Source organism: Copadichromis virginalis, linkage group LG16 (assembly GCF_057382275.1).
Source record: "Copadichromis virginalis isolate Kocher_CV1m ecotype Utaka linkage group LG16, C_Virginalis_male_GT1.1, whole genome shotgun sequence".
NCBI lineage: Eukaryota > Metazoa > Chordata > Actinopteri > Cichliformes > Cichlidae > Copadichromis > Copadichromis virginalis.
In genome coordinates, this window is record NC_140633.1 from 39455654 (window position 1) to 39527742 (window position 72089).

The 72089-nt window shown below is 42.0% G+C and overlaps 2 protein-coding genes across 2 annotated transcripts; both read right to left on the reverse strand.

Annotated features, from left to right (window-relative positions):
• Positions 1 to 11847: 11847 nt before the first annotated feature.
• wnt10a (wingless-type MMTV integration site family, member 10a) lies at positions 11848 to 35137 on the reverse strand. Its single transcript, XM_085434754.1, has 4 exons — positions 34709 to 35137; positions 32883 to 33148; positions 27861 to 28234; positions 11848 to 14280 (listed from the first exon to the last, which is right to left on the reverse strand). Exons 1-4 carry the CDS (start codon positions 34768 to 34770, stop codon positions 13777 to 13779), a joined length of 1206 nt encoding a protein of 401 aa, XP_085290880.1. The 5' UTR covers positions 34771 to 35137; the 3' UTR covers positions 11848 to 13776.
• A 12250-nt stretch (positions 35138 to 47387) lies between these two features.
• wnt6b (wingless-type MMTV integration site family, member 6b) lies at positions 47388 to 68450 on the reverse strand. The gene is made up of 4 exons (XM_085434755.1): positions 67692 to 68450; positions 58089 to 58309; positions 49140 to 49435; positions 47388 to 48001 (listed from the first exon to the last, which is right to left on the reverse strand). Exons 1-4 carry the CDS (start codon positions 67769 to 67771, stop codon positions 47540 to 47542), a joined length of 1059 nt encoding a protein of 352 aa, XP_085290881.1. The 5' UTR covers positions 67772 to 68450; the 3' UTR covers positions 47388 to 47539.
• Between the last annotated feature and the right edge of the window lie 3639 nt (positions 68451 to 72089).

Sequence of the window (72089 nt, forward strand, 5' to 3'; positions counted from 1 at the left end):
TGAGTGTGTGCGTGCTAGACTCAAAAGGCTTGGACACATAATCAAAAATAATATCGGTTTCTGTTGCCAAAAAGTTTATTTGACTTTGAAAAGTTGTAGAAGCATGTACTTAAGTGGGCGATAGTTAGTTTCATAGTCACGTATGGAAAGTAAAAAAGTGGATGGTACAATAGGATAAATATAGTTTAGGTAGTATAAGTAAAGCCAGAGTGTAAAGTATGTGTGAGCAGACAACTAAAGACTATAAACCCACAATAAGTGGAAAAAAAGGCCAAGTGTTCCAGTCATGTTGTACCACAGTCTGCAGGCAGGGTTGCCCTGCGGGATCATAGGAGAGAGAAATGAGGGATGGACAGGAGGGAACGGAGGACGGAAGAATGTGAGGAATGAAGGCTGAGCTCAGCCTGGCAGGTCTGTGCAGAAACAGCATGCACAGTGAACTTTAGGTAAGGTAGTAGAAATGGCCTAGGGACATGTCTTTGTCTCGGCTTTTTTACCAATAGATTGCTACTGATTATCCTACATCTAATCAACTCTTTCACCCGTTTTAGACCACGCCTCTGTTTGCAGCTCACTGAAAAGGAGTGAAGGGTACAGAGAAAAACTGGGCAAGCGTGACATCTGTCTGACTCAATAGCACTTAATTAATGAAATGAAAGTGCTGAATAGGAGAACATGTAGGAGAAATGTATGGTGTGGTTCTCACAGTAGCTTACAGAAACTTTTAACATCAGCATGCGGCAGCAGCAGCACCTTCAGCGCTCACACACAGTGCAGGATAGCTTCAGGAAGGCTTAAGAGTGTGTCACTCTCATTTTGGCAGCTGTACAAGTCAAACACACACTTGATGTATTTATGCATGTAAAATGGACTATGTGGTAAATCATCATGCACACCAAAGTCTTTCATTGTTCCAATCACACTGTAATTTACAGCCTGTCCATAACCACGTATTCTTGTATTAGTCACTGTAATGATTATCTTATGGACCGACAAAGAATGAAAAAAATCTTAGAAATGAATTTATGATATGTGACAAGTAAAAGACATCACTTTTCATGTAAGCGTGTAAGAACTGCAGCTGTTCTGTCGTGTATAGTGTATTATGTATGAGTATTGGCTAGTGAAGTCCCATCTTGGAGCCTTGAGCAGACCCTTTTGGTCTTCGCTGTTTTAGTAATTTGACACCAGACAAGACACTCATATGCTTATTGTTCCTTCTGACTGTGAATTATGGGGATTATAATAAAAAAATGAAAATAAAAACTCATCAGTAAAGGTGTTGAGGCCACAGATTAAGGGAGCAGGGTTGTAGTTTTCCCATAAACTTCTAAAAAACAAACTGCAGTCCCACATGCAGCCACTTGAAGCCAAAGAGAGTCAATCCAGAGACCCGTCTGTTAAAACGGGTCCCCGTCTGTTTTTAGTCTTGTACTAAAAGTGGTTTGGATTTCTGTACCGTATCTCTTTCTTTATAGTAACTGTACAGGAGCTGTGCTTCTTTTATAAACTTTATTAAAGCTCAAAGTTAGGGTGTGGCTGCTATGACTGTCAGGTGGATGCCAAAATAAAATGATGCCAACACTAATTATCTGTGTCTGTGATACACCCAGTCCTTTCTTATCAACATTTCTAGCCTTACTTGATCAGCAATGCAGGGGTGTACAAACGTGGTGAGGCATCCTCCAAAACCTCCGACGTGGCAGAAATACAAAAGCAGAGCTTCACAAACCACTGTGGTGGCTGCGTTTATCTTTTTCTTGCAATCCATGCTTGCAACCACAAGAGTCTGCCCCTGCTGGCCATTAGAAAGAATGCAGAATTAAGGCAGGTTTGCACTAGCTTCTCTTTTTACACCTTAAATTTATTTATTCCCTAGTCTATGATACATGATAGGGTGGCTATCAATCATAAACAGCCAGAGAAACTAGAGCTTTTTATCACAAACGCACTGATGCATTACTGACAGCAGCCACTAGTTTACCTCTTGCCTCTCACTGATGTGCATCAGCCAGTTTTAGTGCTTTAAATGGTGACCATTTGGAGGGGATCCAAACGGTGACCGTTTTTCTGACATGCCGATTAATTAGAAGTGTTTTTGATGAGTGGAGCTCAATATTTAGATTATAAGAAGAAAAAAGGTTTCTCTCAGATTCCCATCAAAGCTATGTGCTCACTACAGCTGAGAACAGTTTTCTTAATGACCATGACTGAGATCAGTGCCATGAAGTTGATGATAAGGATTTTGAACTTCCCAGCAAAAGATAAGTGGAATTCCTCCACTGCATTGAATCTCCATTAAAACCAGAATAATAATTATATGACATTGTTCTGCGAATGCGCAGGTTTTATTACAGTGCCTCTTTTAAAAACTATAGATGTATCCTGAAGCATAATGCAAGTCACGCACGAGTACAAGCAGCTTGAGCTGAAAAGTACATGACAAGTCCATAACAAAGCATGCAATTTTGTTAGACTGGGCAGACAATCCGAGCGGACCACCAGCTCTGCAGACACAGTGCCGCTCAGTTACTTGAACTCCTCAGTGTCCATTATAATGTTTTGATGCACTGCAGGTTGCAGTAGAATTTAACAAGGAATTACAGAGCTACAAATGAGAAATTACTGACAAAGTTGTTTGGCTCACCACTTGTGTTCTGATCTGTCTGCAGGGCCATACACACCCTTTCTTTGAGGTTAAGCCTCTGGTCTGGTTAAAAGCTGTGGGCTGCAGTCTATCATGGGTCAGTAGAAAGAAGAAGGTAGGAAGCGGAAAGGAGAAAGGACATAAAACAGCCCTCTGAACAGTTTAAGATTAAAGGGTAGCACTGCTTGTTCCTCACAGTGTTACTAATGCTCAAATTACTAATTATAATGTCTCAGATGTTTGAAGGTTTAGTTGATGATGCAGCAGTTTGACTGGTTTGAGGAAGACAACTCATCCCCGCCTGGAAGCAGAGAAAAGAAATCAAATTTCACCTTGGAAAATTTGTCTGATTTACATTAAATGTTGTTTCCTTGTCAACTTTGTAGGACTGTTGAAGGTGCTTTTCCAGTCACGCATGCTTGATGATGGTCAATCCATTAATATTTCTTATTACAGCTTTGTTGTAGAGTCATGAAATACGGTAGATAGAAAAATGTCCGTGTTACTTTCACCTCATGTGGTGACAGGCATGGCGGGTAGCACAAGGTTTTCCAGCAACTCGGGAGAATGTGTGACAGATGAGGAAGGAATGCAGAGATAAAAGAACAAATAATGGCACATTAAAGTCTTTCCTTTGTTTGGGGGAAACAATCAAGATATCAGCCATCTGAGATGAGACTAGACCGCCGAAGGTAAAGCCACAGTTTTAAGGAACAAGAGGTCATTTGATGCCTTGCTGGGAAAATTGATCCCATTCTTGTCTTTATCCAAAACAAGAAAATCTGCCAACTGGTACATTCAAAGTTTATTTCTATAGTCTACGGGAAAAGCAAAACTGCCAAATGTAGAGCTTTGGTGCTATTTCTTTTCTTTGGGAGCTGTGACAACAGTGCATTAAAGGCACTTTTTAATACCTCAAGCATTCATGTTTGTTTGCTATTGCTCAAACGAATAGGCAGTGGCTTGACAGGCGTTTCTCAATCTTTTGTTTGTACTTTTGTTCTTACAGACTTGTGAAACAATCATGAGTCATTTCCCAACCACTGTCCTGATTTGAAGTCAGCATTTTAGCCTAGCCCGACCCAAATTTTGCTGTCTTATACTTTGTCGAGCTCTAAGTGCAATATTTCAGCTGGATCACGATGCGTCACTGAAGCTAAAGGATCTTCCTCGGGAATACCAGTGGACCAGAGGGGCTAGCCCTTTTCCATAAATAGCCCCTCTTGTGAGGCGATGCTTGACCCTCGCTGATCAATATTTTAGAAAATTGCTCCTTGTGTCACTCCCCATCTCCCAAGCTGACAAGGATGAGATTGTACTATGTGTATTTGTGTGTAAGTGTGTGCCTGTGAGGCTGAGCGAAAGTGATTTCGTCAGCAGGCCCATAATGTTTCTCTACACCATCTCATTCCCTCTCAGGCTTCAAGAAAGTGGAACTCGGATCCAGCAAGTGTCAGCTTAGGTCGAGCGGAACATGTTCCAAATGGTGTTAAAAGCATGTACTTGTTGGCCTCTGTTTTCAATTATTGATGAGAAAAGGCACGCTAAAAATGATCCCTGTTTCCTTTTCGATCCTTCCCTGGTGGAAGAGCGCATGAATTAATAACACAGATCAAACTGCAGCGTTAGCGCAGATCAAGCATTTGTAAAGAAGCTGAAAGGACTGTATACAGGAGAGGCCTATGATATAATGTGGCTTTACCTTGAATGTTCTCTGTTCCTGTCACATCCCATTTAATTTTGGAACGCAATTCCTCGAGGTGTAGGAATGATGAATTAGTAATCGCAACATGAGGCTTGGGAAGAAATGTCCTGCAAAAAGTTTGAACCGAAATCTTTGCTGCAAGAATTGGCAAAGAAAGTGTTGCGATCTATCATGTGGAGAATAGATTTTAGCACAGTACTTTCCATGTTACCATATCAGTGTATACCAGCCGGTATCGAGCAAATCATCAAGTAAAGATACAAGCTGACAGACAAGATACATTTATTTATAAGGACAACTATTTCAGCTGGAGAAAAAGTAAAAGTACATATGAGCTTTGGCTGATGTTTCAGCAGAGTAATCGGGTGGGTATGTTCTCCGTTATACTTGCATTTCTCTTTATTTGAAGGTATCGCATGACTGATACATCTCTGTGTTACAGTTCTCCCTACGGCAGTCTACATTTGCTTTGGTGAGTGGTGCAATGGAGAACTCCACTGGGTAGTGAGGAAAACAAGATCTCTCTACTTCCATCAGAGGACGAATGTAGTAGTCTCTTACTATCAAACATGGCACTCCATGTTCCCGCTGGACACAGAGACTCAACAGAGACAGACAAGGACCGAAAAGGAACTCAAACAGAAAGAAAATTGGCAATAAATTCAGTCGGGAGAATGCTAGATTAAAGTAGTTGAATCTGAGAGCTCATGTTTCCATCCTAACTAGCCTCCAAACACGTTTTCAGCCACCCTTGCTTGTGCCAGACAGTTCACAGCGACTAATGCAGTGTGGGGGAGGTTTGATATAATGGCTGACATCTTTACTGTATCAACTTTTCAATTAGTTATTTCCAGAGATGGAATCCGATTACTTTTTTCAACTAACGAGTAAAGTAAGGGATTACTATTGCAAAAATGGTAATTATATTACTGTTACTTTCCCGTAGGAACGCTGCGTTACTGCGTTACTAAAACCGTGATTTTTTTTGCGAGAATGTCTCATGACAGTGACGTAAGCGAGTGCGACGTTCGTGACAACAGCTGTGTGCAGATCAACAATGAATCATATATCGAGTGCAGAGAGAGTATGAGCGTGCAGCGTTTAAAGCGTGGAAGTACTGACCTTACTTTGAGTTTGATTCCATAAAAAGTGACAAAAACATTAGTGTCCGCTGTGCGTGGGAAGAAAACTTCTTTTTACAGCGAAAAAAACCCTAAACTTCCAAACAAGCACCGAGTAGCTACGACGTAATGAGAAACTCACAGAGAAACTCGCAGATTCTTCCACTGACCGCGGCACACCTGCACCAGGGTAAACCTCCGCCTACCCCACTCCTGCTTTACAGGTGAAAATAGAGCAACAGGACCGCTGAGTCTTTGACTTTATTTATTTTCTGCTGTGTTTTACTTGCATCTATTTGAAAGACTGAGTGTAAACACAAAAAATATTTTATTTTATGTGCTGGAATGTGCAGAAAATAGCTTTAAATGTTAAACTAATTTCTTCCAGTCAGAGAATGTTGCATATAGTTAAATCTTTGCTTGATGCATAAAGTTAAAAGATTAAAACTAATAAAACAAGTTTTAAAAAGAGACTTTTCCATTTGATTACATTTTGTATGATGGATTATGCAGAAAAAGTAGAATTGGTCTGAAAGATCTATCACTTTATCACCTACTCAGGTTGTAAATCGTGTTTTTAAAAAGTAACTAAGTAACTAAGTAATTAATTACTTTTGAAAATAAGTAAACAGTAAAGTAACGGGATTACTTTTTTGGGGAAGTAATCAGTAATTAGTTACTGATTACTTTTTTCAAGTAACTTGACCAACACTGGTTATTTCACTGCTTTTATTGTGGCTAAAGATGAATCCAATCATCTGACATGGTGTCAGTTGGATTACCTCCATTTTCCTGGCTGTCACATTACTAACCGCTGAAGAGGTGGAGATACAGAATCATCCCTTCCATTAAAACACAGAAATCTGAGTTTTTTCATCATCTGTCTGTTGTTTCAGAGAAATCAGCATTTGTGGGGGAGCTTGTGATGATTATAGTTGACTAATAAGTTGTCATCAGCTCTGGTCATTATCTTCTCCTCACCCATAGACAAGGGTAGGATAGAATAAACTAGAGCAGGGTTGGGGGAACTCCAGGCCTCGGGGGCCGGTGTCCTGCAGGTTGTAGATGTGTCCTTGATCCAACGCAGCTGATTTAAATGGCTAAATTACCTACTCAACATGTCTTGAAGTTCCCCAGAGGCCTGGTAATGAACTAATCATTTGATTCAGGTGTGCTGACTCAGGGTGAGATCTAAAACCTGCAGGACCTGGTGATTCGCAGCACACTTTGATCAACGCTGTGATATCACTTTAAGTCAGTGAACTCTTTTCATAGCACATAACTTAGAAATAATTTAACCCTGAAGGGCTGGTCTGCTTCAGTTGATGTGATTAAATTTGCCACTTGTGTGGCCTTCTCTGATCTGCAGAGTATCTATGATGTTGTTCTTCTAAAATGACATTCAAGAACTTCCAAACTTTATTGAAACATGCATTTTATGTAGTCCCTTCAGAGTTTGGTCTGGTTACTCATAGCAAATTATTAGGAGTAAGCCATGAAAAGAAGACATACTGGCTAAATGACTACAAACTTGTTCTTGACTAAATGGTACTGTGGGCAGCACAGCATGAGGGCTGGAAGCCTTAATTGCATGGAACTTTGCATATGTGTGGTAGAAGTGTAATCAGTGAGGGAAAACAAACTTTTGAAATCTTATTTTTAAGGGAAGAAAATACTTTTCAAGTAGTTTTTATCCCATTGAGATTATGACTGTAAATCATGCATTGACTCCCATGCAGTTGTCTGCCTGCTCTGAGAACATTCTGAATTTCCACATACTTGGTAGGATGCTAATGTTGCCCGAAGGTCTTTTTATTCCCAGGTCACACTGGAAACACTGCTTTTTTCCAGCTTTATAATGTGAAATAAAATCACAAACACTGGCGTTAGCAACGTAAGAATTCATATTAGGAGTATCTTCATGGTTAAATTTTTAGCTCTGTATTTTTTTCCTCGTTTTGGCACGATGCATTTGGTTATGTAACCTTGATGTAGTGACTTAATGTGGAAATAAATGCACAGAAGTTCTTGAGTTATTTATCTTTATATATTACTGATCGTTGGCTGAATAAATCACCATCTGCCAGCACTGAACTACAGACAACCAAACTGCACTTTTATGTCTCTAATTCTATTTGATTGAAATAGAATGACCATCATACCACTGTGCAGAAAAGTGGTGTGATGGTAAGCACTGCAGCCTCACAGCAATGACATCCAGGATTTGAGTCCACCAGCTGGCTGGGGCCTCAGTCCCCATGTTTTCCCACACGGGTCAAAAGACATTCCCGTTGCTCATGGGTGTGAAAGGTTGTCTCTCTCTCTGTGCACTAGCTTTGCTAAACTGGCAACATGTTCAGGTTGTACCTGCCTCTCACTCCATGATAGCTGGGACCGGCTCCAGCAACCATCAAAGTGGAAGAAAATGAATGGATAAAAATCCTGTTGCAACTATGATAGTACAGAGCTTCAATGATCACTGTTGTAGTGTATCACTTGTGCTAATATATGATACTTTTGGCCACACTACTGATCCATTTTACTCAACTTGCTGTTTTGGCATGCGTTACTGTTATAATGTTCAGTGAGTTTTCTTGTAGAGACTGGTCCCTCACATTTGTTCTTTTCCTGCAACCCTTGAGGGAAAAAGCAAAAAAAAAAAGGAAAAGAAACATTTATTCCTCATCCAGCAATGAGCTGTCTGTCTCCTTGTGTCTGACCTCCTCTTTCACGACTTTCTTTTACTATTGTTTCTTGATCCATCTCTATGTCTTTATTTGAAGTGATTATTTTTACTAGGAAGACCCGTGGCTCGATTCATGGTAATGCATCTACTTTCGGTTGCCTACTCAAAACAACCCAGCATGACAGTGGCTGAGGATACAGCTATGGGTGGGAACAGGAACAGACAATAGAGACTAGATTTGTTGTGGATTGCAAAACTTTGCTACAAAAAGGCCCGCACACTGACATGAATACAAGCATGCCCTAAAATGAAGAGAAAGAGAAACACTAGAAACACTTACATGCGTAAATGCTCATGCACAAAAATATAAGGTGCTAGAAAGGCATGACTGGACTCGCTATCGTTGTCGTTATCTCCTGTGTGCATACACATCCACAGCAGTTACAAAAACATAGTTATAATTGTGGCCTTGTTGCTCGAAGTAATATGCAGAATTTTATTACAGTAGTTCGTTTACATTACGAGGCATCTGATCGAACAACGTCAATTAAGCAATTAGATTTGAAGTTGATGAATGTGTTTGCTCACAGTTTGATATGCAGAACATAACCAATCAGTCTTCTCGAAATGCATTATCCCCAGAAGTGGCAGAAAAACCTGTGCATTTCCCAACCAATGTTACGTAGGAAACCCAATATTTTCATTCACAGATGTTGATTTACAAGATTAAGCCCTGGTTTTGCCCAGTGAAGACAGATGTCACTTCCTGTTATTTATATGCATGGTGAGTATCCAGTTAGGCTTCATTGCAAAAGAACCTGACCTTTTTCTTGAAAACATAAGAGAATGTTTAAGAAGTGACATGCCAGTTCATGTCAAGGGATAATAACATAATAAATCTCATTCACCAGCATGATGTTGTTTCAGCTCAAATCTGCAGTCACTTTGGAACCTGCTCTCTATCAAAATAACAGCCACTGTTCAAATAAACTCAGCACACAAGCCCGGGCCTGGTGTTTCTGACGTTCACAAGCTCGAGCTATTCTCATGAAGATTAATGTTTTTCTCTCTCTCGCTCTTTTAGGTAATCTAATATCAAGCACGTGTTTACCAAGGATAATGATATATGTTTATGATATATCAAATACGATAAGGTTCTTACGTGTCCATTTTGCCACGCGTTTCTTTCCAAGTTACCTGAAACCATTAAAGCAAGAAGTAAGCATTTTGAATGTCTGTGTAATACTTCTCAGATACAATAGAGAGGATCAGCTGAACTTTGGCTTGGCTGCAACTAAAGCCTGCCGCAGCAGTTGGAGTTGGTTACTCAGCCGTGGCTTTAGGTTGTTGTGAACACATAATACTAGCATGCATACACCCACCCTGTCACTTGTCACGCATGCAAAAAGAAACACACATGCTTCCATAAACAAACACTCATGTGGCGTTCACACTGTGTCACTGCAAGAACACCGTCTCACATAAACTATTTATTGTGCAGCTTTTTTACCAGGCAGCACAATGTAAGAGGGACCATGCATGCTACACGTGCAGTTGGTGCTCCGGATAGCGAGAAGAGTTGTAGGTTTGGTTAAGAATAGAATCGCACGACTCTGAAACAGCACCGTTTTACTGCACATCTGTTTACTTTGAAAGTGTATCTCTTGCATTCTTACACTTGAGTTGGTGACTTCATCACTTCCCTTAGGGTGCAGAATATATAAGTGAGTCAGGACACTCAACAGGATTTCTCTCTGCACGCAAGCAGCAACTGGTAAGGGAGGGTCTACACTTGACCACAGACATGTGGTCTTATCTGTTCTGGGTATGTGTCAAGATTCCTGATAAAATGTCTAGTGCAGTATTAATGTAATTGTTGTAATTACAATTATGGTTTCAAATAAGGGTATTTTTTCTAGGCTTTATAAATAATGTAGAAAGAATTAAAATTTCTATGCACTTGCTCACAAAGCACTTGCTTTCTTTTCACAGAAACACATATTCACAGATTACATTTAACATAATGTTGAGTCAAATTAAAGGTATGTTTCTAGCCCTCTTTTGCCACTCAGATTTTCTTTACTTGTGTTTCAAATGCTAGGTCGCAACATTCAATGGACTTATATCAAAAACTGAATAGTGGCTACCAAAGATGAATTAAACTTAATAATATTTATGATGTGGAGGAAAGCCTGTATCAGTGTAAAGTGGTGGATGGATGAGTTGGCAAATATGGGACATCATGTGCATCCTAAAAGTAAATGTAGATAACACAGAAGAAAGAACCAAATGGGGTTTGAGGTGGTGCAAGCATTGTTACAGGACCAGAGTGAAGATGGAGCAGGTGTGGAGACCAGGAAGGCTTAGAGAGGCAGAATTTTAATCACCTGGGCAGAACACTAGCCACGGGTTTCTTGAATCTCTGTGAGAGGTCCTGGGTTCAAATCCCGGATGGGCCCCCAATTGTTTCAACTAGCTCCGAGGTCACAACAAAGAACAGAGACATGCTACCCATTGAATAGGGATTACCAAAGTTTTTTTTTTCTTTAAAAAATGTAATATTTACCATTATGTCCTTATTAGTGGGTAAAGCAGTGCATAGATGAGTTGTCAAGTCTATAGGACATGATGTACAAATGAGGCCCAGAGACTGCTGCAGGACCAGAATGAAGACGCAGCAGAAGTGGACACCAGGAAGGCCTAGAGAGATTTTAAATACCAGGGCAGGGCTCTAGCCAGGTGTTCTGCATTTTTAACCATCTCCTGAATCTCCACCCAGGAAACTCCTGCAACACAAAAACACATGTGCACATTGCAAACCTGCACAAAGGCCTGGGGCTGCAACAAACTAAGTTATTTAAAAGAAAACTCAGCAGATTTTCTTTTCCTGGCTCTGATCTTCAGAAAAATCACTGGAAAAAAAAAAGTTTGAAATGATTTATGACCCCCCTCCCCCCCTACACCAGCACCAGCCATTACCAGAGGCTTCGTGTTGTCTGCTTGTCTAGCTGTGCATCTGTATGTGTCATTCTTGTGAATGCAGTATCTTAGGAATGCCTTGAAAGAATTTCTTTAATGCTCCCACAAGTTTTAACTTTTACATACTAGACTCTTAGAAATGCTGCTCTGTAACTTAACATGGTTTTCCACATTGTGACTGAGTTGCTTCCACTTTGATAAAACCACTTACAGTTGATCGTGGAAGTAGGGAAGAAATTTTACGAATGTGTAATCGGAGACCGACCGATTACAATAGCACGGATTGACTGAGATCTTCAGAATGACCCATTTTTCACAAATAACTACGTGTTTGATTTTTTCTGTCCTGTCTCTCTTCCCTAATTCGCAATCAGTCGGCGCAGATGGCCCCGCCCCTCCCTGTGCCTGGTTCTGCTCGAGGTTTTTTTCTGTTAAATGGGAGTTTTTCCTTCCCGCTGTCGCCAAAGTGCTTGCTCATAGGGGGTAATTTCATTGTTGGAGTTTTCTCTGTAGTATTGTAGGGTCTTGACCTTACAGTATAAAGAAAGATCTGATCATCAGGGGGATTATCGACTTTTCATGGAGCTGAAACTGAAGAAATAAAAATCCCTGACGCCTAACATACTGTAGCACTGAGTAAGCAAAGAATTCATCATCTTCAGCATGGTTCATGAAATAATAAACATTACATGTTTCTTTTCCCAAAATCCACTGTTTTCAGGTTCTTTATTATTCATCACATTAAAGCTTCTTTCATTATTATGGTCTGTCTTTATTGTCTTACAAATATTAAGTTATCCACAAAAATAAAATAACTTAGATAATAACCATATTAAAACATACAAATACACACATACATACATTTATGACATGAAAAAATGCATATTGCTGATATCTTCCCAGAGTTTTCCTGGACACAGTTAAGTATGTGCAAACTACTTATCAGGATCAAAATAAACTGTTACACTGGAAATATAATCCCAGATTTTTTTCTCTGCTTTCAACACAGAAATATATTTACTCAAAATAAATTACACTGTCTGATAAGGAGCCGTACTCATACAGGTTTCATGAAACCAAATATGATCTTATAAATGTGTACAGGCAGAAATCCATATCAATGTTCTTTTTTTCTTATAGATAGTTAGAAGTTGACATCAGAATATCCCTGTAGTACACATCAAAGAAGTGTGAAGTAGGTGAGTGTAGATATATTACACAAAGCTTACAGTGTTGCACACATTACATTGCATCACAAAACAGGAAACATTTGATTGATGACAGTTTTGGATGTTTATAGTGTGAGGAACTGGAGCGTGTTTGTGCGCACTCAGTTTCCTGAGGCACTTTAAAAATTATTGATGGTATTCGGTGCAGCATTATTCATTTTTATTTACAGTGCTGTTCAGATCATGTTGACGATGAAAACCGTTCTCGGTCCTCTTACATTACGTACCACACACAACACGGACCACACATTTTGGATGACATAAATCTGGAGCTGTGCGACATCTTCAAGGATTTCTGAATACCTCAAACGGTTTTCGAACAGGGACTATGAAATGAATCTTATAGTGTATAGACACGGTTCTTGGTCTGTCTGAAGCTTATTAGTGGAAACATTTACAGTATCTAGACAGCCACCATGAGAGAAAAGGAAGTGTTTTTTTGATACTTGGAGTCAGCGCCACCAATCCGGGTTTCAGATCACACTTTTGATCTTTAGACTTCAGCCACTCAAATTCATCGTTGCTGTTTCTAAAGAGGTCATTGTCGTGTTCTGCTCATGAAGGCAGCATTGCAATCAAATCAGTTCTACCTCTTTTTTAACATTTTTAACATTATTATTAGTGTTGGCAGGGGTAGTAACACTGACTTTCAGTTGAGCCAGACAATCATTCAACGTATTCCATGTGCAACATGATAGCTGCTATAAATAAATATGGAAAATTCTGAACTGTCCTTAAACAAGGTATAAAATCCTTCAGTGCCCCAGATATGTAAGTGCTTTGTCAAACTGTGTGCACTATGAGTCCTGACGTTTTGCCTCTACATGTAGCAGATAAAGACAAGGAGACAAGGTAAATAATAACCATGGCTGGATTTATGCTATGCTATAAGTGATGGTACTTGCAATTGAGGATCGAGGGACAACTTTTTGGTGTACGATCTGTTTCAGAAATATACTTGAGTTTAAGTTTTGTGCAGATCTTATGTTCCCCCTGCAAACTTTCTCTCTACTACTTACTTTAAACTTCCTCTTTGCTCACTTGACTCTCATGCAGCTCTGTGCCAGTCACAATATATTGAATTTATTTCAGATTTGTATCTTTAAATTACTATGTTCCTCGACCTCGTGATGAAGGCAGTATACATCCAAGGTCTTTGAGTTGTGGCACCTTTTCACATATGCTGCATGTGCACATTCTTTACCAACATACACTTCTATCTTTCTGCTGGCTCAACTGCTTCCCACTCTGTTCTTGCACATCTTCTCTGCAAAGAAAAACTGCAGTCCACCGCAAAAAAGAACGGGCACACAACTTATGGTCACGTCCCCATTTCAAAGTAATATTCTGGCTTAAAAAATGTCTCTTTCTCTCCGTTTTGTTTGTTTAGCCTTTTGGTGTGTGTTTCTTCATTTACAGACGCTGACCCACTCTGTTATCCGGCACTCTTCACAGACCACGTAGCAGCACCAGTGAAACTTGCAGTTGCAGCGTTCGCTTCGCGTCTGCTGCAGAATGTTGTGGCCCCTGCCGCAGCACAGACTCTCACAGTTGTCCATGCCCGGGCTGGTCTTGTTGCAGATCCGGCCCTGTGTGCCCGCTGAATCCGAGCCCAGGTCTCGCTCGCAAAAATCTGGTGACTTTTCAAAGTAGACTAGTTCGTTGATGCTGGGTCGCCGCCGATGGTGATGGTGATTGTGCTGATGATGGTGATGATGGTTGTTGTGATGGGAGTGGTCCAGCTGTCCAGTGTTCCGGTTGTGAGCCTTGATAAGCGTGGCAATGTGGAAGCGTTCTTTGAGGATTGAACCCACCACCCGGAACTCTGGAGTGACCTGCCAGCAGGTTTTCAGCTGGCAGCTCCCCGAGGTCCCATGGCACTTGCATTTCCTTCTCATGTGGTCGAGCACCACCTGGGAAAAACGCAGAGAAAAGGAGAGAGAGTAGGATGGAGTGAGGAAGGAAGCAGAGGCGAGGAAAAGAGCAGAGAGAAGAAAAAAAGAAGATTAACACCTGCCTCGATTACTGGTTTTGTTTTAAGGTTAACATATACAGATGAAGGGTGTTGCTGTACTGACTTTATTTCACCATGCAAGCCACTGTCCTAGTAATGAAATGAAATGCTTGAAGGAACATTGGCTCCATACTGAAGAATCCAGGTGGTCTGACTCTCAGTATGTTGTTAAATATGCTGCTATCAAATAACACACATGGATGCAGGTATCACCCAAACAGATAGCGCTGTCATTATTCATCTTTTGGCATCAGGTAGAGACTCTGAGCATAACCCACATGTAGCTGCACATTAGGCATCAGAGCATAACACTATTTACATATTTTCACTTTAATAGTTTAAGGCTGTCCAATGGAACTGCACGGACATCAGCAGCTAGATCTGCTCATTGAGCAGGCCCTGATACAGTATACGAAAACACTGCACTACTACACTGCACACAATTTAATTCTTACATTAAGCCTCAAAGAATGTTTATGGAGTCTACAATCCAAATCTGCACACATAAACAAACAAAATATCCCATTATAGCGAACGGTGCGGGATCTGCGTACACATATATCACTCATGACAAACCCTCGGTGCATCTCAGTGCGTGTGTGTGTGTGTGTGTGTGTGTGTGTGTGCACGTGAATGTTTATCAGTCATCACCAGCCCTAAACTTTAAGATCCAATTACCAACAGGAACACCAGGCCACCCAGAGTACTGACAGATGATACTGCTGCCACCCCTATCAACACACTGGCGCAGGCTGGACACTCGCACAATTAAAGACATGCTACACATGTGCTAGCAATAAGGGTGCTTATTCTCTCATACACATGAAAAAACAAGAACTTCACCCACACTTGTTCACTTTAGGTGGAATCAGACAAAAATCAATACATGGCTTCAGAAAAGGTGTTTGTGGCTATTTGTCTATATTCACATTTTTATGTATGTGGTGAAAAGCCTGAGCTGTTCCTCTGCTTTTGTATTGTTAAGCTCTGTTTTTTGTGTTTGTAAATTTTATGGTAAAACTACCATCTAATCTTTTAAAGAGGAAAAATAGAAAGTACAGAAAAAACATGAGATAAACCTTTATTGAGCTTTTTAAGTCTTAAAATCTTGTTACCTACCAAAATTGGCCAATTAGGATGGAAGCCAAAAATCAAATACCCAGTCGTCTGTTTTATGCAGAGGTAGCAGGACCAATTTGTAAACGTCGTAATGTTTTGAGGGTTTTTGTGTGTGTGTGCAGCACACTGTTTCATGCTGTGCTTTGTGGGTTTCCGACTTGAGCTAACATTGCCTCGGTGGCAAACACGAGGGTTTTCTTTTCATGTGCATTTCACATGTTTGTCATGAACAGATGACTCACGCCTTTACTTGGCAAAGTTCAAAGGTGACCAGTAATATTAAAAACATGAGTAACGGCACAAACACATCAGGATGTGATGCATCCGTTTAAAGCTGCAAAATCCTACATATAGTGTTTGAAAATACATGTTTATGTTTGGAGATATGTTTTTCTGCCATCACTCAAGCTTGCCAGTAATGAGTCTTTTAAGTGGAGAAAATTAAACGTTGGAGGCACCGATACTACACTTTAAAGCCATTTAGATGCTATATTATAACAATCGTGCAAAAGAATGCAAAATATTTTAACCTTGCCCATCACTGTATGTTCATAATGTGCTACAGAAAGTGACTTAGGAGTGTGCTTTTTGGATAAACATGGTTACACTGTCATTGGGAGTGTTGAAAGGAAAGTTTCAAGACGCTGTGATCAGTGGCGAGGAGACGCTGTACTAGACGCTGTACGGCTTTATGATAAACAACACTATAATTGCTCAAGCGGCACTTGCACTGAGTTCACATTGTAACTTCTGGCTCAGTTTTTACATGAGGCCAGAGGCAACCCCAGAATCACAAACGTGCTGGCCTTAAACACACAGCAAAGTCTGTAATCATGAAACGCTCCAACCCACTTAAACCTTAAAGAGACAAACTGACCTAGGAGTCATAATTGCATCCACATTGCTACTGTTTGATGGTATATTCACAGCAGGACAGAGCTTTCAAAGAACAGTAAAACAACAAAACAACCAGCTTAAAGAGAAAGTTTCTTTCTCAATATGAGATATTGTTGCCGGAGAAGAACAGCAGCATCCCTAAAAACATCTTTCATGTTTATCAGAGTGGAGAAATTCACATAAAAGAAAATCTTTTCTTGAGATGCTCAGTGCATATGGAGATTAGCGTGCTGTGCATAATCAGTCAGTTGCACAGCACGACTGGCTTCCATATCTAAATTTCAAAGTGCAACAAAGCAAATCCACACAGAGAGCTGCAGAAGTGAAATCAGCACAGCACGCTCCTCCTCGGGAGAAGGCTGATGATACGAACGCTCAAAGAGTCCGAAGAGTGAGGAACTCTGCAGAAATGGGCCACAGATTTCTAGGCTTCTGTGAATGAATTCTGATGCATCACTAAAGACAGCATCAACGTTTGCTTTTCACATCCATGAGCAGCATGCATTCGACCCATCGCTGCACGGTCACAATCATACCCTAACTTTTAGAACTAAAGGGCATCTTGCAAAGGTTTCGTATCAGCCATGTACCCGGGATTTCCTCGATGGCACCTGTTGCCAAACTTTCATTTTGATCTCAACAGTCGCCGGGTCACAGTCACGGTTGAGATGACTGTTAAACATAAATAAAACAGAACTGAACAGATATGTGAAGACCGAGGCTGGCACATGGACAGTTCCTGTAACGACAACACTGAGCATCTCTAAGACAACATTTTGAACCTTGCTCTCACGCTGGTTAAAAGGCAAGTAGGTGTTTCAAGTCTTCCACTCACTTTTTTCCAAACTACAAATACTCTGATAACTCAGACCGATGCAGCAATATTAACTTTGCAGTTTTTGTTTTGCTTTTGGTTTCTGATATAAAGTGAGAAAGCAGCCAAACAGATTTGCAAGAGATTTCGATACTTGGTGTCCAAATTTTTGCTGCATTTCTGCTGCATCTTGCAACATTTGGCTAGATTCACAGGGAAGCGTCTTTCTTTCCATTTAAATTTTAACACATCTGTCAAAGCAGCATCAAAGGAATAATGTCTGAGTTCTTGTTCAGGGTGTATTTATTCTTTAAACACGAGGCATGGTGCACACCCTGTCGTCTGACTGGGTAAAGTTTGAAAAAAGCCTCAACAAAAGAAAATAACTGCTGGTGAAAAGTGATTGATGTGTGTGGGAGATGTAAGATATTCTTCTGACGTGCAGATGAAAGGCACGTACGAGGTAACATGAAATCAGTGTGACGCTGGTTCATCTGATCATCAGAGGAGCACTGGTAAAGGACATTTTATGCAAGTAGAAAGAAAGACGAGGGCACCCGAGTGAGTTATTTTACCCAGATGAATGACATTACCTTTAATAATACGACATCTTTGTCACATCTAATAATTGCTGTGGCTTCACTGAGCGCTAACTCCTCTTTTTCACGAAGGATGAATTGACAGATGACGAACAGAAAAAAAAGTCAACAACATTCACTTGTTGACTTCATCTATTTATAGAAGAAGCTGGTCTAAAATGAGGTTTTGTGTTGGTAACCGTTCTAACATAATGAGCTCCCCCTGTCCCTCTTCATTTATCAACATATTAAGTGTACTTTTCCAGATCTAGATGGCTCCAAGAATGAGGCTGTTTTGATTAATGACCAGATGAAAGGTTGTTATTTTTTCCTTTTGGTTTCTTACAGTTGCTCCTACTCATCTGTCCCTTGGGGCAATTACACTGCGCAACAAAGGAGACACAGACAAGTAACACAGAAAAATGTAAGAATATATATCAGTATATTTAGTTAGATGATGGGCGCTACATTTTCATTTGAAAAGGCCAAACTTTTGTTGACGCCACTCTGGCAGTCTGATAGTTTGGAAACAATAATGCACACACTTGTGTTCACTGCCCGAGTCGGTCTTACCGGTTACCATTTGTCCTTCCCTGGTTTGTCACGCTAATCACTTAACCCTTCTCTGAAAGAAAACAAAGTTACCGGCATTGGCTAACAGCTGTTTATTTAACATGAATACCAAATATGTTGCTGACCTTGTTGCTCCTGCACGCAGCTCTACACTACCTGTGCAGGAAACATGCACAGCAGACATAGATGGTCATGTGCAGTAATATTGTGTTTTCACTGTGTACCGAGATTACATTTGAAATGTTGATTAAATTATTTTTTTATGTGTCATTGTAGATGTAAAAATCTTTGATCGTGAAAATGAACCCCGAGGGCATTTAGGGCCCGTGGAGGAAGGAATGTGAGGTAAATTCAGAGGTGAAGGGTGGAGAGAGGAAAAGAGGCTGACAGGAGGAGATGAGCCAAAGGATTAGATACATTGTTTGATACACAAAGGCTGTTTGAGAGAGAAGTGTGCGTGGGTGTTATCACAAATCGCCTGCCTATCAGCCGTATAGATTAGATTGTGGTCAGCAGTATCAAACCTGTCAGCAGGGAGTGTCTTGGCAACGAGAGATGGACATACACACAGCTTGAGTGACACTTACTTCTGTTAGTGTGCTCAGGTACTGCAGCCAGAGTTTGGGAAGAATAAAAAAGGACAATGTGTTAAACAAATAAAACAGCTGCCGGCTTTTAGAGAAAACAAGAAATCTTAATTTGCGGCTCACTGCGTTCTTGGGTCTTAAATCCTTGTAACGCATTTGATGAAGAATAGTTATCTGCATTAAACATTATCCTTTCAAAGCACTGGAGTAAGAATTTATTAATAAATGCCATTTTATGACTAATGCTTTGGTTTACCCAGCACATACACAACAGACTTCTTCAAAGTGGACCACAGTTAGGGACAAACATCTGGCAGGTTTTAATTGGCTAGAGAGACAGGCATCTATAAAATAACCCCAGACAGAGATCAAATACAGCATGTTGGTGGCAGACCAGGACCGTAGGCTACATAACACAGTAGACTGGGGGAAAGTACAAGCAGACTACTGTGCAACGAGCACGGGTGGATGAAGTAAAGTAGAGATCAAAGAGCGCCTGAGTATGGGTCAGAGTGCATTAATTAATAGAACGAGTATTTTAGGCACTTTATGCGTTTAACTGGAAAACAAAAAAAGGGCACTAACAGGCAGTGATGGCTGCCATTCATATACATGCATGTGGTGTGGGAGTGGGGGGGAGATGGGGGTTTCTCTTCTAGCTATCACAGGGAGATGGTAGGGTCCACCGTGGACAACTTACCAGTCTGTTACTATTAATATTGTTAGTATTATTACACATTTGCTTATTTAATGACTCGTGTTGTGTTACAAAAAAAAGAAGTACGTCATGTGTCAAGTGAATTTTTACCTGTGTGCTTAACAAACCTCTGTATGTAATTGGAGGGTTTTTTTTTTTTTTTCATAGAGCACATAATGAGGCACTTTTCCATTTCTTGCGTGCACTTGCCCTTGGCAGCTCTCTCATAACACACGCTGTGATCCAGGATCGCAGTATGCTAAAGGTAAAAGTATTACCACACTCCTTTTAGCCTAATGTTACAGCAGGATTGTCATCCTTAGTCAATACTGACTCATCTGTAATAAAACAATTGGTGAACAGCTCAGGGAAAGTCCTGCAGCTCGACACAAAGTAACATTGTCTTAGTTTGTCTGTGAGTATAAGTTCCGTCTTTTTTTTATCAGTCTTCATCTACTTTAAAAAACAATTTCTGCAATATTCTAATAACACAACTCGGTCATAAAAATGATATTCCCTGTTTCGTTGGGTGCTTTGAATTTAATCGGTGGCCGATCCTCGTGTCATCACCACCGACTGTATTTGGGAAAATCCTAATCTAACGTCTGCGTGTCCCACCGTCGACCCAGTTAAGTGGATAAACAGCAGACTAGTCTGCATGCTGCCTTGTGTTTGTCAGTTCAAAGAAAACCTACTAAAGGACTTTTAAAGCCAAGCAGCAAGCCGGAGCGATATCAAAGCACACAAACAAATCCCACAGCAACACATTAAACCCAGACATCACTTTAAACAAATCAAACGCCTCGCTTCAAAAGAACAGTTAAGCGTATGCAGACAAACACACACGCAACCACGCAGACGCAGTGACATGCTTTTCCTGAGCAAACGCGCTCCATATCTGCGCTCCACAGACCGCGTGTGAATTTGCAGCTGTATGTACAGCGTTCACTCTCTGTTAGCTGCAGACGCTGTCCACAGCTACTTATTTAGAGACTCTAATAAAATGTTATTACCAGCATAAGCACTTCCACCTGTTGAACTATGGAGCGTTTGCCTCCTTGTGCACTTTTGTGTGTATCTGTGTGTACGCATGCTTATGCATACATGCCACAGAGTGTGTGTTAGGTCAGACGGTACTGTCAGGACTCAGGAATGCCCCGCCTTCCTCTGATGATATGGCGTCTGAGGATTGCAGGGCTAATCTTTCTATTTTTGATCACACACACGCACGCACACGTGTGGTTTCAGAGTCCATTAACACAACTGGCTTCCAAAGAACAGATCATCATCACTCCAGGGTTATATTAGCCGTGAAGAGATGTAAGAGTCCCACTTTAGCTGGTTGGGATGATTCTCCAAGGGTTGCTGCTCAGATTCATAATGACTTAATTATGACTTTGATAAATCTTACAGGAGCTTCGGTGCCCCGCTGAAGGAGCGTCATGCCTTGAAATTCACAAAGTAAGTCTTCAATTGCCCGGAAACATCAACACTACAAAATAATACTGAATACTGGCTTATTGAATCTAATTACATGCAGTTTTCTTTGCCAGAGTGTTACTTAACAATACAATGCACTTCTCTGTGTCCTCCTACTCTTGGGCTAACAGTGTGGGTAGATGCCAAAACTCCCCATCTCTTCAGTATATTGCACCATCTTTGCTAAGCCATTTCTAATTTTTGAGCAATCCCATTAGATCTGAAGGATTTGACTTAAGTCCCTCTTACAAACACACCTATTTATCCCGTCATAACCTGACATGCTCGCAAATACGGGTGATGAAGGGTACCTGCAATTTTATTCTTACTTCAAAGCCAAAACTGCAGTGTTGCACCCCGTCACGTAGCGCTGCACTTGCTGCAAGCTCACCTGCGTCCATGAAATACCAGAGACACAAGTGCTATCATGAACACAACTTTATTATGATTTAGTCATGGCAAGCGTTCAAATGTTTACCAATGTTTAAGTGCGAGTTGCCAGTTGCACATGCTCGAAAAGGGGTTGAAGAGGAGTTGAAACGTATAGTTTACTCCCGGTAAAGCAACACACCATCTCGTCTTACTCCCCTGAAGTCAGGCCCTGATGGTAAATTGTAATTATGAAGAAGATGTTTGCCAGTAACTCAGCAGACTGTTACATAGCCAGCATTGTCACCACCTGCCTAATGAACAGGCAGGATTCAACAGCACCTCGAAATGGCTCTAAGCTCTGCAACACGAACACAAGAACGTGTGCCAAGCATTTGTTTTGAGGTGTGCTGTTTAAATGATTGATAAGAACGCTGTGAGTCTGCCAAGAAATGTACTTTGGGATGATGAGTTTCCATGTCATAAACTCTTAAAACATGTCGCCGGCCTTTTAAAAGCGCTCTTATAACGGCTGAACGGGAGTTTGTTTGTTTAACTGGAGAAAGCCAGAGGAACAAACAAAGGGAGGGACTGTGCTTGAGGGGCTGGAGAGGCTGGTTCTGTAATAATTGTTATATAGTATTTATTTATTTAAATCTCTTATTTTAATTAAATTAAAGCTTGTGCGCATACGTAAAGTGTACTCTGATATTTCTGCAGCAAGGCCTGTTGCAAAGAGGTTGGAGGAGGCAGTGCAGGAGAGGGGGAAGAGGGGAGGGAAGGAAGGGCGAATCTCTTTCTACTTTCCGCCCTGGTGTTTGAAGTCTAAAATCTTTTGCAGGGTTTTAAACATCTGTTTCCAAACTGCCAGCAGCCACTAATTAGGGCTAAAAACAAGACGGGACGTCGTGAGAACCTTGGGGTGGGCATGAGGCGACATGCACACCCCGCTAAAAACCACCGCATTCCTCTGCTAACAGACTGCTGCTCTGAAAGAGGGGAGTCGGGCAGGGGGTGGAAGGAGGTGAAGTGGTGATGGCGGGTAGGTGGGAGCAAAAGACACGCAGAGAAGGGTGGCCATTATTTTGAGGAGGCCCCACCTGTCAGTACTTTCTGTTTGATTCTAGGAGCTGTGTGTGTGTGTTGCGAGGGTTTTATTGCACCTATCAGTATTTCACAGTACCACCTCTGTGATGACTCATAAATTTGTCCTCTGTTACTCCCTGTCTTTTTCCTAACCTTACCCTCTGCTCCACCTCCTCTCTTGGTTTCCCTTTCTCTCTGATCTTTGCCTTTTTTCCAGCACAGGACGGCCTCTGTGTCTCATCACTTAAGCAGTTATTGCAACCCAACAAGTTGGTGAGACCCTTTGAGAAGCCCCTGTAGCTGGGGTGGGTTTGATATTTGAAGACTAGTTTTAAGAATATTTACCATAAAAGTATCCACTGAGCAAGTTTTGCAATCTCAAAATCCTCCCACTCCAGTCCAACTAATAGTTTTTGTTTTCAGTTTTGGATAACCAGATGTACCAGATTAGCCAACAGTAAAAGATTTTTACTCCAACGAGGTCATGTGACAAAAAGGAAACCAATAAACAGAATTTCAAAATACCCTCCTTTAAACACTAAACTGTAAAGGAAATTAAAGTGTATGTTGCCAGTTATAGGTTGTTTTTCTTTGAGCTGTTGTTGCTGTTCTCACCTGCAAGATGAAAGTGTGGCTGATAAACTCGTTTTTAATCTTTTTGTTTGTTTCTTTAAAAAAAACAAATTAAGGTTACGCCAAATGTATAATAAAGAAGCGCTGTATATAAGGCTAATGAAGTCACTGGTATCTGTGTCAGTCATCACGTCAGTCAAAGGAGATTATCTAGAGTCAACAGTTGGTGACAATGATATCCGATATATCGTCAGGTGTCATTGTAAAAAAATGATAAAGTTGATTTGCACCAACAAACAAAGGAAAAAGGAAATAACGTGTAATCGCTTCAATATCTTTTACTAAAAAAAAATTTGGTTATCTATTATTATGTTTCCTAGCAACAAATGTTGGAAACAAGTTATGCAAAGCTAGCAAATGGAAAATGCATGTATGGGACGTTCGCTAGTTACTGAATTATCTCTGCTACTTAGCTAACAGCCTGTGTAACAAATATATTGTTTATTTGTCAAACTTTCATGTTTTAGATTTTAAAAAATCCTAATATTAGTCACAGATCATCCAAATAAATACAAAATGCACTTTTTAAATGATGATTTCCTTTATTAATGCAAAAGTATGAAAAAGTAACTGCGCCGCTTGTTAAATCATGAATTAACTGTGATTAACCACATTTTTAGAACGCTAAGTTCAATTTAAGTGCCACACCCAGACCCGACTACTGCCAGACCTGCTGAATCAAGAAATCATTTAAACCACTAGAACCTGTCTGACAAAGTAAAGTAGGCTCAAAGTTACAGAGCCATTTGTAAAGCTTTGCGACTGCAGTGAACCACGGTGAGAGCCATCACCCACACATGGAGAAAACTTGGAAGAGTGGTAAACCTTCACAGGAGTGACCGGCCTGCCAAATATACTCCAAGAGCACAGCGACGACTCATCCAGTGCATCACAAAGAGCCCAGAACAACATCTAAAAAAACTGCAGGCCTCACTTGGCTCAGTTAAGGTCAAAGGTCATGATTAAATAATAAGAAACGGCATCCATGGGAGAGTTTCAGATGTTTAAATCAAATATCAGAAAAGTGATTTAATTGATTGTTGCTGGTGCCGGATGAGCTGGTCTAAAGATTTCAGAATCTGGTGATCTACTGGGATGTTCCCACAAAACCATGACAACGAGTTACAGAGAACGTCTCAAAAAGACTAAATATTCAGTGAGGAGCAGTTTTTCTGTGTCACAATGCCTTGTTGATGCCAGCGGTCAGAGACAAATGCTCAGTCTGCTTTGAGCTGATAGCAGATAAATAACTGCTTGCTACAATTAAGAAGAGCAGCAGACGTCCACACGGATGCTACTCATGTCAGCTAAGAACAGGCTACAATTTGCACGGCCTCACCAAAAATGATACCAGAAGGTGAGAAAAACATTAACTACTCTGAGAGCCTTGATTTTTGCTGTGAGATTTACATGGTAGGCTCAAAATCTGGTGTAAAAAACATGATCCATCTCACACTGTATCAACAGTTCAGGCTGCTGCTGATGGTGCGATCACATGGCGCGTAACTTCTTGTCACGCTTTGGGCACCTTCCTGCCACATGAGCATAGTTTAAATTCCAAACCTACCTGAGTGTTGTTGCTGACCACGCCCATCCCAGTATGACCATCTTCTGATGGCTACTTCAAGCCAGAAAACGCAACACATCACAAAGATTCAATCGTATCAAACTGCTTCACTGTACTCAAAGTCACCAGATCCCAGTCCAACAGAGCACATTTAGGATGTGGTGAAAAGAAGAGTCCCATCATGGATGTGCAGCACAAAATCTGACGCTGTCTTCTTAATATCAACCAAAATCTCGGGGGAAGGTTTCCATCTGTGCCTCGAAGAATTCAGGCAGATCTGAAGGCAAAAGAGGGCCTGACTCAGCACTAACACGTTGCCAGTGAGTTTACTGTATTTGCTATAAATGCAACTTTTTAAAGCCCATTAGTTTGCTCTCGTTAGCACATAGAAGAACTCCAAACCACAGCTCACAGGAACAGACTTCCCTGAATGAAGAAATGAATACACAGCAAATGATTGACAGAAAAGAAAGACAACCTGGAACGTGCTGCAATAACACGGCGCACGATTCAGTTTTCTACCTCAAAATAATTAAAAGCAACATGCACGCAATGAAACATGCACAAAAGAAAAATGAATCACTGTTTCATTACTCATTTCACTTCAGCCCCCGCTTCTGTTTACTCACATTTCCACCGTACTGACTGGAGGTTATGTCACCTTATCACTCTTTCTACTACAGGGAGGCCAGCTGTTGTTGAGTTCGGCTTACGCACTCCACATTTGTGTTTTGTCTGCATAATCAAGGAAACCAGAAGTAAACTGATGAAAAGATACAGGCCCAAATTACTCTGGAGGAAATGGGGAACAATGAGCAATTTACGCCCGCTTCTCGTCTCTGCTGCCCTCGCAGTACTGGACGTTGCTTATCACGGTCATTTACATCTTTCTATTCCATCGTTTGAAACCCAATCAAAATTTTCAAAGTTTTGAAAATACAGGTGCTTTTCATTTAGTGTATTGTGCTGTGTCCTAAATACCCCAAATACGCCGAACGCTGTACTGTAAACCACACAATCAGTGACGTGCTGTGTTTTGGATGATTGCTGCTTTGGATGACATCCTGACTGATCTGACGCTAATTAAAATGACCAGCAGGATATGAGGCCCATTTTAACAAAGCAGTTCATCTGGGCTGACAACTCGCCCTCGACCGGCGAAGACGACCGGCTTGATGGTGAAGTTGTTTTTTCTCTGAAGAGACGATTCTTCAGTCAAGTTGTCCTACTGAACCGTTTAGACACGGTGTTTCAAGTAATGTGCTAATAATTAGGACAAATATGTCAAAACCATTCAAGCTCGTGCTACTTTTACCCTTAATAACAAAATAACACAGTTATTTTCATCACTTTCACAACACGCCATAAATTTAAGTTTCAGTTAAGCTTACACTAAACCTTACAAATGTGTGTTAGGCATAAAGTAGAATTCATAAAGTGCGCTTCAAAAGTTGCTTCTGAATTCTAACATCAAACATCAAACACTGAGAGTCACTTTTTGTTAGACAAGCTTAGTGTGGGACAAAGACAATAAACTTTAAAAGTATTTGTCTTGATGCGCACTCAGTTATCCAGATAAGTAAATCCCAAAAGGTTGATTCTGTTCATCTGGATGTTTTCGGTGGGAGAAACGATTCGTCGCTCATCCAAGTGACCATAAAAGGTCAGTTAGTCCCATAACATGACTAGGGCTGCCACGATTAGTCGACTAGTCACGATTACGTCGACGACTGATTTAATAGTCGACACGTCGTTTGAAGCTTTGTAAGATCACAAAAGACGCAGGAATAAGTAGCAGGATTTAAAGGTGTAATAACGGACTGAAACAGAAGATGGCAGCACTGCATGTACAAGGATGCCAGCTGCCGTTAAACCCCGAAGAAGAAGAAACTGTCCCAGAATTCATACCGCGACCCATCGCGGCCCTGCTCAGTTTATCAAGACACCGCATATTTTCAAAAGCGCTCCGACGTTTTCGGAGACGTCTGTTACCCACTAGCTCGATAGCTAGCCGGGGGCTAGGCTCACTAGAGCCGTGAGAGCACCGGACTCCCGGCTTCAAACCCACCGCCGTCTTTCGCTACTCAGGTTAAACATGATATATGAGTCACTTAGATAACTTAAAACTGTTATTGTTTGGCTTTTTTCAGTATTTTATTTGTTTCTGAGTAAATCGGTTTGGCTGAGATTAAAGTTATAGTTTTTACACAGCTGAATAAACGTCAAGCAGACAGCTGATTATCAGAAGTGTGAGATGCTCGAGAATTTACTCCGATGTCCTGTTATATTTTAGATAGCAAGGAGTTTATTAAACTTCACCGAAACAATCTGCAAATTTTATTAAAATTTAATAAACTATCATCTTGTCTTTATTTTTACATGTTGGACTATTTGCATATTAATAACTGACCTCACAGCTCATTGTTCCTTCAGTGGTGCTGGTTTCAGTGATTGTGCAAATGTCCTGTTTATAAGAGTGAAACCTGCAGTCAGCTAAGACTGAAGAAGTCACCTGATGATGATGATGATGATGAAACTTTTCTCCCACTGAAAACGTCCCGATGAACAGAATCAACCTTCTGAGATTTAAAAGTAGTTTTTATGAGATTCTACTGGTTCTACTGCTTAGTTGAGCATCATCCATGCTTTTGAGTTGACGTCCCCTGTGACCATACAATCTAATATAACTATGTTAAAGCTTGATAACTGTTTACTTTTACTCTTATTGCTTATTTTACCAGTTCTCTAAATCTTTAGACGTTATTGAGGAAGGACTCAATTGCAATGACCACATGAACCTAAACCTCACATAATGCAGTATGAAACACTTCTGAATCACAACCCCTGACCCTCTAAAACGTTCATAACAGCTGAAAACACTGTCATTTTTGATAAACTGATACAGGACAGAAGCGGATGTGTAGTATCTACAATCGGCCCTTTGAGCTTATTTTTTTTTTCATTTGTTCTGTCGTAAATTGTGTGTCTGATGTTAAAATCTTTTAATGTAGTACAACAAAATAGCAGCAGTTATGCAAACGTGGGGAAAAAAGACCCACAAACACACACTTTTCACTCACCTGTCTCCCAACTTTATTATTATGCAGCCTCATACGAGCGTGGATGTCTTTGTAGGTCTCACGGGCATCCAGGAAATCCCGTGAGAACTTCTCTCCGAATTCCACGTCAGGGCTGCAGCCGCCCCACTCCCACGAGTCTTGGGGCCCTGGCAGGTCAGCCGGGAAGTGCTCCATAACACCGTGCACCATACCCTTCCCTCGCTGGATGGCCTCGACTTGCAAGCGGTGGAGTTTGATACGGAAAGCCTCCTCGTCCCCTCGTCGCTTCTCGTCACAGCCACATGCTTTCAGTTTGCCCATGGAGCAGGCGTTGGCCACCGCGTGCACCACTCCCGCTGCTGCAATGGCATACGCAAAGGCACTCTCTCGAAAACCTGCAGGTAGAGGGGCAGCATAGTCATGTTGTTTTAAGCTAATGTGAAAGTAAAAGGTAATAAGAAGTGTCAGAACCAGGAAACACTTTGGAAGTGGAAAGATGTTTTCATTTAAAATGCCAGATGGACTGTATGCTCTCAAATGGTGCTCAGTGTTTTACTGCTGTGTGTGAAGTAACATAAGAATCATCAGTTCTTACAAAGATTAACCGGAGGACCATGTCAGTGGCTATAGAGGCAAGTGTTTCACTTTGAGACAGAGTTGACAAACTTTGAGAATTTCTAATAACTCTTAAGCAGAATACATCATCATATATGTGGAACCAAAGTGAAATGAGAAAACTGCTGGCTAAAAGAGCGATAGAGAAGTGAAATGTGCAGTGACTGATCATTTATATGACTAAGATACCAATTCAAAGCTTTACTTGTTGTACATTTTTGATTTTTATAAATACCCCACAGTTGTATTTCAGTTACAGTGTTACACGACATTTACATGCTCAAAGTTTCCTCATTTCGAGATTGAGAGCACATTTACATTTTGCTTTCTTTATTTTATGCATCATAAATAACACGCAGAGCTTTTTCTTTTTTACATGCACACACGCACAGGCCGAGACTCAGAGCGGAGGAAACATCTGGGACAATAACAATTCAGTGTTCCAAACTTCGCAGGCTCCACCACTCCCATCAGAGGACCCACGGGGTACTCGCACACTGTGACTAAATAGAGCTGTGACTCCTTCCTGTGACAACCTCCACGACCACACACACACACACACGTACTCCATCCGTGGATCTTTCACCCAGCTGTAGCTAAAATCTTGCTCTTGTTAAGGATAGCTTGACTCCATGGATTAGCTCCACAGAAGATTACAGATCTTTTACCTCCAGGTCCGTGAGGTCATTCCAACAACTTCTCTCACCTACAAACTTGAGGCGACTGGGCCAAGCTCCCTGTCAGTCCTTCATACTGCTCCCTTATTGGATTATTTTTAGCCATTGTTCTTAACCATGGTTAGACGACTTTTTCAGTTATTGTGTTTATTATGCTTTGTAACCGGGTTCTTTTTAAAATGTGCAATATAAGTAAAATTGACTTATTAACTGTTAACCCGGCTGTTACTAGTCTTTGAATTTGGGCTGATTGCTGGCTGTACTTTGATCTTTGCTTTTGTCGTTTCCTCTATTTGGATGACAACTCGCCACCAAATGAGCTGTACATGTGTTTAACTTAGAGAGGCTCATTATGCCGTACCGCAGCTTTCACCTTGTAATCATTTTAAATTGACTCAAAAGGAACTAATCCATGTAAAGGAGGCAGATGAATGACTGTGTGCGTGTAATATCCACGTATGACATTAGAGTTAAATGCATCCCTTTTTTTCTTCATGACGTAACTCGCATGCAGCACATGTAAGAGTGTATCTGACGACGACTGACCTGTAAATCATAAGACTGCTGTTATAGCAGCCTCTCCTTACACTTACACACACACGTGCACTGGACGTACGCTAAAAAAAAGAGAAAGAAATCCATATCTAATTGTGGAATCCGTGAATACCGAAGGATAAAGTGTGACAGAATCATTTGCACTCCTGCCCTCTATAGTGTTTATTGTTAGATCTCAGCTTACTGCCTGTCAAGGTACCCTCAGGTTGTATAAAAGCAGCCCCACCGGCTACGGTTATAATGGAAACTTGTAAAGAAAACATGAAAAGAAACCACTTAGGGGTTTATAGCACTGAGCTCGAAGGGGAAATGATTCAGGCTGCTTGTTGGAGTCAAATAAAAAAAGCTTTTAACTGGATGTGCCCCTTTAAGCAGGGTTTGAAGTTACTTCCTTATTAATAAATTTGAAAATAAAACCCTGATTAATTTGTTTTAGTGAGATATGGTGTAAGAGTTTACACTTTTGTTGCTATATGCATAGAAATATTTGCCTTTGCACAATAAATGCTGTTCTCATGATAGTCAGAGGGAGTCCAGTAACAATGTTTCTAAAACTTAAAAGGACGTTTTCAGGATATTGTCATATTCTGAATGATGACTGTGCTTCCAACTACAGTAGATGTTCACATGGCTCTTCTAACTGAAATAACGTCTCCACCGGTGGTAACATCCTCCTCAATAGCTCAGTGAGCTGAGGCTGGCTGAGAAGCTGATAGTCATCATCCTTACAAGCTGCCAACTGGAGGCAGTAAAAACAAGCTATAAACACCTTGTGAGCAAACTGCTGATATTGGGCAATCCTCATTTTTCACATGGCCGATATCCTTTAATCTCTGTTTTCACTCTGCTTTGACTCTTAAGAGGAAATGCATGTGATCTACTGATATCATACAGTAATACATAATAGCTTCCTTAATATTTAACATGTAAATAGGAGCAATTATACTTTTGAATACACCCCAGAAATAAATGCACACACTCCAAAATTGTACCGTCTATAAATAATTTGACTCACTGACTCACAATCAGAGCCCCCAACCTTCCTCCACCCCCACCCAACCACCTTGACCCACACTGAGCAGGAGAGGAGCGCAGCATGGCACTTAAGCACATCCTCATACTTAGAAAGCCCGTTTTAGCTCTTGACCAATCTAACAAATAATTCACCGGCTGTGGCACGCCCGGCTGAACTGATGGCAGAGGAACTGGCAAAATGAATTAAAGATTCAAAGGAAACTGTCACTTTGTGTTACAGAAACCGACTAAACAGGTTTGTGCTTTTGCCTCGGAGAGTTGGGAAAGTGCTGAGAGCAAATTCACAAGCACTTGCACTGGCAAGGGAAGAAAAAGCATTAGGAGTAGCCCAGCCAGGGAACACAGAGACATGGCGACAGAGAACGAGATGGCAAAAGAAATGCAGAAAGGCACAGAAAGAGAGGGAACAATTCTCCTATTTCTGTCCATCTCCGTCCTGCTGGGCCCTCCCTTTAGCCTAGTTTTTAATGCGGGCTAAATGGGAATGAACATAGACCCGTAAAAGTTATCGAGAAACCATCAGCAGACAGGATTCGAGCACCATCCGATGCAGTGACACCAGAATAAATATTAAAATGTAGAGCACCTGATAATCTATTCAAAAACCTGTTTAGAACGTCACATGTAGGATTTGAGAAAGCCCTGCAAACGTAGCCGAGTAAGCGAGTTTTCCAGTTGGAAGTACTTTCTTCAATTCTGAGCTTTTAACACCACAGATAAACTTGTTGCTGCACTACATGATGTGGGAAGAAAATACCAGTTTGGTACACACGAGCCTCGAGTGAGAGCGTATTTGAGTTTTTTCAGGAGGAGCTGCACTGAATACATGCACTCACCTTCTGTATAATCCACCTCTGAAAACATCCCTTATTAAAAGCATTCATGCTTACAGTAACTGCACGCAATGATGGCTGCAGCGTGTCAACTTGTATCCATTTTTTAGCTTGCGTGGAGAGGATCGTATCAACATGTAACAGATGAATCACACGATTTAAAGAGCTTTGGTTTGGAGTTTCTGCACCCGAGGCAAACCAGGGATGCCAGACAACGAGCAACTGCCTCTGCTAATAATGACAAACAGCTTTTCAATGAGTCAGTTAGGAGTGAAAGCAAGACCAGAGGTGAGAAAGTATTTACTGTAGCTAAAATTATTATATATTTTGTGTTATTTCATGGCAGTGATAGGATATAGTCCTCAGTGAGGGTTACAAACCAGGGTTTTTCTTGCAGAGATGGTAGGAATTTTTTTATGATAGGTAAGGTCATCATTAGTGTCTCAGAGAAACGTTCTTTGGGAAATTTTAAAAAAGCCAGTTTTTCACGCTTGTCTTGAAAGACTTTCACTAAAAACTCACAAAGCTAAGCCAAAGCATTACACGTGAGCATCTCAACCAATTTTCTGCAACTCCTAAGATGAAAGTAAAATCGAAGGCCAGCTAAACTGAAGACTCAAACTACCAACCGCACTGTGTGTTGCATCTATCCAGGTGCTCAGGCTACTAAGAAATTGATGCCTTTTCCAGTCAATAACCTGCGATGACACCATCTGAAGGCTTCCCAACTCTAAAGCTCCTCTTTCATCCTTTGTGGCTGACTTGCAAAGCTCCAAGCCCTACAAAGCGTCAAGGAAAATGATATGCATGAGGCTTGGTAATCTGAAGGTGACTAACTGCTTTTGAAGTTGCCTGCTCTTTTGAATGGGTTATTGAGAAGCTTCAGCGAGGTGGTTAGAAAGCAGATACCAGTCTGCTAGGAACGAGAGATAACTAGAGATAACCTGTTCATTTGGAGGACTTGTTTCCGAGTTAACATTGATGAATTATAACTACGTGGAAAATAATCTCTTTTTATAATCTTGTTTGAGGAAATATATAAACTTTTGTTTGGGAGCTTTTGTATCTCTGTGGCAGCTAATCTTTCTAAACCCATCCTTTCAAGGTACTTCATTGAAGTGCAGTTGAGGAGGAAACCACAGTCTGACCCAAGAGCAAACTTATACCTGGTAACCTGTGGTGACATTTCACCTTCATAGTTCACTAAAAGAAGCTTTTAAACTCATTCACCCGCTTTAGACAATACTGTGTGGTAAATTTTGTGTAATTCATATATTGGGACTTTTAAAAGTTTATTTTTTAAGTAGAAAAATTGGGTTAAAACTGACCTCTTTTGAAGACTATGCTGTCGTAGGGTATTTTGTTTCTAGTCTCCAGGCTGGAGCAGTTCCAGCGGTGCCCTCTGAACTGGTGCTGGCACTCATGGATGGCAATCTGGATTCCCTGGATTGCTGAAGCCGTCACGTCTGGGTTACGCATGCACACCTCCAGCTGGCGCCTTGTCAAACCTGGCAGTGTCAGACACACCGTGTTGGCATTCAGGATTGGGTCGATGTTGGGGAGCTTCAGGCCCAAGATTTCATTGGAGTCTACCCTGCACGGAGCAAGTTTAGATCAGGTTACTGACAAGATAGATGTGCAAGTCAAATCTTCTGTCTTTTCTGTGTACTGATGTTAGTCTCCGAAGGTTCGTTATAGCGAGACTCGTAAGTTTTCTTTTAATGTTCCTCTGGTGTCACCTCGACACCCACTTTCCATTGCACCCTGCCATGACTTGTTGGTCCCTGGTTTAACCGATTCCTGTAAAACCCCCAAAATACACAAATGTGTGTGCTATGTGGTAGCGCTGATAAAAACATCTCCAGATGCTGGTGGTTTCGGAGGGGAACTGTACTCTTTAATCTGTTAGTATGTTCTACTTTTCAGATTGATTCACTTTATGATTGTGCATCTGTTTTGCCATTGGTTTAAATAAAAGTAATATTTAAAAAAATGATTGAGCCTTTAAAGTCTTTAAAAATGTGCATACTTAACTCAGGATGTTTTTATTGCAGCACAATGAATTAAGGCAAAAATAAAAACCTACGTACCTGCCACATAAAATAACCAGAGGAAATACTTTAGCACATAAATTGTTATTAGCAGTAAGGTGTGTCTCTGCACTCAACTGTCTCAGCTTCTGTTTCAGGTTAATCGTGTGAACAGCAATAATTCAGCTGACAGCCTCTAAAGCGCGTTTGTGCTCCACAGACGAACAGTAACAGCAGCAATAAGAAAAACACACGATGCGCTCCTGATGACTGAAAGCTGTCCTGCTTTTCTTTTCATGATCTTTACAGGCAAAACAGGTTTGTGTGTGCCGCACATGCAGCCAGCCAACAAACAGCCACGCGCACTCCCAGATGCACACGCAAATACAGGTGTGGGGAAGAGACAGCATTTACACACACACTCTGCTTATAGTCTCGTAAACACGTGGGACCTGCGAGAGTGTCTTCTGCAAAACTTCTCCACGAAGCAAAGAGAAGAAAAAGTCGTCAGTGTTGGAACACACACACACACACACACACACACACACACACACACACACACACACACACACACAGTGTGTGCCGCTTATCTAAGCAAAGTAGCTTTGGAGCGATTAAAAAAAACAATCAATCAATCAATAAAACAACTTGCCACTGCATGTTATTCATTTGCATGTTACACTTTCAGTGTGGGGTTGCTTTTTGTGGCTTTGCAATTCCAGTTTGACTTCTGTTGGTACCTGTTGTGTTTCCGGCTCTGAGAGTAAAGAGCAGCACAAGTTCAAAAGCTGCCTTTCCAAATTTTACAGCTGGAACCAGCATGTGGGCAAAAGTGTTCAAGATAATAAAGAATAAATAGAAATAAAAAAGAAAGCACACAACTGTTTACACTTCATTATATTTATATTTTAGGCGCAGACAACCTGTCAGTGAAACATTTAGCTGAATGAATGAAATACAAATTTTACGTCGATAAATAAATCTGACATCTCACAACATCCTGTTAACAGATTTTTAAGTTCAAATAAGGAGGCTCGATGAAAGATGTTCTTTAATTGCGTTAAAACAGCAGCTTGACTTAAAGTTTTAGTAGAATTACTGCATTCCGTATTAATTTCACTCACCTTTTATCCAAGAGACAGATAGCCACCAGGACGCATGTCATTCTCAGGACCGAGTTTTCCATGTTTGTGTCTTGCAATAAAAAATGTTCACAAAAAGTTGTCAAAATTAAGAGTTTGGTTTAAACTAATTCCAGTATTTCGCCACAAAGTTTAAAAACGGGGTAAAAGGCTCCGGCTGAAGAATTGAACTCTGGACTTGACAGCTCCGACTAACCTGAATCCAGATGCGCCAGCCAGCGGCGGGAGACTCATTCAAGAAAAGTTTCATCAACCTCCCAACTTAATGAATGAAGCGGGGGGTTGTTACAAGTCTGAGGAAAAGTCCGTGTTTAACCTCTCAAACGCATCCGTTCTCATGCCGGTATCTCCGCCGACAAGGCTCTGGTGTAACATCCGAGACAGACGACTGAACCTATATAGGCGCTCCAAGTGAAGTCTGCTGGAGTAGCGCACAGATAGTCCTCTAAACTGCTGCACTTAGCGCTTCGCCAGCCCACTTTTTTTGCGTCACTCAGGGAGTAGGAGAGCGCCGAGGGAGGTCAAGTGCCTCGTTAAAACAGGATAGAGATCCTTCTAGATAAGAAAACCGAAACACTTAGCCCGCGCCCTCTGAGGAGCGGTGCTGAGGATGAGGATGGGGGATGAAGAGGAAAGTCGCGCAAAACCGAAACTTTCTTTTGCGTTTGATTTAGTGGGTTGCTTAGATGATTGTGAAAGACGATGATGAATTTGATTAAGAAGTGGACAAAGAGGAAAAAAGAATGTTAAAGCTGAAGGTGTTTATGAGCTCTAAGGGAATATCCAAACCTCATGAATTATTTTTATTTTTATTTATTTAAAAAAAACATTATTTATAATGAGATTTATAATCAGTCCCGTAACTTACCACTGACCCACTATTTCAAAAAATTAGTCCATGACTCATTTCAGACTCGTGGTTGAAGGGCTGCTCCACTGAGTCCACGTCCGTGAAATTACGCAGACATATTGAGAAAACAGTCCAACATTAAGGCAATAGTACCTGAGATATATTTCCATGTATAAGCGCTGTGGGTAAAGCCCCACAAAGCCTACTGCACTTTCTATAATGCAACCAGCAGCATAATTGTTTCTAGCTATAAACTGAATGCACTTTGCTCCATATACAGGATGGAGGTGGCTTTCAGATCGAAAAGATTGAAGCAAAGCGCCTTAAATCTGCATTTTTCTGTTGACCAACAGGGGGCACCTCTTCTAGTTGCAAAAGGAAGTCGGATTTCTTAAAAGCCCGTGGAAAAACCACCCAGCTGTTCCCCTGATGTGTGGAACAGCTGGTGTAACAGTTACATGATAGGTTTTAGGGTCTGGTGATGGTGATGGTCAGTGTCACTGTTTAGAACGGGTAGAATCTCGAGGTCAGTTCTTCAAACTCAGAAACCAGTAAAGTCACAACCACTCCTGCTGACGTCATCAGGGCGGACAGTTTTCTCAGAACCGAGGAAGGAGTTTTTTTCACGGACCATCTCAAGCATCCACGTGAAAACAGTCCAAGATGTAAGCTGGATGTTGGTTTGCAAAGTTTGGTAAATCTGAAGGTCCTTATGCATGAAAGCATGAAGAACTGAGGCGTTGTTAAACTTGCTGGCTCCCGTTGCTGTCCAAACCTTGCCTGTGTGTCATGGACTTTAATCGTTCTGTTTAAACGACTATAAAGTTTAAGAAAAAGCTCCCTGGTTGATGAACACCACATGATATCGCTCATCTCAGTGCTTTATGAGCAGGCTAGAGTAAAGAATTAGAAACCACAAATAAAAAGGTTTTCCCCACCAGTGCAGTGAAGCAAGCATTCTGCCAGCACGGAGTAACCAAAGTAGTAAAACACTACACAAGTTTAGCGTTCAGACGCAATTAAGTTGCGATACACAAATTTAGAAGCTCAGGGAAACAATCCCACATCAAGTTTTCTTCCAGTGGGATTTATCACAGCACCCTGATCTGCAAGATTTGGCGGGGACGGCAACTTTGTGACTAATTATTTCAAGGCATCTAAGGAAAGCTGGATTGCTAATAGACTTGGTGGTTTTGGGTCTCTGACTTCAGCAGGATGTGTCGCATGCTGTCATCTGGAGCCCTTTGTGTCTCTGGCTCTCGTCATGACTGATAATAAAATTACTTTCTGAATCACAGTTCTTTATAAACATGACTGATACTTTACCCCCCTCTTTCCACTTGGAGAATCAAAAACAGCAGCACAGAGGGCCTCTTTTGTAACGCAGCGAGGCCGTCCTGTACGCCAACCTGCAAAAAGGTGTTTAAAAGGTTTTTCTGTGCTGTAAAACACAAACAGGAAACCAAACAAAAAGAGGAAAACAGAGGGAAAAAGATCACATGACGAAATTAATAAGACAAGAAACCAAAAGACATTAAATCAAAAATTAAATTTGTCAAGTAAATTTTTACTTCTGACTGACTAGAAATATTGAGCTCATTTAAGCTTAATCTCATATTCATGTTCAAACTGAATCTCACTGAAGAAGGACAAACTTTACCACAAATCTCTTTATTTAGAGCTACCGTGCAGAACATTGGCCATCGCATTCTGGCCTTCGCCAAACATTCTCACACAGTGAGACAGAGTCTGTCGACAGTGTGCAAAGTTTGTGTTATATGTAGTGACATGAAGAAGAGTAGCCCCATGGAAGGAGAGTAAGCCACAGCCGCTGAGTTTCTGAAAGAGCCAGTCGAAATGTTTTGATGCTCCAGCAACTTGGAGTTAATGTCATCCTCATGAATGGGCAAACAGCTTTAGTGTGAGGAGGGGCTAAACACACACATGCATGATGCTTTTTTGCTCGTAGACATGGATATTACACGTACTCTACATCAGTGTGGACAAGTGTGTTATTTAGTAACTCATCCAAAAGTGATTGTGTAATTATTCCCATTGTCAGAAGGCGGAGACAAAAACTTCCCACAGCAAATTTCAGCAGTAGTGTTTGTGAAATACGTCGGAGATGATAAGTTGGAGGCTTGTTTTTCAAAATATGGATACGGGTCCCAGCAGGAAACTTTGACACACGCATTGCATATTCATTTTGTGTGCACAAGTCACACGTATGTAAAAATGTACTTCAGACAGCATGCACATGCAGACTGGGCCTGTGCACGCGCACACACACACACACACACACACACACACACACACACACACACCTCTGTTTCCCTTTCCTCACCACTGTGAGTGTGTTTCTGCTTGCATTTATTAAAAATTATGTGGGAAACATTACAGAGCTCCTCTCACATTCTCTGACTCTTGTGTCTAGAGACCTAAAGACTTTATTTTTGTCAAGTCCACTTGCCAGCTTCCTAATTTTGTTTCTCAAGGCTTTTGTTTTAACACGATTTTCCCGTTACCCTTATTATTTTTATCTTGCACTGTTCACCCTAACTTGCTAGGCGACATGAAATACAAAACCACTGAAGGTTTAATTCAATAATAAACTAAAACACGGAGTTTTCCCAATAGCGCCTGTGTTCTTGTTGAGCTGCAGTGTCTGGTGCTGTTGAATCTTTATTGTCCTGCAGGGAGAGAAACGACTGAGCTAAGTTTTCCCAGCAGTGAGTGCCGTGTAAACACATAACGTCATATAGCACATATGAATATGTAGTTTATGGTCTTGTCCAATCAAAAGCATTCATTTAGCACTATATTGAAATATACAGAAACATGAGATTGACATTTTTCCCTTTGTACTCCAGTTTGCGTATTTTAGCTTGATGTGTTGCTTCACACAGTTCAAAACTCAATTTGATGTGTGCCTGTCATTGCAGGCTCAACAGAAAGTATTTCCCTTCCAGAGGTCAGGTCTTCTCTGATTTTTATCTGTAATAAATGTTACATTTTTAAATTTACCCCAGTTGTGAAGTAAGACGTCCCAAACTGTTTTCCATATTCTGAAACGTGTGTGATGGACACAAAGGTTTAGATGGCAGATTTACATTTAAAATGATGATTGTTAGATATGCTGATGATTTGTCTCATTAGGGTTTAATTTAGATCATAATTAAGCTAAAATCACGCACCGACGTGTCAACAACACTCGTCATTATAACATAACTGACTTCAGAGGTTGAAAGTGCAGTTTAAATATGATTAGCAGAAAGGAAATGATCTGGGTTTTATATGCATTTAACTACTGAAAAACCTCTTCATATTATTATTATTCATATTAACAAATATTCTGTATGCTATATTCTTTTAGAGACCAAACTTATACCAGAAGAATCTGCTCAGAGCTCAAACAGGTCCAAGTTGCACAAAATGCTGATTTACTTTAGTTATTTTGCTTTTTATGGCAACATTTCACTCCTTATAACTGGATTTTGCAAAATGATGCAAAACATTGAAGTGCATTTAAATGACACAAAATGTGCTAAAAGCAGCAAACTGCTGATATGCACTTGCCTGATAATCACACGGGCAGGTTTTCTGCTGATTAATCAAAGCAGTAGTGGTGCTGGTGAGAGTTTTTCATGGATAAAGGTGAGCTCTGAAACTGTATCAGGTGGGAGCGGCGGCAATACTCTCACTTAACTCTGGGCAAGAAAGCAAGCAATGAAAAAAAGTGTTGAAGTTGCTGTTTTTATGTGGATAAAAATTTCTTTTCGTTTATCTGCAAAGTTCGTCTGCACCGCTCCCCTCGTGCTTGGTTGAAAACCTCGGTAACTTTGGTCTGATTACGTCTCTGACACTTGTAAAGTCAAAGGTTGAAGCGTTGTGTCTTTACCTCAGAGCCTATCACGCGGTGCAGTGATGGACTTTCCTTAGTTTGAGCTCCCCCGGTGTTGTTTTTTACTGCAGTGACCTTTTGAAGATGAACTTCACCGCTGCAGACATTGCAGAGTGGATGTCCTGGTTACCTTCACTGAGTCAAAAGTCACACACGTGACACAAATAAAATAAAAGGTAGTTTAGCCTGATCTGATTGATGATAGAAGCTCAGGTATAATTACAACATTCAGTAATTTAAAGATAGCTCGTGGCTATTTTGCTAAATCCCTCATCATCTCTCTGCCTCTTGGCTTTTCTGTACCTCACTCTTTACCTCAGCACATGGGGTAATGACACTCTGACTGCACACTGTGCATGTGCAGTTTATTAACCGACATAAGTTATGTTTGTCACATCCTCGCTCTCAGTGTCTCTCTGAGAAGGGAGTTCAGGCAAAGTTCACATTTCTTTGAGAGTTTTGGACCGAATTGACGAAAATGAGCAAAGCAGAGGAGAGCGGCGGAGCAGAGGTTAGTCAATTACAAGGCTCAGCTCTAGTAACAAACTTCTAACAAGCAAATTCTTGGCTCTGCGCTCATGTGTGTGTTTTTGGGTTTTTGTGTTTTTGAAGACGTGCAGGAGACAGAATGAGAGGAGAAAAATAGCGTGGGTACTTGCGAGACTGTCAATAACCAAGAGTTTGTATGTTTTTGCAGCAGGATTCGACGAATACTGCGAAGAAAGCAGCAACTGTGCAATTACATCAAGCTCGGACAAATGACAGGGCTTCCAATTAAACCATCTGCGTTTGAGATCAATAGCATATGATTCGAGGCATGTTTTGAAAAACAGAAAGCTAAAAATAAGAGGAGTGAAAAAGGACGTGTATGCAAGCGTTACTGTGTCCCACTCACGTCTCTTTATTTTTCCCAAACGCCTGGCCCAGTCACAATCACCACTTTCCTACAAAACAAGCAAACATTATCTTATGGTCTCTGTACCTGAGGCCAGCTTCAGCAGTTGGGATTGGACCACTCCTGTGGTGGGTGGATCCAAGTTTCTTGTTTGGACTGAGCTGCCGTGGGCTCTGCCACCTGTTCCCCCAGGTAGTACCCTGGTATTCCTGCCTCAGGTAAGGTTGCTGCATATAGATTTTGGTCTTTGTGAGGCTCATTAGTGTCAAACTTGATCCAGCCTCTCGTGCAGGAGACGTTGTCTCCAACAACAAACCCTTCCTCCAAGATGGTGATCCATGGAGGGGGACAAGGTAGAGAGATTGTGCCTCTCAGAAGGCTTCGGCTGACCTCAGTATCCCCCCTGCCTGGGAAGGGGGATTGTTCCTCCCACGACCCTGATGAGCAGTAGAAATTATTATGTTTGCTTTTTCACGTCATCAGAGCTGAAACAAATGTGTTTTTATTGCTGTAAGGTATTGTAGCTGTGTTGCATGCTGAGGCCACAGTGTGATTCCAATCAATAAATCCTTCTTTTCGGAGAACAAAAATATCCTCAGGTAGTGAGAACTGCCGTTATTTTGGATGACCCTAATGACTCGCAGAATGTACAGTGAACACATGCTGCAGAAGAGATAAGTCTTCACTTAGGCTCCTTTAACAAAACAGGCACCAGAGTGAGAGGTTAAACTTGACTTTTTCCCCCCGGTGAAGGAAAAAGAAAATATTTTGGGGGTGTATTTTTTGGGAAATGGAGAGAATGAAAGAGTCATGTTTTCTTTAACTCTTAACACACACTCTTCCCCTTTTGTTTCCACCTTTAAAGCTTTGAGGTTATTCGCAGCTCGACAGTGAAGATTTTTACAAACCTTCATTAAATCTGCATAAAATGTGCGTAAAGGAAACTATTTAAGGTTTTACTATGTTAAACCTTTTTTCGTCATTTGATATCGTTGCTGTTTCGTGTCCTTGCATTTATACCATTATACCCTTTCTCCAGCCAGCATGCAAAAATCGTTTTTTCTTCCATCCTTTTTATGTCTGTTTTATATCTTTGGACTACAATTTAAAACTTGGAAACTCTGAATAAAGTTTCTGGTTAGAATTATCTTGCTCTGTAAATACACTGATCATTTTCTGGAAGTTTTATAAGAATTTTCAGGAAATAGAAAAGTAACAAAAATAATGACAGCATTAGAAAAATGTACACTTTAAACTACAACGGGTATTTTAAAGTTTTCACTGTTTGTCTGTGTTTTGTGAACCAGGATTTAGTGTTCTGTTCAAAACACATTTAACACAAATGCCAGATGTGTCAAATATGATTCAAATTAAAACACATATATGCAAATGAAGGTCAGAAGGTTCAAAAACACACAAAAAACCAAACAAACAAAAGGATTTTTCTAGCAATAATTTCATGATTCAGGCTTTGAAGGGTTAAATTCTCCAGTGGTCACAATGATGGGTTTGAAACCAGTCCACAATCTCTCTAAAACCTCATTCCTCTTTAACTTTCTCTTTCTTCATCGCAAACAACCCAGTGATGTTCAGAAAGGATGCTTTCATGGAATTTTAGCGACTATCTGAAGCTGAAATCGCTAGCTCTGCAAACCCCTCGAAAAGAACACTCAACGAGAATTTGCCACCATAAAATCAAATTTGAAAATCTGCTTCAGCCAAAGAAAGAACATGTTTTGTTTCTTAGTATGAAACCAAGGAGCTGAGCATGGACAGCAGAGGCAACACACCTACAAATGCTGCAGAGCACATACGCACACAGTCACACACACTCACCAAATCTTTTGTGCTCAGAGAAATCAGACGTGCTTGTTTTGTTTTACTGCCTCGTTTACCCCTGGGTATCCCTAATTTTTCACGTTTGCATGCCATTGTTGTCTCACGACGTTTTTGTCTGTGTGTGTGTGTGTCTGTGCTCATGTATGTGCTTTAGTGTGAGTGTATGCAAAGTAGCAGTTGCAACAGGTCCAACAGTATATGCACAAAGTTTCAGAGCTCCAGAGCAAAAATGCAGTATAACTGTCTTCACTTTCTCACACACAATCCAAAACAAATGTCCACACTGAGAGAAATAAGGGGCTGATTGATCTAAACGTGCATGGATTACAAGTTATGGCCATTTATTGTTTTAAACCTTTGCTTTAAATTTGGTGAATCTATGTTGTGCTTGATTATAGTTCCATTTTCACTGTTTTAATTTACTCTATTTTTTAAATTGTTATTATCATTATCATTGCCATCAGTGCTCTGATGACGTCTGTCAAGACAGACGAGATGGAGTGAGCAAGAGGACCAACTTTCCAACGAATCAACTTTCTGCTCCAAGTGCGCCATCTAGTGTTCAAACACCAAAATGAATAAATCCGTTCAGAGTGTTTAGTTTTCCTGATTTCCTCAGTCCTGCTGTGCTGCATGACAGACACACTAAACCTTAGTAAAAGTGCACGATGCTGCACAAACACTAAGCTGGAGACGGCGGATGTCTCGGGACATTGTTGCTCGTTCATCTCCCTCATTAGACAAATGGAAAGGATTCTGTGTATGCTGATCACAATATGCCAATATACATGTCTGAGCACATTGCTAACCTGCTTCCCATCAAGGCATTTCATGACTTTTGTTGTACAAACAGCCGTGTTTATTGTCTCTGTCCTGGGAGAAAGCGTCCTGCCTGGTCTTCACACAGGAACCGACTCTGAGCCAAAGCAGTCGGAGCAGACACCAGGCCCCTTCTGTCTCCCACCAACTTCTGGCAGCCATGTTTTCACAACCCAAGATAACAGAGAAGAAGGAGAAGACACGGGGCAGAGAGACGGTAACAGAGTTTGATGAATGGCACACATGCAAGCAGGAGAGCGAGTGTGTGAGAGATGAAGAGCGAGAGAGACGGAGAGAGGAAGCAACAGAGATGCGGGACAGATGTAGGGAGATTTAGGGGAGTGGGTGGTGAAGGAGCGAGATGAGCAAAAGATACATTGCGAGGTCATCTTAATGTTTATCCACCCACTACAATGATGTGGGTCAATGAGTGTTTCTCAAGAAAGAAAGTGTTGTTTTAGGGTGTTGCAATGATAGCAGGTTCCTTGAGAAAAGCACACATAATTTCTCATATAGTATATTTTTCAAGGAGTATAGGGCCATTTTGCCAAAATACTTTTTTTAAAGAGCGAGAGAGAAACCACTCTAGCAGAGCTTTATCTGCAAAGCAATTTATTTTTAACACAGCACTCCAGTCACTTCACGTTCAGGAACAACCCTGAGCAAGATTACTCACGTCACGCGCTCTCGATGTGTTTAACTGTACGGTAAATGCCGTTGAGGAATCCCCAGGCGAGCTTTACCTAAAAGGTGAGTAAGTGATGTGCACAAAATGGACTATTAAATCTCTGAGCACTGGCAGCCAAGTTGGGTGGGCTGTGGGACTTAGGCATCACCTCCAGGGCCTGCATTAACTCATAAAGATCACTGTCTCTCCCAAACACACCGAGACTGTGTGTGCAGATTTGTGCATTTTGAAAGCACGATGAATGCTGTGCGTATACATACAGGTTTCGTGAGCTCAGTTTGCTTTAAGTATGTTTCTCTGTTTCTCCCACTCCTGTAATTATGGTCGTTGGTATCAGATGAAACCCCACACAGAGCCGATCTCTGGATGTGCCCTTTGCATAAGCAACATCTTGCTGCTAGATTGATGGAGGACCGGAGGAGAGTTCACACAAATGGAGGAGAATTATAGTGTCGAGTTACCTCCAAGTTCTTTTTCTGTGTCGCTTTCTTACTTTTGTTATCTTGTTTCAGTCTCTCCTTTCCCTTCTTTTTTTCCTCTGTTCATTAATTTTCCCTCGCTCATCGCTCATTTCTCTACAGTGGCCCACTCATTTTGCATTTCTATGTAATCTCACGCCTCCAAATATCTGTTTTACTGCAAGTAAACGCTCATTTTGTGCGCTAAATGTACGGCAAATAAGAGCAGCAGACCACCAAGACTCCACTGTAGCAGATAAGCAATGACAGGACACTATTTATCTGAGTGATGTATGGGAATGACTGTCTGCAGAGTAACACTGTCAATCCATGAACAGTGGCAGCCCTTCATTAATGCTTTGTGTGTGTCTGTAAGCACTTAGCATCAACAAAACTCGTTCCCGTGAGGGACGATGTTGCAATCTGAAGGCACTGTTTCATTCAAAGGGTCACATGGAAAAATACACCCGTTCTAACCTGGCTACGCACCCGTGCAGACACGCGCAAATGGACACACGCGCTGACGAAGACAGACGCATGCAGCCACATGCGCACAGATGTCGACAGGCAACTTTATTTATACCAATGCTCCAATAAATCTACCTGCTCATCTGTCTATTTTCTCTGGCTTTGGCTGCTCTGCTCTGAACGCCAGCGCAGGTTTAATGCAGGAGGACGAGAGGGCAGAGCAGTGTGTAGGGGACAGGAGCAGAGACGAGCGCCCCATGGCATTTTCTTCCTCTTGGCTTACCTTTCCATTTCTTAAACGCAACTTCTGGCGCGAGTTTTTTGCACCACCAAATTCCTGGAAAATATGAACTTGTGTCAACTTGTACAGCTCAAACTAATACAGGCCCACTTTTCTTTCTTTCTTTTTTTGGCCTCCTTGTCATCTAATTTCTACAGAATAAATGCCCCCAAATGATATATACCTCCTCTTTATGAGTACCACAGAGAATCCTACCAAAAGGGTCAGGTTTAGTGAATCACTGAGGTTAAAACCTAACTTGAACTCATGCTGATGTAAAAACAGAGCTCGTAAAAGTCTGATAAACAAGGTGACAGACACCCAAAGCAGTGACATTAGTGAGTATAAATCCCAGGTTTGTGCTGCTCCTCACAAAATCTAGTGTTCAGAGTGATAGACTGGGTCCAAATAACACACTTACATCACTGTAGAAGTAAAACATCAGTGAAATCTATTTTATTGTGTGGAAATACTGAAACTAAAAAGTATCATCATAGTTTAAATAACAATTTGTCCAACTACATACAAAGTAACTTAATTATCAAAAGGAATGATAATGTATCTGGTTTTGAACGGTGTCTTCGATGTCAGTCACGAGCCACTTGAATCTCTTTAGGCATTTATGTTTAATGAAGCTGCAGTGTAACATCCAAGTATGCAACCATTTCTCCTGAATACAAAGACGAGGAGCAGATGGAAATAAAAAGCAATATCGGACAAAACTCATTTAAATAAATGACCAATGAACGAAGAAGCTTTGCTGGTTAAAGACGGGCTGAATTATGTTACAGTGACATCGCTGAAATGTTTTTAAAGATTTGCGTTCCCACCAAACCTGATTGGAAAGTGTTAAAAAGATGAAGAAGGGGGAAATTCTCAAAAAACACCACTAGTGATAAGATGCAGCCTCCTCATCACTGCCGTGCTCTGGCTCCGTTCACACAAAAACACTAAGGACTGCTGTGACAGCTGTTATCATGACCTTAAGTGGTTAACATCAACTACAAAATGGACTTACAGAATAACCATCGGTTAGGTTATAAAAGTCTGTCACACAGCAGACGATAAAAGTGACGAGGAAGCATCCAGATGTGAGCCACGGTGCGCCGCTAAAACCAGCTGACTCTAAATTATAAATGCGTACCTACATGAAACCTCGCGCAAACACAAAAACCTGAACAGCACAAACTGAAGCAATGTTGTGTTATAGTTCAGTATACTTGCTGTGCACTGCCAGATATACAAAAGTGTAAATTAGATGATACAATAAGTTTATGGGTATTTCTGCTGAAGAGGAACAAAGCAACAAAAAAAGACCTCGTCTGTGTCGCTCAGAGACAGACTGTCCAGGAGTGGTGTGCTTTCAGTAAGCAGCATACTGCAGTTTAACAGACAGCAACAAGATATATACACTGAAGGATATGGTGATAACTGGCCAACCTACACAAACACAATAATGCACACCTTCTCTCACACACACGCACACGCACAGGCACTTACAGTATCAAATAAAAGCTAACATCCATAGTGCATTATTATTATTATTATTAGCCCTGTATATCATAATATATAAACAAAATGCATCATATACATTTTTTTGATAACAAAAAAATGTCATGAAAAAAAAAGGTTTCTATTTTGGTTCAGGAGAAACAGCCGACTGCAGGTTTGATTGCCAAGCTGATGAGGACGTCCGCGGCAGCTGCTGCATCCAAAGTGCTTCTGAGAGACAGACGGAAGCAAGTAGTCATCATATCTTTATATAAATAAGAGTCTCTGCTGGCAAGCCAAGTCCGCACCTGCAAAGCATGGTGTTAACAGCATCTTTGCAACTATAACAACGGTTTACAGTTTCCCTTTTTTACATTTTTCATGTAGTAGCAGAACAACAGGTCAAGACCAGCATCGTTTTGTTTTCTCACTATGTTGATTCGCTGCAGTTACAATAACTGAGACACAGTTTTTGGTAAATGCAAACTCAAGAATATGATTACACTTGTTAAGACGGAATATATATGAAAGATGGGTGTAGCCACCAAAACCATCCCCATTGGCATGTTCATATGGGGGTGATTTGCCACGTCCTGCTTTACTGTCAGTTTTACCTGAAATGAGCCCATCGTTTACAAACTGGTTGAAGAAGGCTTGAAAACAGCAACCGAGGCTATAAAGTCATTACGTATTGGGGAGTTGCTCCCTGCTGGGTTTTGGAATTAAAGCAGGTTTAAGGCACTTTTGCATTTACTTCACTCTTTAGATCCAGAGGCTACGTCCATCTTTTATGTCAAGTCTATGAGCATTACACCGTTAGATAACAGTACGTCTATGAGCACTGGAATGGAATATGGGCCATAGTGAGGTCCTTAATCTTCTTACTACCCTGCAGAATATCGTGGAATAAAAGCAACGTCTCCTATTAAGCAATGTTGTTGAACTGCAGGTGGAAGGAGGATATGGCATTGTTTCCATTGTTTCAACTTCTGACTGAGCTTGATAACCATAAACTCGAGATCCTCTGCATCTTTCACGCTATCCAAACTAAAGCAAGAACTTCAAAAAGTAACAAAAGTAGTTGTAATTAACAAAGTAATTTGACTACTTTAAACTTTAGTTCGTCAGTGACAGAGACTAAGCTCTTTTCGAACCATGCACTTTTTGCACTGGACGACACAACACCAGTGGAAACGGCATAAGCAGTTCTCCTCAAACACCACCGTCTCCTCCCGGAAGCCTCGCTCGCAGCACAACAAATCACAGCCGCTAATGTCCATGGCCGTGCTGTTGCATATACGCCCCTTTGTTCCCAGCGAACCTGTTTTTCGATTTGCGAGGCAGAAATCCGGAGACTCGTCCGAGTAGATCAGATCCTGCTTGTCCGGAGGTTTGATGTTCTGGCCCACAGGGATCAGGGTCTTCCCGTCATTGCCGCCCATCACCTTCGAGGCGCCGTTGAATCGCTCCAGCAGGCGGTCGCCCACTTCACGGAAATGCGGCATCTTTTTCCAGCACGTGCGCAGCGTGCACGAGCCTGACAGTCCGTGGCATTTGCACTCAGTCCTCATGTAGAGCTTTACTGCCTAAAGGGGGGAAAAGGGAGGTGAAAGAGGGCAGACAGGTGAAAAAGAGAGGAGAGGGTTTATCAAGCAGAAAGAAGGACAAAAACAGTTAACTTGTACCCTGAAGTGAAGCCGAGCTGCTTATGACAAATGACTAATTCGCCTAAGAAGAATTTATTATTGTGTTTTCATGATATATGACAGACAAAGGCCCTGGATCACACACACACACACACACACACACACACACACACACACACACACACACACACACACACACACACTGATAGATAGGTAAGATAAAAGCAGACGCTATTCAGAAGGAATTTAACTCCCCAGCCCCCCTCTCCCTCCACGTTGCCTCTGGCCTTCCTACATCTAACAAGCCTTGACAACAGATCATTCACTTATAATGCACATAATTAACCCATCACACACACACACACACACACACACACACACACACACACACACACAAATGTGTATAAAAGTAGACATGCATTCATGCACATAAACAGACATTTGGGCGCATCGCAGCACGCTTATTTCTCAACCTCTGGGAATTTTTCTTCCTATGTTCAAACAGTTTGTTCACTAATGCTACAATTGGACTGCATCCCAAAAACCCTCCTCTCTTCCTCTCTACCTGCCGCTGACCCCAACTAAAGTGAACTTTATAATTCGGTGTTGCTTGTGCATCTTTTAACAATTCTGCAACGAACTCAAACAGCGACAACGCCGCACAAGGAAATGCGATCCTGAAGATTTGCCAGTGTTCTTCTTATAAACAAACACCAAACTAAACTTGCTCCTTCATCTTCCAGTAGCGCGGTAAGACCATCATGGTGGTAATTCACAACACAGAGGAACTTTTAACTTCTACAGTGGCAGTAGAAAGGCTGCCTCCGAGGCTCAAAAACAAAGCGCCGGGCACGTTCTTGTTTTTTTTTGTTTCAGAAACCCGATTCTTGTTAGAATATCAGCTTACGGCACGACACAAATATGGCTGGAGGCCGCGGCTTTCTCTTTTCGCATGTTAGTGGAATGGAAAGAAGCATTCCAATGGACAACCGACACCTTTGTCGAACTTTATCAGCAGGTGAAACATGCATTCTTACTACATTTGAACAGGATACAGAAACTTTGTGAAACTGCTTACCAGTCTGCCAGCTTCGTTATTGTGCAGGTCGACGAGCGTCCTGATGTCACTCTTGCCTTTCCTCCTCTTGGCATCCATAAACTGCTTTGACTTTTCATAACCAAACTCCACATCATCTCCGCAGCCCCCCCACTCCCACTTGACCCCGTCCCCAGAGGAGGACGGCTTCGGAGGCGGTCTGTTCCTGGTGGCCTCACAGCCGCACTGCAGGAGGTCTCCCATACTGCAGGCCTGCGTCACAGAGTGGGTCACACCGGCGGCTGTGATGGCATAAACAAAAGCTGTCTCCCGGATATCTACAGGAACAGGTACAAGCAAAAGAGGGGGTTCGGTTACTGAGTCTGCATGCAGCATTACAAAAGTGCTCACAAAGAGTAATTCCACAGATATCTGATGACTTTTACCAGAGTTTGAAGGAATTCATAGTAATGACAACTTATACAGCCCCACTGCAAACATGTAAAATACAGGATTGTATAAATATACGCCATACACATTTTCTCTTCTAAATCTTCTGGATGTGAGTTTTAGATTTAATACAGGCGACATCGATGTCCTTATAGAACCTTGGCATCAAGCATTACAGCTCCTGCCTCATCATTTTCTACTGCAATGGGACAGTTCTCCTCATCTCCAGTCCCCGTTTCGCGAGATCTTCCCCAGGGGACAATTCTCTGTGCCGTTTCGATCTCATACACACTACACTGCCAAAAGTATTCTCTCGTCTGCCTTCACACGCATATGAAGCTGAGCGACATCACATTCTTAATCCACAGGGTTTAATGTGATGTCGGCCCACCCTTTGCAGCTATAACAGCGTCAGCTTTTCTGGGAAGGCTTTCCACAATTTAGGAGTGTGTTAATGGGAATTTTTGACCGTCCTTCCAGAAATGCATTCATGTCTTTATGGACTTTGTGCACTGGTGTTCCCACAAAGTTGGGAACACCAAACACCCCCCCACCAAACACAGGGTAGTCAGACAAGTACTGTTCTCCTGGCAATCACCAAACCCACACTCTGCCAGATGCTGATTTGTCACTCCAGAGAACATGTCTCTGCTCCTCTGGAGTCCAGTGGTGGCGTGCTTTCCACCACAGCATATGACGCTTTGCATTGTAAGGTTTGGATGAAGCTTGTGAGCCCGTTCCACGAAGCTTCACCGTTCTCGAGTTAATCTGAAGGCCACACGAAGTTTGGAGGTCTGTAGCGACTGACTCTGCTGAAAGTTGGTGACCTCTGAATACCGAGTGTTCATATATGGGTGATGCTCCGTAAATACAGAGCTGATTTTGCTGATGGGTCGTAACAAAATCTCAAATCTTATGTCTCTCATGTAAAATGCTGGATGTCATAAAACTTCATCTGGCTCCACAAACCTGACTGGAAACCTGGTGTCCAACTTCTTTGATTCTGATTGTTGCTCAAACCTCAGCTGACAGACTTGCAACAACTGAGACTTCAAAAGCCTTACATACATGTAAAATATGTGCATGAAGCTCTTCTGGTGGGATGAGTTTAGTTTTTAAGTCCAACTGTCCAAAGTTGGGATTCACAACATTTGGACACATATTTTTCATTAAGTGGTCAGTATCGCTCCACAGTCAGCTGCAGGACAATAAAACAACAAGCATCCCTCCACATCTGTCTCTGCATCCCATCAGTCGATATCTCAGCCCCAGGGAACAGGATAAGAGCGCTTCTCTCTCAGTCCTGCTCGATTACGACAACTGAAGCGTCGCTGGCTTTGTGGTGCTGAGGACGGCTATTTCTCTCTCAGGCCAACATAATCGTACACACAAGCTCTCACACGCCACAGCTGCTGGTTTATTTCGAGTGCATGGCTTAACGCTGCTGGTTAAAGCCGTGCTCAACTACAACTGCAAATCGATCGTCTGTCTCCCCGCGGGTGCTTCAGCATTTCTGCCACCCACAGATCAGCGTGTCTTTATCCGGGGTTAGAGCAGCTATTGTCCATCACCTGACAGAAAAAGAGCAGCTATAAAAAATTGCTGAGAGCTAATGCACGTGAACACTGCTCTTATTCTTACTTTAAATTGAACGTTTGTTGCAGAACAAACTGGAATAAAAAAAGATTTGTGTGTTTGCCCTTTTTTTTTTATGGCGAGCAATAACAACACACTGATGCTGCTACCATGTGCTGTGCAGCCAAAGCCCATACAGGGCTTGAATGATTGGCCTTCTGAATGTCGATCTTCAGGATAGAAGAACAAAACCAAACATTTACAGTTTAACACGTTAGCAAGTAATATTATCATAAGTTAATAACGACACGCGTGTGTATGTGATATTTACTATTTTAGTATGTTAACAAATGCTAGCTGATGGGGACTAAACCACAACTGAGCACCTGCTGCTTGAGCAAAGAGGTTTATTTAGACCTCACGAGCTGCATCGCCAAAAACAACAGTGTTGCCCTCTGACCTGAACATAAGTATAAGAAGCACAAGAATTATAAGAAACTTTCTTCAGGTTTAGAATAAGACAGACAAAAGATACTGCTGTACTGTTGTGTGAAAACATCAAAGCTTCCACTCTGTGCAGTCGTGCATGACTCAGTAAGTTGTGGAACCACATTAGTCTCTTTAAGCTGTTTGCAGACATTTGTTTATGCACAGCTCTCTGAAGGATTTCATCACAGCATTTCCATCAGGTCGAGGTCCCGAGTACCAGTATGCCCAGTGTGCCCAGTGCCCGAGCACCTTGCAAATACTGAGTATGAGTTTTTTGCCAGATGTGGTGCTGTGCATTATCTGGCGAAGTCTTGTCGTTTGTTCAGATGCAGTTTTGCAATCCTGCACCGTGCTGCCATGTTCATTTTAGAGAGAAGACGCTTTCTTCTGACTATCCTCCCATGCAAGCCATACTTTTTCATTTTTCCTAAGAGTGCTGTCATGAACTTTAACATTAAACATGCTAAATAAAGCCTGTATGACCTCTCAGCTGTAGCTCTTGGTTTTCTGCAGTTCTGTGACAGACTGTGACGTTGTTGGGACACACACGTACGAATGCTCCAGATGTACAGAGGTGGCCACACTTGCTGATCATCAAGAGTTAATCAAATTTACATTTAATTAGAAGCACCTGGCTGTACTTACCTTCTCAATTCTTATGGAGGCAGTAAGGTGTTCTTAGTTTATCACAGGACTGCACACATGTGTGTGAGGTTGTTAAGTGTGCAGGGATAAAAAAATATGATAACAATTTGTAGGAAGATGTGTTTTAAATAGTGTAAGGCCTGCTGAGGATAAACTAAACGAAAAAACATCTAAAAATAACCTCTGAAGAGAATAAAACACAACAGTTTCACAGGTTTGAGGGAAAAATCTTGTTTTAACCACTGTGTGCTGAGTTTACATGAAGCAAAAGCATTTTTATTTCTAGGAGCTGGAAGGCAGCGGCTGTGCAGTCACCACTATCAACACTGCCAGCTCTATATCGCATGATTCACTGAATGGGATTCATTAGGAATGGTAACACACACACACACACACACACACACACACACACACACACACTCTGGTACAAATGCTGCATGTCCCGTCTCACATATCTAATCCTCAGATTTACTGAGCTGGTTCCAACATTTTACACAGCAGCTCTTCACGACACAGAAGACGAGCAGACTATTGTGAAATGTTAAATGCTTCAAACTGCATAAAACAATATTTTTCACACACAAACTTTTACGAGTGTGCCTGCACTGGAGACATCTCTGGGTGTCTTACAGCTGGTATTGATATCAAGGCTCGCTGGGGTGTGCAGGTTTTGTCGCACGCCACCCAGTCTGTTTATGTGTGTGTGTGTGTGTGTGTGTGTGTGTGTGTGTGTGTGTGTGTGTGTGTGTGTGTGTGTTACAACTTAAGCAGACCACACCTTTTTGTTCCTACCATTCGGCAGAAGGTTATAACTGCAAACGTACTCAAATTAAATTGTGTCATCTCCGAAGCATCCCTCCAACTATTTAGAAACACATGTGTGAAACAGCAGCACTTAAATCATTCGTACAATATGGTGATAGCAACACGTGCTGTGTCCAAACAAGCCGAGAGGCCATCCAGATGTCACCAACTGTGCTTGCAAAGCACGACGCTGAGCAGAGGAAATCTCCACGGCAAAAACTGAACATGAAAAGTGTTGTTTGACATGTTTTTCACACATTTCAGTTTTGAGGGCATCAACTAGCACAAGGCAAAAATATCCTCTCTGTAAAAATGGGCCGACAGCATACACGAGGGGGGAAAGCAGAAGGCTTAAAGAAGAGGGAGAAAACGAAGGGAGAGGAGGAAAGAAGCTATCAAAAATTTGATGATTTGAGGCACCCTGATTCACATTTTCCTCGCAGACATGAATTCCAAACAAATTCCCTGCCACGCTGGTTGTCTGGGCCTGTCTACGTCTGCTTCGATTTCAAAAAAGTCCTTCTGCAGGATCTACAACATATTATTTTAATCGCTTTTTCATCTTTTAGAGGTCATCGTCTAAACGTGATCAGGGACGTCAAGCAAAGCTTAAAAAGGATTACGGCACAGAGGATCCACGCTATAGGAAAACGTTTGTTTAGGTGAACTGTGGTCATATCGAGTGAGTTTCAAAATGTAAGATCAAAACTTGCTCATAAAAGAAAATCTCTGTCAGAATTTACCCATGAAGTGATTCATACTTTTTAAAAACAAGGAACACCCAGATGGGACAGTTTGAGGAGAGGTGGGGAACTCCTGATATAATCACATATGATGTGTGGAAATTAACTGTATCTATAAATCCAAACACATATCAGAAGAGACGGGTTGTATGTTGGGGCTGGACTTCAGCAGTTCTCACTCTCACAGGAGGTCAGAAGGCTACATGCTCGTTTCAGGCCCCTCTTCTGTGGAACCAGATCCCATCCTGGATCCAGGAGACAGACACTATCTCTACTTTTAAGGCTTCAAACTTTCCTTTTTGCTAAAGCGTATAGTTAGAGCTGGATCAGGTGACCCTGAATCCTCCCTTAGCTACACTGTGATAGGTGTAGGCTGCTGGGGGATTCCCATGAGGCACTGGGTGTTTCCTCTTCACTCACCTCTCTGCATTGAATCATTAGTTATTATTAATCTCTGGCTCTCTTCCACAGCGTGTCTTAATATCCACGCCCATGCACACAGTGTCAGTTTAAAGGCTCATTAATGTTAAAAACACTGACAGGAAAATAAAACATCCTGAAACCCGTGTGTCAATCAATCAGCACAGAATCTGAATCATATCTGTGAGTCAGCCTGAGAGCATCATTAGTGAGAAGGTCTCAACGTTTTTGACATGATTGACGATCGGCTTAATTAACGTGAAGCCCCAAAGCAAGAGGCCTAGGTTCGTAACACAGGACAGAATTTCACACACAACTCTGCACACACAATTTGGAATATCTCCTATGTGATTACAGCATCACTGTATGGGGGCTGGCTCGCACTGGGAGCCATGCTGGCTCCATGGTCTGTATGTTTTCGAACACAGAGAGGATAATAAAGACTGATGTCAAGAAAGCAGAAGTCTTTGTTTGGGAGATAAGTGTATGTAAGATGTTTATGGCCCAAGAAGAAAACAATCTGATGCACATGCAAAATGAGCCACTGGGACACATCCACACTGTCAACTATCACGTGCTCAAATATGGCAACGACTCTCATTTTAACACATTTTACCAGTCCTACCATTGCTCAGTGCTGCTCCAGAATCCCTTTTTTCCCACAGACAGTGTTTGTTGTGCTTCCTTTGTCTGTATTCTGTACAAACCCTGTGAAGCTGAGCGTTAGCAGCAGTCCACAGTCCATGTCCATACTGTGGGGAAATGCAGAGCGATTCCCCACAATTACAGGAGCCGATACCTCACAATTTCTATAAAAATAACTCAAACTAAATCCAGTTTAATCTCCAAGCCTTAAAATGGGCAAAGATCTAGACACAACTTGTGAACCAGTCTGTGGTACTTTCCCAGTTTGTTTGTTTTTGGCAGGGTTTATCTCATGCACCCACAAGTTTCTCAAAGCCCACGTCAAGAACTGCTGACGATGCCAGGACACAATTTCTTTCCGTCTTTTTTAAGACAACGTGCCTCTTGTTGTGTTAAAAGATGGTTTTTGTACCCAAGCAGCAAACAAACATTTACATTTAACGTACGCAGGGAGGTGAGGTAGTAAACGTTGTGTTCACTTGTCTTCCAAACCAGAAAACAGGCCCGTCTTCTAGTCCTGTCTAAATTTAGACACTAAAAGCCTTCTGGTTAGGTTTTGCAACAGGTGTTCTGAGTTAAAATTCAGCGTTTCACAGCATTAACAGCATGCTGCAAGGCAACCTTTTCCCATCTGCAAAAAGCTTTTCCTTCACAGGGACCTGGGACCCCGCAGAGCACATCTGCCTGTGATCGTATGATGCCGATTTCCCATGTTGACTGACTTGTAATGAAATTAATCAGAGCGCCCTGCACGTGATACAAAAAAGGTGGCCAATTTATTAAAATACACAGTTCTTGACCGAGCTTCAGTCTGTGATGAGACGGGAGTGAGGACACGTTGGCCCTTGTGTCAACGTGTTCACTCATTCAGACGTCTCGCACTAAAGTTTTGAAATGGCAGTGTTTCAGTAATGTTGTGAAATCCGCTAAAACCCCTGTTATATAAACACACAAACACACACACACACTAAGTTTTCACCTTCAGCGTTTCTCTTCCATCTGCTGTCTTGACGCAAATCAAAAACTAAACATTTGCACCATAGATCCTTGTATATGCGTTTTCTTTCCATACACCGAGACGAACTGAGTAATAGTTTTCATCATTATATGCACACACACACACACACACACACACACGCATGTGCTGCACAGTTATTAATACAAAATAATTCAAAGCTCTTATTCCACCGACTGCAGCTACAGTCGTTCCTTGTTTCCTCAGAGAGTCGTGTTGACGTACAGCAGCGATGCAGCTCAAGATAAATCCTTTTCACAAACACAGCAAGAAATACACAAATGCCATCACGCAGGTCTTTAAACTGCTCTTAGGCTGTTTGCTAAACAGGATTCGAAGCCTGTTTAACTCAGTCAGTAAAACACCTTTCCACTGTACACGTGAAAAAGCACACAGATGGATGAAACGTGATTGGTAAGAATCATTAGGATTGGGAGAAAACTCACAGTACTGAACAGTGCCCAGCGAGTCGGCTGCTGGAGTAACCGTAGGTAAAACAAAAGTAGCAAAAATAAGCGAATAAAGCAAATAGAAACACGATGCCTGCGGTGAATCGATGAGTTGGCTGCCACAAACACAGCAGCAGAGAGTGACACAAAATGAGACGAGCAATCAAAGGAGTCGAGGCAGCTTCCCTTTTCAAACCTACGCACGGCGTAGCTGTGCTGCTGTCGCACGTGACCTGACAGAAATCGTGCAAAACGCAGCCTTCGTTTTTCTGCAAATAAAAACTGTCATGAAAGTGTCTCTGTAAGAGTGTGTTGTTGCAGAACTGTAGAGGTCAATGAGGTTAAGCAAACCACTTACAGCCAGAGAACATTAAATATGAAGGCACTTTTATTTTGACATGTAGTGCTACTAGTCTATGATAAACAGCCATTAAGAGCAGATCCAGGTAATTGTGGACAAAGGCTTTAAAGCAGCGGAGCACTTTGGCCTCCCTTATAGACAGCCAGGAATTCATGATTAATTGCTAGTCTGTCTCCTACTGGTAGATTCTTGCCCTTTTCCCTCTTCTCTCCCTTCCTCTCTCCTTCTCTCTTTTTCTCCTTTCTTTCTCTGTCCAACAAGACTGGTGTCATAAATTCATATATGGAAAACAAAATCAGTCTTTGGTCCACCTTCATTACAGAAAAATGGCTTTTCTGATGTCACACTGTTATTGAGCTGTAGAGCTTAACAAGAGAAGGCATTGAGAGCATTATTGCATCTATAATTATAAGTTATTAAAGTTAAAAGAAACATAAACTTCTCCATAAACTTCAGTTTCGCAGGTCTTCTGTGTTGATTGTAGGGGTGAGTAAACATATCTGACACATCTAATGGGTATTTGAAATCTCTCAGCCGCGTAATATGTTAGTTATTTTGATTTTGTCTCAGCTGAAAGGAACAAAAATGCCTCCTGATGCAAAAACTTATTGTGTTTACCTTCATTTAGATGGGACGCACTTCTTACTGTCAGGCCACATGAAATCAAAAGTGCTCCAAAAGGGAAACTTATTGGATTTTAATGGCAATCGTGCAGTTCTAGTATGTTACTATCTAGAATTATGACACATCAGAGCCAAACTTCATTTTGCACATCTTCCCCCACTGAGGCAGAAATGAGTTTAATGAAATGTTTGGCACGTTGTGTTTCCTTTGCTGTAAATTAATAATACGTGTGCCTTGTTTGTTAACTAAACACAAAGATAAAGGTCCTCTGTAATGCAAGTCAACGGAGAGACAAGAAACTCTCTATGAATCTAATCAGACAAGAGAAAAAACCAACACAGTAATTGCAGAAGACCCAGCAGTGACCCTGCGTCAGTTATATTACAGACTTCAAAGAGTTGGAGGAAGATGTTAGGAGATCTTAGGAAAGATGTTAAGAGAAAGGGCATTCTTAGCTGATCATTTCAGGCATGCCCAATCTGATGAAGAGGAGAGTCAGTCAAGTGTGAATACGTCTCCTCAGACATACAACAGCTGCCCTTGTTTGTTCGAGTGCCATCAGGCAGGCTTCTGACCTCAACTTGATGCAAGGACAGCGGCTATAATCGTAACCCCGCGAAGACACGACAGCTTCAAATTGAATTTTGGCTTGTAGCGCCAGGTAGACATGAGAATGATTTAAATCTTCTTATTTAACTCGCAGCACTACTTCCAACTATTCCTTCAAGACTGCATGCATTTTACTAAGAAGAGGCAGACGAAGTCACTCACCTTGTTGAAGTATTTTCCCAAAGTATTTGTGGTGGCTGGTGCAGTTCCACCTGCGGTACCTGAACTGGTACTGGCACTCCCGGACGCCCAGCCTGGCTCCTTTGGCCACCTCGTTGATGATCTCGGGCTGAGTCTGGCACAGCTCAGCCTGTTTCCCCGCCAGGCGCTTTGCCTTCCTGCAAATGCTGTTGGGGTCCATGACCAGTGGACTGCCCACCGCCCTGTTTGAACAATGTTAGACAAGAAGAAGAAGAATGGTTTCTAAGCAGCGTTATGACAACAGAGAGTTCACACGGCTTATCTTGTCACTCGGGAAACTCTGCAATCATCAGTCGAAGAAGGTTTTTCTTTGGCTCCTCTACCCACCACATCTCAGCCATGTGGCAATGTGCTTCTTGAATCAGCATGTGGGAGACAACAGCATAGTTTCCCAGAGGAATCCTGACTCTGATGTCAGATTGGCAAGTTTAGATTCTGTTATTGGACTGCGCTCGGAGGAACTGTGCGGTCCTCAAAAAGTTGGAAGTCATGTAGTTGGACGGCTTTTTACAGTTGATTTTGATGCTGCTTAAGTTGATTTTGGTAAAGCAGACGGCAGTCTTTCTAGATTTCCTAACGATACAGCCTCTCTGTAGATTTTAGAGACGTTAAGAGCTTTGCTGCTTAAACCACACAGAGTCCTCAAAGCAGCGCTCCTTCAGGGAATCTGCACATATTATATTACAGAAAAGAAGAAGAAAAAATGTTTAAATGTGAGGGAAAATAAATCAAGCTCGCTTCATGAAGTTTAAATATTTAAAACATTAATATGTATATACATATTTCTTGCATTTGATGAATACAACTGTGATCGTCCTGAGCAGCTTTGACAGATTAGTGTATATAACACAGATAAATAGTTTATTCTAACTCTTAATGGGAAAGGGGGAATTGGCTCTGCCACGTGGAATCACTGCCAGCATTTGTGGACACTTCAGTGTCACTACAGGGAAAGTGACTTCATGAGAGGACTTTATTTCCACTCTTTGCTTTTCTCATCTCTGCCTGCTGCCAGTTTATCCTATGTAGAACACCTACTCCTTGTCTGCTCTGCATCTTTTCATGCTTTTTGTCCCTGGATGCCAGCAGATGTGATTCATAAGTTGAGGTTTTACAATTAAATAGGGAGGGAAGGAGAAAGCGAGGGCGAGGAAAAGGCCAACCCATAGTTTTCATTCAGCCTCGTTCCTGTTAATAGCACCTCCTGATATCATCCTTCTGCCTTGAGAGTTTGCTTTAAGAAGCAGAACAAACACTCGCCAATTCTCTCCGCTGGCGGTCTGATACCCAGCACAGGCTCCTGCGGTCGTTCCTGCATGTTTTTGTCTATTTTTAGACTGATATAATAATTTAGATGGCAGGCCAACATGTCAGCGGACGACAGAATTAAGTATCTTTCACACATAAGAAAGCTCGTGTTAGCCTCTTTGCTGAAAGAGGCGATCGTGGCTCAAGAGTTGGGAGTTCGCCTTGTAATTGGAAGGTTGCCGGTTCGAGCCCCAGCTTGGACAGTCTCGGTCGTTGTGTCCTTGGGCAAGACACTTCACCCGTTGCCTACTGGTGGTGGTCAGAGGGCCCGGTGGCGCCAGTGTCCGGCAGCCTCGCCTCTGTCAGTGCGCCCCAGGACGGCTGTGGCTACAATGTAGCTGCCATCACCAATGTGTGGATGATGACTGGATGTGTAAAGCGCTTTGGGGTCCTTTGGGACTAGTAAGGCACTATACAAACACAGGCCATTTAACCTTTAATATGGTACCACCGGGACTTTGTTATGTTACAATAGCAGAAGAACACATTTGTAAAGCACCTAATCCCGAATAATCATCCATTATACAGAGAGCACAATGGGAAAAAGCCGAATGTCATGTTATATGCTGAAAGTGCACTGGCATCTCCACACACAACTGTGGGACACCCACTCTTCCATTTCTTCTGTGGTTACTTCTGTGTGTTGAAAACACTGCTATGGAAACAATGCTGTATTTTCATTACAGGTGTTCTGTGTAAACAGTGTAGCTGTGAGGCTACAATGAGTGTTTGTGTGGTGATCCCACAGATAATTGAAACATACAGACAGTGTGTAGGTGTTAATTACCAGGTACAGGTAAAATACTTAGCAACATACACTCCCTCCCAAAAACCACTTATTATCTACCCACTGCCACCGGGGAGCATGTGTGAGAGAGCGAGGAAGAGATAAATGTCACATTTATGTCTATGCATGCAGGTGTACGTCTTTGCAGTCTGTCTGGGCTGTGAGAAAGGCAAGACGCTCCTTGGTGCGTATGTCTGCAAGAGGGCTCATCACGTGCACGCGGCCCGCTCTGTCAGCAGCTCGCAAAAACCAGGGTGGCTTTTATAATGGGAGACCCGTAAAACTAGTGAATGCACTCGAGTTTTATTCCGACTTCTGTCCACGGCATTTGAAAAATCCACAGACAGCTGGAGCCTCACAAACAAATATATAGATAGATATCGGGAGAGAGAGCCAGAGAGGCTAAAAAGGAAACTATTAAAGGATAAATTTGGCACCAGGATCCCTTGTTCACTACTACATATTACTCCACCTGACACTACTCCATGCACATGCTGACTTTATGAAATGCAATCATGTTATTTCCTTGTCTCCCTGTTCAAAAGGGCACAACACAGGTTTTTCACTTCACACCTTCTGTGATGCATTCAGAGTTTTGCTCTCGGGATGAACATAGCATTTAAGACATCAGCGTAACTTTGTGCTGAGCATTGGGGGGGGGGGGGGGGGGGGGGGTCAAGATCTCTGTCTAAATAAATAAATAAATCTCGGTAAATTCCCAGATGATTAAACATGCAACTATTTTGCTGGTAATACCTGAAATGAGTAAAGAAATAATGCAAGATAATTCATCATTTTATTGGCTGGTTGGGTTTGATTATTGGGGGGTCATAACCCCCCTAACTCTCCTGAAAATTACACCCCTGGTTTAAGAAAGCATCTTGTCTTTTGTTCTCTCTTTGTGCTGCTGCTCACAGCGGACCTACACAGATAAGCGGCTTATTCCCACGAGGCAATCTGCTTTGTATTTGTATTTATACTTGTACAGTATACATACAGTGAAAAAGCCCCATTATTCCCGGCTGTCGAAGGCGAGCACACTGTCCCATCTGTCCAGTATCATCTCCGCAGGTTGAATCCTGAGTTTTCTTTGATTAACCATGTTTTTTTAAAAACTGAGATCAATGTCACAGAGACCTGGTTATTGCCAGATCTGTTGCAAAAAAAATCACTTAAATCGAGGCTGTCCAACAAAATGAAGGGGGCCAAAAGATCACAAATAACAGCAAGTAAGTAATGCAAAGTCTAAGCCTTTGGGACTCCAGCGAATCACAGTGAGAGCCAACGTTCACACATGGAGACAACTTGGAACTGTGCTGAAACTTCCCAGGATTACAGTCGAACACGGTGGTGGTTGTGTGATGGTTTGAGGCTCCTTTGCTGCTTCAGGACCTGGACCACATGAATTCTGCTCTCTACCAGAAAATCCTGAAGGAGAATGTCCGACCATCAGTTCATGACATGAAGGTTAAGCGGACTATTGCAGCAAGTCCAAAATGAAGGTTTTCAAAGTGTGGACTTAAATCAGACTTAGTTGACCTTAAACAGGCGCTCGTGCTGGAAAAGCCTCCAATGTGTCTGAATTAAAACTATTCAGTAAAGCAGAGTGGGACAAAGCTCCTCCACAACAGAAAGACTCATCACCAGCACATCACAAACAGCTGGAGATTTTGCTGACAAGGCAAAAGCATTTATTAAGATTAGGAAGCAACTACTGTTTCACACAGAGCGGGTAGGTTTGGACAGGTTCTTTCCCTTAATAAAAACTGTGTTTGCTCTTCTTCTTTTTGCTTAATATAAACATTTATTTAAAGATTCAAAACATGCGACAAATTTGACAAAAAAAGTAGTCAGGAGGCTACATATATGTGTGTGTGTGGCTTTAACACCTGTGAGCTCGGGCTTTGACTGCTCTCTAAATGGTCCGTTTGACATTTTTCTGCTTATGCATCCATTTATCAAAGAGATACGTCACCATGGGCATCTCAGGCAAACAGCTCTGGCTGTGAACCTTCTGTTTGCCAGAGGCAGCCAATCAGAAGAAATTTGCCTTCGAGAGAGGCTGGCCTTAAATGGGAGCGAACAGCTTTTTATAGAGAGCAAATGAACACTGAGTGGCAGCACGAAAGCCCAGTGTGAGATAAATATGGATTATTTTGACAGCAAAGCTCCCAAACGGAGCTGGACATGAGAGATAAAGTTCCCCTTTAAGGTTGTGACACGCAACACAGTGCCGTCTTCAGCTGCATAACAATTGTTATGGTATACCTTAATATAATTATAATAATTAGCTAGCTCTCGACGAGCAGAAACAAGCCCCGGCATGACCTAAATAGAGAGTCATTACAAAGTAAACTTAATTAAACTCAGAGCTTTTGCAAGTTTTAACAATTAGGAGCGATATCGACATAAATGGATACATCAAAGCACGATCGTGCAACGCTGGGACACAGTAGGAAGAAATCATGCCTGAATTTTGGCTGCACATCGGTTGGGTAACGTGGGTTCATCAGACTCAGAAGTTTAGACAAAGGGCACGAGGAGAGTGGGAATGATGGAAGTGAGGTGAACTCAGGTGGAAGAGCACATTGCTGCAGATATACCCAAAAATGGGGTGCATTAATTCAATGATGGGATCAACGTGCTGTAAGTGCCCGGCATTCTTGCCCTTGTTTGGAGACTGAAACATTATAGTGTGCATCAGTGTGAGGAAGGGGAGACTCTGGACTCGCTTTACCGTGGATCCAAAAAGTGCGGATTTCAGGTGCAAAAAAAAAAGCAGGAAAAAAATGTTTGTAATGTCACGAAAAATGCTGATGATCCACGCAGGTGCACTTACAGTGCAGACACAGATAAAAGCTTGCATACACGTCCAAGTAGGAACTTCAAAGCCGGGCAAGTAATCAGATCCTCTTCATGCAAAGTGCCACTGTTCTTCAGTCAGTCATTTATGATACAGCTCCTGAGCAGATAACCCAGTGCAAAACACTGAGAGGGAAGTTCAGTCATTGATCGTATCAGCAGCTTTGAGGAAACACTGTCTCGCATGAACAGTTCTTCTTGAAGATAAAGAGCCGGGCACAGGCAGAGGAACGCGGCAGACGGAGATAAAACAAGGCTGAGAATCACAAGTACTCGAATCAAAGGCACTGATAGGAAAACGATCACTGCTATGACAAATATTCAGCTGCTCCAATCATGAGCTAAACATCTACAGTTTGTCTGCAGTTCGGTCTGCAGATTCTTTCTTTGTACTCTTTATTAAAAAATAGGTGTCAGGCATGATCAAAGGTCTTGGACTGATAGTTTTTCACAATGGCAATAATTATATAATAACCATATTATTTTTAGGTCACAAAGGGATTCAACACTGGCACTCATAGAGACCTCATATCTCATTAAAGATCTCACGCCACCGTGGAGCTGTGGGCCTTTCTCTTTTTTCCACTCCACCCATGAATGAGTGAATTTCATCCCCCTTAATCCCTCAAGTATGCTGCAGATGAATACAGTCACGACAAGCGCTAGTCTGAGACGCCGGAGCAAACGAGACAAAGGGAAAGGGTCGGCAGGAGTGTGAAAATGGAAACAAGATGCTGGGCTTCGTTAGAAAACAAAAAGGAAACCGTTCACATGTGATGTAAATGTGTGCAAATTCAAACATGCTGTTCCCAAACTAAATTTCAAAACGAGCTCCTGGTTCTCGGCTTCGCTGTTTCTCGGTCCTCTCAGCCTGAACGTGTCGATCGCTTTCAAACACGCTCGATCCTGCTGACACGCTGCCGTGAAACGAGCCTGAAACGGTGACATTTGCTGCCATAAAAAGTTTCAGCACTCATAATGGAAGCAAAGGCAATTAAATGTGACCAGCAGGAAACCAACAACGCCGCGCTAATGTCACGAGAAAAACATTATTCTGGTTTAACAACCGTGGCACACCCAGTGACAATTAACAGATACATTTCTGAGTCAAAATATGGACATATTCACATGACTGCATGAAAGAGCTCAACAGCACTCGTGGAACATGGAAGGCAGATCCTGTTTGTGTGTCGCAGGTGTGATGACACATAAAATAAAGCTTTAGAGCAACTAAACTGTCTCTTTCCTTTTAAGAATAACGTGCACCACCAAGCTGTGGTTGCCATAGTGACATCTGTCTATAAACTAAGCCAATGTGTGAAGATGTTTCTGCCATTTCAGATTCAGATTTTTAGATCAGATCAGTTATTCACGTCTCAAAGTTTAAGATGAGCGAAACAGCCTCGGCACATACTTCTACCATTTGATTGAAATGCAGGCAGCAGATTAAACGTCTGTAAAAGGTTTCGAAGGGTTTGCACAAGCGGTTTTTAAGAACAGGCTGACGGGAATCGAACCCGCGTTCTTATCCGACACCTAAATGTGAAAGGCATCAAAGTAAATAACAGCGCCTGCTAACATCAGCACGGTATTAGTTGGTATCACTCCTGCACATGTGGCTTTGTGTGCAGGTATCACCTGATTAAATCATCATAGTTGCGCAGATCACACACAAGAATGTTCGCAGATAAAATAGTCCACATTCAGATGGGGTATTGTCATTTCCCGGACTGTTACCCAGGAAACCTGCGTCTGTGTCCCATCTTGGACTACTAGTCTTACTCTTTTCTTTTTGAGTTTTTATTTAGATGTTTGTTTAGGCACTAAAAGTGCTCAGCTTGGTTAATTATGTCGGACGAATCTGTCTGTGAAGGTAGTCTTTCTTCATTTTTGTCTTTGGAGGTGTTGTTTGCCTGATTTGAGCATTAACCAAGGAAGCGATGGCGCGTAATGAGTTCTTCATCTTCAAAGGTATTCTACCTGTTTTTTAAGGAGGTCCTAACATGTGCCACCGAGGCTTAATTCGCTCCTCTTCCTCGATTCTTGGATATTTAGACATTTCTTAGACAGTCGTTCTCCTCTGCTCTGCATTCTTCTGACATTATAATATACCGCTGGCCTGAATGTCTACCAAAATATATGCTGAAACACACTAACACACACATAAACAATTTGATGTCAGTTCTCTGTTGCACATAAAGCCAAACCCACATCGTCATTTAATGTTTATCTTACCCCATCTGCCTGGTGCTGATTACACGTTTAGCTTTCAGCCCAGGACAAGATAAGATCTGTTATAATGAAACTCTCTCGTGCTGATGATGGCAGTGCTCACTATACATTTTGTGCGAGTGTGTGTTTGTTTGCGTGCATATGAGCGCGTATACATATATATATAGTCACCATAATGTGTGACTGAATAAGTGTGTCTGTATATCTTGGAGTGCATGCAGCGCTGACACACACACATGCAGTATGCGTGTGTGTGTGCACCTGTGGCACGCTCTGCGCAGGCCGTCCGCCGATTCAGGACTGTGGCGCACAACAAAGCTGGCCCTGCTCAGCACTGCAGTCAAAACTAGCATAAGAGAGCAAAGACATTCCTGACTGGTGTCTGAGTCTCTGAGCTTTGCTCTCTGCTCTCAGGGCAAATGATTAGAGCGCTTTAATCAGCAGAGGCACTGAAAGGACAGCTATCTCCCAGCATTTCATCTCGCTCACTCTTCGTCTCTCACTGCAGCTCTCGCTTTTCCTTCATCAACAACCTATCTGCGTGATAGGCATTTTCCTTCAAAAGACAAGTACGGCAAAAGACATAAGGAGACAGAGACATTCAGAAGGAGACCGAGAAAGAGAGACGTACGATGGTATGAACAGCATCTTTCAACAGAGAGAATCATTGTCCTGGCAGACAGGAGAGCAATCCACAGGTGTGGTTTCACTGCTCCACAGTTGGCCACACTGTGTGCGTTTCTGTGTATGTGCTGGTGCATATATGCCCACTCATTTATGTGTGTGAGCAAGTGTGTAAGTGAGCTAGAGAGCGAGTGAGAGAAGATGACAGCGTATGTCAGTGGGGATAAAAAGGAAGTAGCTGATTTCTTCGCACTGATTCTCTTCTTCTGCAGTCTTATTTAAAACAAATGTCCCACACTGCCAGCCGAACAGTGACATCAACATCACAGATAACAGCACAGCTCTGTGTCAGGAATCTTTCGCTTACTGATTTGCATTGAGATGAGCAGATTTAGCCCAAATAAAGCGATGAATTCACGGCGACGAAACAGACTGCTGACCCTGTACGGACATTGTTTTTCTCTCTTTCCTTCCACAGCTGGGTACCAGCACAGCTCAGCAAAAGATCAGCACTTTTCTGGCTGCCATTCACTTTGCTGGCTAAATAATAAACACTGTGTTTTGGCCCAACAGCAACACTTGGCCTAAAAAAGGACCTCTGTCTCTTATATTAAAGTCTGGTAAAGGAAAACTGTGATGTGGTGGTAATGAAGATGTATACGCATTATTGTTATTAACCTGCATTAATGGCGTGAGCTGATGTCAAATTACTGTTTAACACATTAGTTATTATAGTAAAAAGAAAAACACCTTGTACTGGATGTAAAATACCAGTAACACTTGAACCCATTCTCTCTTCTCCCCCTTATTTTTGCTCACTTTCACAATCTGTAACAGATACAGTGCAGCCTGTGGATAGACAAGCAGAGACTCTTATGTTTTATTAACAAAGAGAACTCGAGTTAATTCAAACTATCGTCACAGATTACCTCCACAAACCTATTTTTCTACAGTAAGACGGAAAAATGGCAAAGTGGAGGAGCTCTATCTACCAGTCATGCAAGGACATAAACTCACACAGCTTCCATGACACTACATCCCACACTGACCTTGACTGGGCTGTGAATGAACAGTGGGAGGATTCAAGTGGAAAAAAATCACAAAGCTGCACATTCAAACACTACAAAAGTGTGTGTGTGTGAGAGAGAGAGACGGCGAGAGAGTTTGATTCCTATTGAAACAGTAAGACAGACCCTCACCAAGAGAAAATATTTTATCAGCTGATCTGCTGTCTGTCTCTCTGTCTGTCTGTCCAACTGTCACACACCTTGTGGAGCTGAGCCTATAGGGATTTTTTTATGATGACATATCCACTGAGCCCAGAGGGCCACCTGACATTCCTCCCTCTGAACTCTCACTCACAGACACACACACACACACACACACACACACACATACCACACACACCATCAACACCACATCCACCGATCTCCCTGTCCTCTCTATCGCTGCAGACAATGAAATGCACACACCTCCCTCACCTCCCTGTCTTCTCTTCAGGTTTAGTCTCTCACTCTGGGAGCACCTTAGATTGTTCTTGAGCATTCTTGGATTCGGGTAGTTTGCTGGGAAATGTGCTAATCATTAATCACTTATTAATGTTATGCTACTGCGCATATATATTTATATATATGTGTGTTTATTTAGATTTAAAATAAATAGAAAAACCGCGATTACGCAGAAATCACACGAAGCTTTGGGTTGACGGGAGACAGACAGCGAAAAACACGTGGTAGTAAATGCAAACTCACCACCACAGTCCGATGATATTGACCGGACAAAGCGAGATAAAGAACAGAGCCAGCTGGATCCGCGAGAGACGAGCCGTCATGTTGAAATCCTCAAAGAGACTCCCCACCAAAGTTTCGAGTGACGATCTCAGCCAGCACCGAGTTATTTCTTAAATACATAGGAAGTCCCTGCTTGCTGTCTGCGGCTGGAGTCGGTGCAGGCGCGCTTACAGACTGTCAAGAAGAGCGCAAAAATTCAACTGCTCGTCGGCCGTGCGCATCTTAATGCGCAACAAAGTTGGTCAAGAGGCTACTGGAGAGATGTCCGCTTTCAAAGGTGTGGTTAACCTCTGCATTGTCGTTTTGCCCCATCTGTCGCAGCACGTTACATGCTTCCAGGGCGGACCGAGGACGAATCCCGAAAACACTCAAGTCTTATCTGACTGCGAAACAGCGCGTGAAAAAGCTCCACTCGTGAGGATCTTCGGCTCTGACTCATTTTACTTAAAAAAAAAACAAAAAAAAAACTGTCATATCAGAGTCAGAGAGGAAGAGGAGCGCTTACACATGTCTAACAGTTCACGTCTTCAGGCGCGGAGCCCCGCTGGCCCCACTCTGCTCGCCCTCAAATGACGCCCGGATGAAGTTTCGGTAATTCTCGGTGCTCACCGGCTGCAGGTAGAGGCGTCTCTGCCGCGACGGCTGTCAGTGTGGGCTCTTTGGATGATGAAGGCAGCAAAAATGCTCTCCCACCTTAGCGTGACGTCGCTCGGGGCGAAGCGAAATCCTCTGTCACTCAGAAAGGAGAGAGAACGAAACTGCAATTAGTTTTAGGAGGAAACGCGCACGCGCACAGAGGGGGGGGGGGGGCTGACACGAGCCCGCAGTGTTTACGGTCACCCGAAATCAGAGCTGAGGGGATCACGGGGTGACGTCAGCACAGGTGCGATGGCACTGCTTTGATGCTTGTGCCAAAAGGTTATACGCGTTAAATTCACACTTTCATATTTAAGAATCGTTTAAAGCAAAGACTTTAAAAACGAAACACATGTCGCACGTTGGAAGTTATTTTAATATTGTGTATATTTGTAGGTACTTGCATGTGTGATCACCTATCTGGCCAAGGGCATATCCATTGAAATTCAACACCCCTGTGCTGCCCTCACACCTGACTATGTTCCACTGCAGTGATGCAATCAGTCACAAGTTAAACACGGACTAAATCAACCTGACACGTACTTCTGTCCTTCCACAGACCATAACCCACACTCTCAAAGCCACCACGGACGCTACTCAAGCAGCTGCGCGTTGGATTGTAACAATAACCCAAATTCATATTTTACTCATAATGTTACGACCGCAGTCTGCAAACGAGTCTGGCTCAAAGGGGCAAAAATAGTGGAAACTTTGCAAGTGCTGTAAAGCTTCGACTACAACACACATCAGTGCATTTCATTTGCGTTTATATTGCGTTTATATTGCACATAAATAAATAAATAAACTTGACTTGACCGTCCTTTGTGGAATTTATTCCTCATTTTCCTCAAAATTTCAATCTGACGTGATTTTTTCTTCTAAAAAAGGAATAAAAACAGAATGAACGTTCAAATTCATCAAAGTAATTTCATATGATTTTCCACACAGTCTCAGTGTGCGAACACTGCTGAAAATGTAATCTTAGAGGGACTCATCACCCACATTTGAAGCCGTTTAAACTGCTAAAACTGTGCTGATGTGCAAGTGATGTACAGATGCGGTTTTGCTTTGATATTAAATGTTTTAATGATTACAGGTCCAAATGCAAAAGCCCAGAAACTGCATTTACGCTTTGCTAGAATTTAGTATTCATCTATAAATATGAAAAGCTGCACAAAATCAGAGCCCATCAACACGTTATTAATTAAAAGATCAGATGGATTAACTCACAATAGATAAGTTTCACTGTGACTGTTTTAATATTCTTAATGTTCACACAGCAAACATCTGGAAATGCAGAATGAACATTGCACACATTTGTTCTGCAGCAGTTTTAGTCATGCTCCCTTTCTCTTTGTAGTTATTTAATAATAGTCGGCAATGGAAATAGACATTTAATAACACATTAAGAAATTTGCACTGGCTTCTGTCCGATGAAGAAAATTAAACGAGAAAGTTGTCTAGTAAATACAGCTCCAGTTGATTTTTGACTCATATTGATTGGGTTCAGACGCCGTTGCCGGTTCATACTGTAATCCCATCACTGATGGAGAGAGAGAGAGCAGATGAAGATGGATTCCTCAAAACTGTAGATGCCCAAAGTGGGTCAGAAATGTCTCTCGGGTTCCTTCAGCAGTAGACTGTCCTCCCAATAACTTTGGCTGCGATTGTGCCAAAATCTGTCAGGTGCAATTTAGTGATGGTGAAAATTTTCATGCTTATGGCTTCCAAGTGATGACCTCAAGCTGGTCATTCCCTCTGCCGCTTTATAGTCAGAGTGGGTTATTGATTACGTGCACGATCAGATCAGTGCAACCTGGGTTCAGTTTGCTTCAGCGATGAACCTTTGTGATTCTCCTTTCCAGACAGCGCTGTTATTGTCAGACATGATGCATTGCATCAAAAATTCAGATCTGTGATAACAGCTCTGATATTCTGATAACTCACAGTAAAGCTGCACCAGTATGTTTGCAGGCTACTGGTCTACAACAGTCTGTTTCTCCACAGTGGATCAAACCATCGTGTCTGTGAAGCCATTCTGAGGTAACAGGCAGACACTTCAAACTTATTCCGCTGGGTTGACAGTTCATATGACGTGATAGTGATTTGCAGTGGAAAAAGCAAGTTGGTACAAACAGCAGCGCAGCAAACCAGTGTGAAGAATACCTTAGGGCAATATTAGATTAGCAGGAACTTAGTGTTAATTTGATTCAGCCTTCTTGCACAGCTAATGATGTTTTTCTAACTGTTGAGACAATGTTCAAAACGGACTTTGTTGACTGATCCGTTCAGCTTCTGTCTCACATCCTGGCCTCGCTCGGCCTGATGTTATCCGTGTTTTCTGGCATCCACAACTCCTCAGAAGTGATATGTTGGCACCTCTAACTGTTTAAACTTGTTACTTACACAAAGAAAAGAGTTGAATGCATCTAACCAAAGCAACAGTATTTTTTCATTGCTTTATTGTAACTGAAAGGTGTCTGCCGGTGGAGTGACAAACGTATACGGATTGCAGAAAGTTTTGTTTATCATTAGCTGAGCTGTAAGGCTTCGTGTCTCCATTGCCTCGTTCCTCTCGGTTGTGGAGCTCACATAACACATAGTCACGCTGAAGCAGATAATTGGCCTCCAGTGGCAGGAACAGAACATGGTGTGATGTTTTAGCAGACAGAGCTGTGCTGCGTGGAGAGTGCTGCATTGATATGCCGGCTGGAACCAACCACAACAAAATTAGAAAGTTATGAAAATTGAGTTATCTCTCAATGATCTATAAATAACTGCAGCATAGTTGCGAGCATAAGCATGCCAATTGAACTGTGCTTTATACTGGGTGTTATCTCACCCACCTTACACACTCTCTCTGCCCCACTTTCTCTCTCATCTTGCCCCTCGCTCTGCTGGATAAGTGTGTTTTGTTAGGGAGGGCTGATTCTTCATACTTGGCTGAGGCTTTATGGACAATAAAGATCTGATTTCAAAGTCCAGCAGGGTGTTGGGCCTGGGGTCTTGGCTCAGCTTTAGCTGCCTGCTGGGAGGAGACACTGCACAGCCCCCAACCAGATGGCCTTCAGCCCACATACAGTAGATTCATATTGTACATGATGTGTAGCATTGACACGTCTGTCTCTTTTAACCGCTACGGGCTCGGCCAAAGCCCTCTGACCTCCTTGAAGTGACCTCTAGTGACCTTGTTTGAATAATTTGTGGTATTTTGAAGTTCTGTGTTTCACCCCTTACAGATGTGCATATAGAGTTGACATGGAAAACGGGTCATTTCAGCAGAACTACAGTTCAGCGAAACCAATGTTTTAACCTAAAATAGAGTGAAGTCATGTGACTGCCTGCTCAATATTTAATCCGTCCAACAACATGTAAGCTTTGGCAGACACTGGATAACAGGGATTTCTGGTGACTAGGCTACCGATGTTTCTCTTATCTCTGCTTGTGTAACGATGTAAAAGAATGGATATGGTTTTGTTGTTGTTAAATTCCTGTTAAACTTGGGATCGCAACCATGGGTTTATTTTGGAACTTTTATTTTGAAAATCCGCAGCGGAAGTCTGCTACTGGTAAACGGGCTACCCCCTAAGCCTATCGTTAGTAGCAATGAAGCTTTCGCTGTGGTAAGTTCCTCTCCGTCCGCTCTCACAGAGCATGAGTTTAAAACATATTTGAAAATCCTCATTGAAGCTAATATGACAGTGCACTAACTGCATGAACTGC

Excerpts from the sequence above, each read along its gene's own strand:
- wnt10a (XM_085434754.1), bottom strand. The coding sequence starts at position 34,770 with ATGGAAAACTCGGTCCTGAGAATGACATGCGTCCTGGTGGCTATCTGT. Across the intron at positions 28,235-32,882 it reads CAGCATAGTCTTCAAAAGAG|GTTTTCGAGAGAGTGCCTTT; the intron begins GTCAGTTTTAAC and ends CTCTACCTGCAG. Across the intron at positions 14,281-27,860 it reads ATAATAAAGTTGGGAGACAG|GTGGTGCTCGACCACATGAG; the intron begins GTGAGTGAAAAG and ends CGTTTTTCCCAG.
- wnt6b (XM_085434755.1), bottom strand. The coding sequence starts at position 67,771 with ATGACGGCTCGTCTCTCGCGGATCCAGCTGGCTCTGTTCTTTATCTCG. Across the intron at positions 58,310-67,691 it reads AATATCATCGGACTGTGGTG|GGCGGTGGGCAGTCCACTGG; the intron begins GTGAGTTTGCAT and ends TTGTTCAAACAG. Across the intron at positions 49,436-58,088 it reads TGGGAAAATACTTCAACAAG|ATATCCGGGAGACAGCTTTT; the intron begins GTGAGTGACTTC and ends CTGTTCCTGTAG.